This window comes from Phaethon aethereus (assembly GCF_964289735.1).
Source record: "Phaethon aethereus genome assembly, chromosome: W".
NCBI lineage: Eukaryota > Metazoa > Chordata > Aves > Phaethontiformes > Phaethontidae > Phaethon > Phaethon aethereus.
In genome coordinates this window covers 24,987,229-25,059,317 of record NC_138581.1, presented here as the reverse complement: position 1 = coordinate 25,059,317, position 72,089 = coordinate 24,987,229, and the positions used below count along the sequence as shown (strand labels likewise).

At 50.0% G+C, this 72,089-nt stretch overlaps 1 protein-coding gene across 1 annotated transcript; it reads left to right on the top strand.

Annotated features, from left to right (window-relative positions):
- Positions 1-28,300: 28,300 nt before the first annotated feature.
- LOC309415047 (PHD finger protein 24-like) lies at positions 28,301-34,794 on the top strand (the record flags this gene model as incomplete). Its single annotated transcript, XM_082012438.1, is given in 11 exon segments — positions 28,301-28,563; positions 31,502-31,604; positions 32,522-32,707; positions 33,161-33,176; positions 33,179-33,238; positions 33,678-33,880; positions 34,117-34,128; positions 34,130-34,191; positions 34,193-34,282; positions 34,506-34,607; positions 34,680-34,794. Coding segments are annotated over 11 exon segments (1,212 nt in total).
- Between the last annotated feature and the right edge of the window lie 37,295 nt (positions 34,795-72,089).

Below are 72,089 nucleotides of genomic sequence, written 5' to 3'. Positions count from 1 at the left end.
GGGATCACCCTGCATGGCTCGACCTTAAGGAGAAGGAGCTGTGGCGTTGATCTGCATGGCTCGACCTTAAGGAGAAGGAGCTGTGGCACTGAGAAGCTGGTAAACAGCTGGATATCTGCACGGCTCGGCCTTGAGGAGAAGGAGCTGTGATAAACAACTAAGAAGAAGCGAGGAAAACAGGAACACCTGCAAGCAGCGTATCCTGACTGTGTGAGAGGCGCGTGGACAGCACGTGATATTTTGTGCACAGCAATAGTGTGTGTAACAAGCTGTAACCAATCATGAGTGTGTGCGCAGTGACTAAGCGAAAATTATGATATATATTGGAGTCAGACAAGACAATAAATGGCTTCGGAATATAACTCTCATAGAGTTGTGAAGTCCATCCTTCTCCCGCAGCTCACTATAATTTCTTGAGATTTTACTTCCTTAATCTTTTGAGTCGGAGGGTTTCTTGAGTGGGTGGTCTCTGAGTCGGTGGTCGTGATCTCCCCCTGCCGGAATTACCTTTCCTACAAAGTTCACTTAAGCTTGGCAACACTAAATAGACCTTCACGGGCTGTCGGTCGAATATGCAATCATTCACCCCACAGTCCTTTGTTTTAAGACAAGACTGTAGAACGAATAATTACCCACCAAACTGTAGAACTGACCAAGGTGTTCCTTCTTTCTGACTGCTCACTATTAAAACAAAACATAGTACCATGATCACAATGTTACACTTAATTCCTTGATAATTAAATCAAGATGGGAAGAGTTGAGTGAACTTCTGGGCAGCATTGTTGGTGCATGGCATGTTTCTATAGTTACAACTTGCTACAAATTCACAAATCTATTTTCTAACCTTATTTTATTTTAATTCCCTACCACCTTGGTTACATTTCCCCCCTTTGGAAGTTTTGAAATAATTTCCTTTTCAATACTTCCATCACAAACCAAATATCTTATTAATATTAAATTACTGTATGACGGCGGGAGCATCATCAGTTAAACCATTTAGGTTCTGATGTTTTGTAGTCATTGCAAGTGTAATTCTGCGATCAATGGTAGCTCTTTTTGTAAATTCCTTTTTCAAACAATGATAAATGAATAATATTCCCAAAGATATTATTAATAATAATAACACAGCACCAATTAAGGACTTCACCCAAGAACTCAAGTTTCATCCCAATCCACTGAAAATTTTATCAAACCAATTTTCTTGCATGTCTTGTTGCATTTCCTGAGTATCCTTTTCTATTTTTCTCAATAAGTCCAAATCATATTCAACATCCTGGGTAACGTTTGGGATATGTATGCAACAATGATCTATCCTATCCCTCAGGTATCCACAAACTCCATGTTCTTTTAGTAAGAGCATATCTAGAGCCATCCTATTTTGTAGGGTCATCTTCGAAGTGGCTTGTAACTGTAAATTTAGTTGTTTAAATCCTTTCCTTGTTATATTGGCTAATCTTTCCACTTGACCTGTCAACTTATATAACCAATCCCTATTCCTGTAAGTTGCCAAGGGAGTCAATAAGGATTCTAAGGCCCATCCAAGTTTCACTCCTGTCGAGGGTTCATTCCAATCATCATCATCAATTTGTGATCTTTTTGTCCATATTAACTTTAAATTTTCAGAATCTCCCCTAAAGGGAGCTTTCTTCCAGATTGGACATAATGTTGGCATTCCTAAAGTAATTTGTTTTACTTTCCCATCCACCGGTAAATGGGTGGTCCAAGTTCCATCACTCATTGCCCAAACTAAATGCCCTGGGCTCAGTATTGTAGATTTCCCACAACTAAATACTGTTCCTCTTTTAATTTTATATGTATTTAAATCGTTCTTGAGTCCTCTACACCAACATCCATGATCATTTGACTAACATTCTTCTTAATTGGTTCAACATATAGACAAACTCCTCCTGGTGCAGAACTCCACGGATTGAGTTCACCATTCAGTCTATATACACCTCCCGATCCTAATTTGGTGCACTCTTCTTTATGCTTTATAGGCTTTGTTTTTGCTTAATTACAAATTGATCCTGCCATCCAATAACGGGAACTTGCTCACAGTAGGTACTATCATTATTGTATCTCTCATTACTCAAATTTGTTGTTAGGATTCCCCATGGAATTGATTCACCTACTGCTCTTGGAATTGGAAGACGCGGTTATTTGGGTCACATTTTGCAGATTAGCAAATTCTTTCATCAATCCTCTCATTAAGTTCTCCTCTGGGGTTCTTTTTGGGATGTGTATTAGTTGTCCTACTTCGTCTTCAACTTTCCCTTCCAATTGGTCTATTGTTACCCCAAACAATGCTCCCAACATCATCAATTTCCAAATCAAAACCCGTTTTTCCATATTTTCCAATGATAATTTCTTAAACACGTTTTAAAGTCAACTTTGCAGTCTCTGAATCCCTATTGATGACCTTCCATGATGGGGCTTTCTTCACTCGGGTGTAGTGTATCCCCGGTTCCACTCCTCCAACCTTGATTGCAGTATAAATTGTTAACAGTACCTGGAATGGTCCCCTCCACTTTTCCTGCAGTGGTTCAGAGTTTTTTTTATATATATACAAGATCACCTGGCTGATACTGATGTACAGGCGTATCCAAGGCAAGTGACCTAGTCAGCACAATATATCTCTGAAGTGCTCCAAGGACTTTTCCTAAAGAAATTAGATGATACACTTTCAAATCATTTTCCCCAGCTACCTTCATATCCCCTGGGATTAAAGGAGTCTGGTACGGTTTACCATACAGGACTTCATATGGACTTATACCATCTCTTAATCTCGGTTGGATCCTGATTCTCAAGAGAGCTAGTGGTAAAGCCTTGGCCATTTTAAAGATGTTTCCTGACAAATCTTACTTATTTGTCTTTGCAACATTTGATTCATTCTCTCAATTTTTCCACTCGATTGTGGCCTCCAAGGGGTATGTAAGTCCCATTTTATACCCAAAATTTCACTGATCTGTTGAACTACATCTGCCACAAAGTGTGGTCCCCTATCAGAAGACATTCCCAATGGCACTCCAAATCTTGGTATTATTTCCTTCAACAAAACTTTAACTACCTCTCTAGCTTTGTTGGTGCAGCAAGGGAAGGCCTCTGGCCATCCAGAAAATGTATCAATTAACACTAACAAATACTTATCCATTCTGTCTGGGTAACTCAGAGAAATCAATTTGCCAATAATCTCCGGGAGAATTTCCTTGTTTTGTCACTCCTAAAGGTGGTTTCCTTTGGTTCAAGGGATTATTTTAAAGGCAGATTGGACACTTAACTATTATTTATTTAACTATTCCTGTCATTCCTATGCACACTACAGACGTTTTTAAACTTGCAACCATAGCATCTATTCCCCAATGTGTTTGCTCATGTTTTTCCTTTGCAAGTTCTATCATAATTTGCGGGGTTACTATCACCTGTTTTTCCGGTGTTACCCACCATCCTTCTACATTTTGTGATGCTTTTAATTGTTCTGCTAACTGCTCATCCAATTTATTAAATTTTGGTTTTGAATTTGGAAAATTTATTTGTTTTACTGGTACTAGTGCAAGGATACCCTGTTCTGCGGCCTCTTTTGCAGCTTTGACTGCCAATCGATTACCTATATTTACAGCCGTCTGACCAAATTGATGAGCTTTACAATGCATTACCGCCACCTCCTTTGGTCTCTGCACATCTTCCAGGAGCTGGAGAATTTCTTCTTTATATTTGATTGATGTTCCTTGGGCTGACAGCAGTCCTCTTTCTTTCCAGATGGCTCAATGAGCATGGATCACACCAAACGCATATTTAGAATCAGTCCAAATATTCACCCTTTTTCCCTCAGCTATTTGTAGAGCCCGCCTCAATGCCACAATGCCGCTAATTCTGCTTTCTGTGCTGAGGTACTTACAGGTAGTGTCCTTGATTCTAATACCTTAGAGGTGGTGACGACAGCATATCCAGCCATTCGTTTTCCTTCTCGTACGAAACTGCTTCCATCTGTGTATAACTCTAGATCAGGGTTTTCCAGGGGTTCATCTCTCAGGTCTGGTCTGCTGGAGTAAACTTGTTCAATGGTTAACAAACAGTCATGTTCTAAATTTCCTGTTGAATTTTCTGTTGATAAAAACATTGCTGGATTAACAATTGGTATGGTTTTTAATTCCACATCATCTTGTTCTAGTAAAATAACCTGATACTTCAGCATTCTGCTGGGGGATAGCCAGTGACCCCCCTTTTTCTCTAGAACAGTTATTACCATATGCGGTACGTACACCACCATCTTTTGACCCATGGTCAGTTTTCGAGCTTCTTGGATCAGCAATACTGTTGCTGCCACAGTACGTAAACATCCTGGCCATCCTTTACTCTCGTTGTCAAGTTGTTTGGAAAAATACCCCACTGGTCGCTTCCAGGATCCCAGCTGTTGCGTCAGCACTCCAAGAGCCAGATGTTGCCTTTCATGTGCAAACAGCTCAAAAGGTTTGGTCACATCAGGTAATCCCAGAGCAGGTGCCATCATTAATGCCTTTTTCAGTTCTTTAAATGATTGCTGACATTCAGGCGTCCAAGTCAAATATCAATCCTTGGATTCCTTTAAAGCCTCATATAATGGTTTTACATAGAGTCCATAATCTAGAATCCAAAGTCGACACCACCCAACCATTCCCAGGAAAGTTCTCAATTCCTTCGGGCTACTTGGTTCAGGAATTTGACAGATAGCTTCTTTCCTTCCATTTCCCAATTGTCTCTGTCCTTGAGATATTTCAAATCCCAGATAAATCACTGTCTTTTCCTATTTGGGCCTTATTTCTGGAGACTCTATATCCTCCTTGGCCTAGGATATTCACTAAACTGATAGTAACTTCAAGACATTCTTCTTTGCTTTCTGCTGCGATCAAAATATCATCCACATATTGTAACAGAACACTTCCCTTTTGGTCCTGTCTCTTCCGTATCTCTAATTCCTTGGCCAATTGATTCCCAAATATTGTAGGGCTATTTTTGAATCCTTGTGGAAGTACAGTCCATGTCAATTGGGTCTTTCGCCCTGTGGCCGGACTTTCCCACTCAAAAGCAAATATGTTTTGGCTGCCTATATCCAGAGGTATGCAAAAGAAGGCATCCTTTAAATCTAGTACAGTAAACCATTTATGCTCCTCTTTTAAGCAAGTCAGTAAAATATATGGATTAGCCACTACTGGGTGTATATCTTGGACTATCTGATTTATAACTCTTAAATCCTGAACCAATCGGTATTCCTTGCCTCCGGATTTTCTTACTGGTAATACGGGAGTGTTATAGTCTGATTCACACTCTACCAATAGTCCATATTCTAAAAATTTTGTAATCAACCCCTCTAATCTTTTTCGAGCCTCCCACTTAATAGGATATTGCTTTTGTCTTACCGGTTTGGCTCCAGGTTTTAAAATCACCTTTACCGGCTCTGCCAATTTAGATCGTCCCAGAATTCCACTTGCCCAGACCAAAGGAATAACTGCATTTTCCACTTCTTCTGGAATCTGTTCTTCCCTGTAGGAATCCTGTAACATAAACACTCTTGCCTCTATGGCTTTTGATTCTGGTATTAATAATTTAATTTCTCCATCTTTGAAAGTTATTTGTGCATCTAATTTACTTAACAAATCTCATCCCAACAAAGGCAGCGGACACTCAGGCATATACAGAAACTGGTGTTACCCACTGTTTTCCCAATTTAAACTTCAATAGTTCTAAAAATGGCCAATTTTCCTTTTGCCCTGTCGCACCAACAACATCTACTGATTTGTGACTAAATTTCCCTTTACATGTATTCAATACCGAATAAGTGGCCCCCGTGTCTATTAAAAATTCCTTTTCCTCATCCCCTAGCTTTAATGTAACCAGGGGTTCAGCTAGGGTTGATGCCCCCGGTCCCCTTCATGATTCTTCTTCTAAAGTCATTAATTTAATTGCTCAGAGGGTCGGATCTAATTCTCCTGCTTTGGGACATTCTCTCTTCCAGTGCCCACGTTCCTTACAAACAGCGCACTGATCTTCTGCCAATCGGGGTCTTATTTTCCTTCTCTCTCCGATATTCATTCCTCGTCCTCTTCCTCTACCTCTTCTATGATTTTCTGTTAAAATTGCTAATAATTTTGCATCCCTTCGGGCTTGCCTCACCTCTTTTTCTTTTTCTCTATTGTTATATACAGCCCAGGCAATCTCAAACATTTTACCTTAGCCACCCTTTCGAGATCCTCCCGATAGGTACCTGCAGTCTCTTTCCAGGATCTTAAATCAGTAATTGAAAAGGGGACTTTCACTAATATTGAACCATCATTCCCCACCGCTTCTCGGAGAGGGGCTTGGAGGGAGACTGCTCCAGCTTCGCCTCTTCTTCCCCTCGTCCTTCTTGAAATTGGGCTAGATTCCCCTCTTTCTCTCTCCTCGGGAGAAGCAGGGGAATCGTCATTGTCATTATCCAAATCTTGGATCTCTCTTTCTCTCTCCCACCTTCGGTGAGGGGCAACCATCCATTCAATATCTTCCTCCTCACCTCCTTTGGTCTTACAAGAAGAACAACATTTTCCAGAGTTCTCATCACATTTCCCTTTTTGTACAACCATTACCATGGGATCGTGCGGATATACTCCACACTGCCTCTGCCATTCTGGATGATTTTGCAGTGTAAAGAACAAATCAACATAAGCCATTTCTTCCCATTTACCTTCCTTTTTACAAAACAACATTAATTGCAAGATGGTGTTATATTGCAATGTCCCATTTTCTGGCCATTTCTCCCCACTGTCCAACCTATACATTGGCCACCAATGATTGCAATATTCAATTAATTGCTTCTGAGTCAGAGGATCACCTCCCAGATCTTTCCAGTGTCTTAAAATACATCCCAAAGGTGTTTTCTGTGGGATAGATCTTTTACTCGGAAATGTTCCCATCTTCCCAAGACTAGTGGTTGTGACTGTGCACTATCACAGGCACTAGTCGGAGGGACCCCAACCCCTACTGAAGCTCCCTCTGGGATTCTGGCCCCCCGCCAGAAATCCCAACCTCCTTACCCGGGCCCCTAGCCCAACCTTGCGAGGCTTTCACCGCGACTTATAGGCAGGCGTTACTCGTGAGGGTCTCGTACCCTCACCCTTTCCAGAGGTACCTTTCAGCCCTACTCTGCGTAGCTTTCGCCGCGCCTTACGAGTGAGCTAGTGGGACGCGAACCCATGTTACTTCAATCCCTTAAAGAATGCCTTATTACCTTTCCAGGGGACTTGCTCCGAATTCTTCGGTCCGGGGATCAGAGGTTCTCCCCGAGAATCCCTCGGTGCCGGCTGGAGGGCCCGTGATCCCATGGATCTGTCGAGATTCACGAGCGGAGTCCCATCTGGGTCGCCAAAACTGTCACCGAAATCGGGAATAAACCTCGTAACACCAATGTAGTGTTAAAAGGCAGGCATTCTTTATTCACGGCGCCGGGAACACGGGGGATAGCTCCTCCCAAATCATGTTCGCTCGATCAGTTCAAAAATCAAACATTTATAGGCAAGATTAATACATATTCATCAAGTGTCCATACAATGATTGGTTAAATATTCCTTGCCTCACATGTAAATGACCACGCATGCTCACTATAATTTCTTGAGATTTTACTTCCTTAATCTTTTGAGTCGGAGGGTTTCTTGAGTGGGTGGTCTCTGAGTCGGTGGTCGCGATCTCCCCCTGCCGGAATTACCTTTCCTACAAAGTTCACTTAAGCTTGGCAACACTAAATAGACCTTCACGGGCTGTCGGTCGAATATGCAATCATTCACCCCACAGTCCTTTGTTTTAAGACAAGACTATAGAATGAATAATTACCTACCCACCGGACCGTAGAACTGACCAAGGTGTTCCTTCTTTCTGACTGCTCACTATTAAAGCAAAACATCGTACCATGATCACAATGTTACACTTAACTCCTTGATAATTAAATCAAGATGGGAAGGGTTGAGTGAACTTCTGGGCAGCATTGTTGGTGCATGGCATGTTTCTATAGTTACAACTTGCTACAAATTCACAAACCTATTTTCTAACCCTATTTTATTTTAATTCCCTACCACCTTGGTTACAGAGGGGAGATGCCGTCTGGAGGGTTTGGGGATTTTGATTATTTTCTGGAGGGTTTCCAGCTCTGCCTGGCTGAGGAGTCAGGGTGTGCCATGCATGCATAGGCATGCACATGTGCACGAGGAGAGACCCTGCAGATGCACGCACATGAAGCCAGGAAGCCGTTTCAGGGACACGAGTGTAGCCCTGCATTGCCTCAGCTGGAGCCCATTAGCTGACTGTGCTCTCTGCTCCTAAATAATTTACTGAACGGCTTTTTAAAACCAAAAAGAAAAAATTACCCCTCAAGATGGTGTGGAGGGAGAAGGTGAAAAGTTCAAACCCATCCTGGTGTCCCAGAGCTACTTTTGTGCCAGGCTCCGTCTAAAAGGAGCCTTGCCCGGGTGTGCGAAAGGTGACAGAGTGCCGGCAAACCCTCCCCTCCGTGAAGCTTTTGTCTTTTTTTTCCTGATTGATTGTGACTTTTTAGCAGTCTTTAGGGGACATTCCAAGTATGTGGACAGGCATGGAGATAGTTTAAATCTCACTAAGTTCACAGACAAGGTGTCATTAGGGCTTCTTTGGAGGGGGAGAGAGGGAGGAATTATTTGAAGTTCATTTGCCCAGAGAGAGTGCTCTCTGAAGAGGAATGGTTTCAGGGCACGGCGGGTCTGTTAGGGTTTTTGCTCTTCCTGTGACTTTGTGGAACTGTTTCTTTTGAAGACATCTGTTGTTACTGTGCAGGACATAACGGGGAACAGAAAGTGGTGAGAATATTTCACCTGCTCTGCCTTTAGTTTCCCTCCTCAGACTGTCTAGGAGACTGGGTTGGAGCCTGAGTCCTGTTTCATGGGAAATATCAACCTCTTTGCTGTTGTTGTTCCAAATAGGAATGAAAAATGTAAATTTCTGGCCAAGCAAACATTCCTCAGGGCTGTTCTGGAAAATTGAAGTGACGCTTTCTCAGCATTTTTGTTATATTAAAATTCAGCATGCAAATTGGTGTGTTATATTACATAACATTGTGAGTGAATCACAATAGAATATAAAGTATAAATCTAAACTTCAAATTGAATGGTTTCTTCTAAATATGTTACAAAAATGATACCTTTCTGGCAAAAGGTTTGGTTTCTACTGAAACGACTTCTTCTCCTTTTGTTTTGGAAAACTTAGCTGTTGCAAATAAATCCGAGCTGTCCACACGCATCATCCTGAGCCAAACTTGCCCTTCCTCGGGGCCATCTTTTGATCAGGGCAATCTCCTCTGGGAGGAAAACCCTGTCCCAGAGGCAGGGGCTGGATTTTTACCTGGTCTGCTGGGCTCTGGGTTTGTCTTGATACCTGTCACCCACTTTCTGGAGGAGACAGGAGAAAATTGGCCTGACCTGGAAGAGTTTCTAATTTTTTTCCTGCAATAAGTAAGTCCTGTAATAGAGCTGTGGTTTTTTCTTTTTTTTTTTTTCTGTTTTTGCTGTTTTCCATTTGAGGAATGATGCAAGGGAGATTTTTCTAAGCCCTCCCAAGCAGAAATGTTACTTCAGTGTGTGTACCAAAGTGTGCTGAGGAAGATAAGGAAGATGAAGGTGGCTGGTCAGCCTGGGCTGTCAGTCACTGGTGGTGCAGGAAAGGCTGGTGGACTTGGCAAGAACAGATTCAGCTTGTTATATGGCCTGATGGCCGCTCAGCAAGCTGGGGGTCTGGCCAGCCAGTCAGCCCTTGCTCTGCCCTGGGAGGTTGGGGCACAAGGCATCAGCTCAGCACAATTTGCCTGGGGCTTTGCTTCCAGGAGTCCTTCTGGATTTCATCATTAAAAAAAAAATTTTAAAAAATTGAAAATTGCCTTGCTTCCTTCAAGATGGGATATGGGCTTGTTTGTTTGGGCTGTAAGCCATGGAGATTGATGAATCTGCCTGCAAATACTTTATTCGTGCACCTCCCAGGCAGGAGTGATATTACCCAGCTGCAGCTCGGTGTACCCTGCCAGCATCAGAGAATGATCATGTGTCAGGACAAAGACATGGCCCAGAGGGGCTCTGCTAGTCTGTCCAGGGAGGACCGATCTGGGCTGACACCAGGCTGGGCGGTGTGCTGGCTGGTGCACCTAGCTGGGGCTCGGCAGCTTTTGCTCGTGTCCATACCACTGAGTTACCGCATGGTCCCAAACCCCTGCCTGCCTTGCTTCTCCACATCTGAGAGATGGGAGAGGAAAACATGAGTCTGCACACAGCGTCTGGAGAGCTACTGTTGCTAGAGCATCACTGGAAAGTTGTTTCTCCCTCACCTTGCTCAGGAATGGCTCTGGATTAAGGAGGTCCATGGAGACCCATGTCTATTCCCACATGTTTTGGATGAGCCCTGCCTAAGAAGGAAAACCCAGGGCTGGCCTGCAGGACACCAGAAGGTCGTGTTTGCTCCTGTCTCCGGGCAGAGCCGGCCAGTGGCAGGCACAAGCCCCCGAGGCAGACGTAGCAGGGTCCCTGTGGGCTCGCAGCATCACCCACACCCAGCATGGTACCATGCTGAGCACAGGGCCAGCACACCGTGGGCTGGTGGCACTGCTCTGCCTTACCCCAGTGTCCCGATCCAATGTCAGGGGAGGTTTCGATACGATCCCGAGAGCAAGATTAAGACACAAACGAGGTCAAATGCCGTATACCCAAGACAGCTTTTATTATCAAAAGTAAAGAATTAGTAGCAATAGGACAGAATGGAATAAAAAGACAGAAATCAAGCAAGCATTCAGGATAGAGTTGCAAGGATAGTCACCACCATGGATCTGCGGCATCCCGGGGTCCAAGTCTCTCGAAGTTTTTGCTGGTGGGCAATCACGCTGGAAGGCGGCCAGCACGCACAAGGGCTTGTCTTGGCAGTCCCTTTTACTGTCATTCAAGGCCTGCAATTTAGCATATCTTCGCATTCCTGCATATGCACATATGCTTCATGGTGGGTGGCTCCAGCCCCGCTCCTCACATGACTATCGCATGTCTTGTAGCCGTTATCTTGGCAGGGTGGTTTTCATCAACTGGAGATCTCTGTGGCCATGTAGCCATCCTTATCTTGGATAAACAATCTTTGAGACAAATGTTTTACGATTCAGTCTCTCACACCCAGCAAGGGTCAGCCCTGTCTGGGGCTGCAAATAGCCCTGGTACCTGTAAAAACTCAACAGGTGACAGGGATGGGCTGTTTGCTCTGGAGTTAATTGGGAGTGAAGTCTCCTGGAGACTGCAGACCTTGGAGTGACTTCTGAGGTTTCCACATGTGAGTACTTTCCCCAGCACTTCAAAAAGGGAAAAAGCAGCTTTCAAAGGGACAGCTGCCTTTGTATTCACATTGCATATAAGATTGGCCATAACGGCTGCCAATCTGTCCCAGGCTCAGGAGGTACATAAACCTGAGCATCCTAGACCGATACTCTGCTTGTCCCTGCGTCACAGTGAGGATGAAGGGACATGAGTCCATGGGGAATGGGCTTGGTGCAGGCTGCAGCGTGGAGCTGAAGCCCAGCTGCTGCGGGGCTGCTGCAGGGCTCGAGAGCTGCCACAATGTGGGAAGGAGCTTTGACTTCCCCAAAACCTCTCCCTCCCATCCACCACCCCACTGGTGACCAGTGTACAAGGCAGGGCTATAAGCGTTTCTAGCTGTCTTTAAATTCCCAAAGGAACTGAGGAAAGCAGGTTTACCTTTGTGAGTAGTTGCAGGATGGTTTGGGGAGGTATATTTTTTAATGACAATCACTCCGTTGAAGGCTGCAGGAGACATTCTGCCCTTACCCTGTTTTTTGGCCTCCCTAAAGAAGCCACCAGATTGGCAGGTTAAATCTGGGGCAAGGTAAAATGTCCCTACAAAGCTGGAATTGAGTGGGGCAGGACCTGAGCCCCCAGCTCTGTGGGAAGGATGAGTGGTAGCACTGCTCCAGGAGGGCACTGATTTAAAAATAAAACACCACAATTTTAAAAAATATATTTGTAACAGTAAAGAAGGTGGCAGGTGGAGTGTGGGGTCTGGGATCAAACTGTGATCAAAGCCTCACCTAGAAAGCCATTAACTGCAAAATGATTCTTTGATGACACACCAGTACAGCAGCAGACAGGGCCCCCTGGCAGCAGGCATCACCCCCAGTTCCACAGCATCTGCACTTGCAACAGTGCTGTGCTTGGTGGGACAAACCATACCATGGAAGAGACTGTTCAACCCCCAGGCTGGTGTCCGTGGTGTGGAAATGGACACTGTGCCTCTCCAGCAGGTCTCTCTCCCAACATGCCAGGGCAGACCTAGCAGCTATGAAGGTGCAGACTTCAAATGGTGCCCCGCAAGGCTATAGGAAATCCCTGCTAGTCTGCTCTGACTGCAGCCAGCCTTGCTGTGATAGAAGCTATCAGGAGAAGGGCAATGATGTTAATTAACTCCATCCATTTCTAAAGCAGGATGGTTAAAATTGGTTCCCCCATCTCTGCACAGCACAAGGGAGAGCATCTGCTCTGAAGGGCTTACAGTGAAACCATGGAGTAAGACACAGTGGGTGGAGGCAGAGGACCAACAGGTAGCCAGGAGATAACTGTGAATAATGTGACAAGCAAATTACCTGCATACATAGGAAGAAGGTGGTGGTGGTGTGACAATTTAAGCACCTAGGCAGAAACAGAATTTAAGGGAAATTTAACATCTTCTATCAGACTAACTAGCATAGTTGGAAAAAAGCAATTGTTTTTCAGGCACACCAGACCTTTTCTTGGTCTCAAATACAAGGAGCAAACTTCAAAGGGGGAAGTGTGGCTGGCAGTTTAATTGGATTTGTTAATCAGCTAGACCTTCAGAGTGAAGAAGTAGCTGATATCTGCAGTGTAGGGGAGAGCCTGGCCCCTGCCCCACTGAGCTAATGATGCAGGAGCATGGGCAGCTCACAAGATTGTACCAGATTGATTTTAAAAAATAATAGAATAAAATCAGGCAAATTACCCATTCACCTGTCCTGTACAGGCAGCAGGGACCCCTGGGGACAGTGTCTGTCTGGTTTCGCTGGTGCAGCTCTCATCCCTGCTGAGTGCCAGGGACACGGCTCAGGTACAGGGGAAAAGCTGCACCCTGAGGAGCTGCAGAGCCAAGCTGGATGGGGATGAGCACCCTGATGGGTGGCCTCGCTGGGCTTGATGGACACATTGAAGGTGGCTGGAGACAGGAGTTTTCCTTTCTACTGAAATCTCTGCCCTTTCTCCAGCAGAGGCATCGCCAGAGACCTCACTAAGCTGTTGCTTTGGGGAAAATGCACTGCAGGAAACTAGGAAACCACCCTATTTCTGCCCAGCTGAGAGCCCATTTGGGGCTCACGGCCCCAGGGCTGCTGCTTGGAGGCAGAAGAGGGATTTGTGTCTGGCACCACTGAATTTCCATAATCATGTCTGCCCCCACCGGCAGGAGAATGGGAACAGGCAGTTGTAAATCCCAGCAACACCTGCTCCCGAGCAGGAATTATGTTCAAAAGCTCCAGTCCTGAAAAGCTTGACAGTCTCATTTTCACATTTTTGGTCAGTACAGAAGAAAACTTTCAGCTTTCCCAGCCTGAAGCACTCTGCCTTACCTTCCTGAACTCATCCCAAGTGACTGAAGCTGGTTTAGCATCTCCTTGGGGCTGTACATTACTTTGAGGGAGTTTCCCTTCAGGAGCCTGATGCCTGTTATTCTCACTGAGTCCTTCTCCTGGCTATGGGGTTGCATCTCCCAGTGTCTTCCTGGATCACTGGGAAGCTTGTCTGGAGCAATCTGTGCTGCATTGTGGAGAATGAGGCTTTTGGGGGGAAACTGCCACAGGAGAGGCTAATTCACCAGCTCTTGGAAATGCAATCCCTTGTGGGACCACACCGGCAAATTTGCCAGTTTTTACCTTCCCTCTAGGTGGGAAATTTTGATAAAGTGGCTGTCAGGGAATCAAAATTTACAGCACCTGAAGTTTTGCTAACTTGCTGTTTCACATCTAAGTATCGGGGGAGATGTGGATTTTCTTGTTTCTCGTGAGAGCTTGAATCCCTACCTGGATGAAACTGAGAAATTTCATCAGCCTTTTGCAATGCCGGCCCAATTTCCCAAGGAAATTTCATAGGCTTTTCCACACCCTGCCAGATTTTTCAACACCTTTCAGGAAGTCACAGCTGAATACTTTTGGTCAGGATAGTTTTGTGTTTCAGGGAGAATATTTGGACCATTAGATCTTCTCGGCAGATAGTTGTTGAATGCTCCCAGGACCAGTGTTTCTGCTCCCCAGTGGTATATTGTCCCAGGCAGCAATGTGCTCCCAAAACAGGCGATATCACACAAACCCAGTGAGAAGACACCCATCAATTCTCTTGTGAAAACAGATGTGTTTGGGCTCTGATAAAAGACTCCAAGCTGAGGCTATTTTTGAGACTTTTTTTGGGAAAAAAATGTTTTTCAATTGGAAATTCTCAAAACTTCAGTTTTGAGAACAGGAACGTGTTAGTGCCCTTCCTGCTCTGAGGAGATGATAAAAAGCAGTTATGCAATTTGTCATAATGTCCTATTCTGGCATTTTTGCAAAGAAAGGATCTGCTGCTTGGTTTTGATCAGGATCCAAATCAATCTATAGTGAAAAAAAGAGCAGTGTTAAAGGGTCACAACTGAAACATTTCAACATGGGGTAAACAGGCAGGTGTGCTTTTTTGCCATGCGTTTTTGCCAGGTTGTGGGAGAGAAAAGCAAACATTTGTCTGATTTTGGTCTTGGCAGTGGTGAGGCTGAAGGAAGGGATGGCTGGGACATGGCTAATGAAGGATAGGAGATGGAGGAAGAGAAAGGTGACAGAGGAGACAGGAGCAGCAAGAAGAGGGAGTATTTCTGCTTTGCTATATAAGTGCTACATGGTGCATAGATGTGTCCCTACTGTCTTTGTTAGTGACCATGGGAGTCACCCATCCTCATGGTATAGACATACCTCATATAGAGGCACCAAAGAGCTGTGGGATGGGGCTTAGCCCAAGAGGGCCTTGCTTGCTTGGGTGAGCTGGGCTTACAGGAGTTTACCCTCAAGGCTAAGGAGGAGAAACCCAGCAAATCATTACAAGAAATGCATCTTTGAAAGGTTAATACTCATTGACAGCCAAATGGGGGGGGCACAGGAATGGAGGTGGTGGTGGCATCTCTTTCCAGGCATCATATTTGGGTTGGTGGTTTCCCACTGTGGCTCTCCCCCCCAAATGTGGTGAACAGGAGCTTGCGGGGGCCACTGGCAGAGATGGGGAGCTCTCCCCTGCTACCCCCACCTGGCACTGATGTTTCCCAGGTGTTTCTGACTTGCAGAGTTTGAGTCAGCTTCGATTTTTCCTGACATTTCCCAGAATTTTTTTAACTGCAATATTATATTTACCCCAAATGTGGTTTTCTGGGGGAATTATGCTTTTCAGCTAAAGGCAAAAAGAGAAAAAGTGAAACAAAATGAATCTCCCCCCGCCAAAAAAACGCTTTTGAAAATTGTGGGGACAAGGGTTTGCAAATCCTTCACCAAAAGACATTCAAAAAGCAGCTCTTTCACTTTTTTCTTTTAAACACAACCTTTTCATGCTAAAAACTTCAAACCGCTCTAATCCCTGGCTTCTGCTTTCTATGTGAGGAGGATGATTCCTGATAGAAGCCAGTCCCACAACCAGAACAAGGAGTCACACTGCAGCAGATGCCGGCCTGCCTTGAAGTGTTAATCTGCAGGGAGATCGTGGGGGATGAGCCAGCCGTGCCGGTGTGGGCCACAGCTTGAAACAGGCTCACACATGGCTGGTGACTGGTAGGGTTTTGTGGCAGGGGTTCCCAATCCAGACAAGAGACACAACCATCAGGACATCCTGGCTTTCTTAATGGCAGTGAGAGCACCTCTGCCATGCGTAAAAGACTGCAGACCCTATGGTGGTTTGGGTGCAATCCTGTTACAGGAGGGGCTGGGGGCAGGATGCCTGGGTGCACTCCTGAAGAGGCACACTAATCTGTGTGTGCCTCATGCCAGCCACATCCCTCTGGACACCTCCATGGCCCCCAGACAGTGGGACAGCACCAGCCAGTCCCTGTAAGATGTCCTGCGATCCAGGAGGGAAAAACACCCCACCCTGCAAATGCACAGAATTATGGTGTTCATTTCCCAGTTCGAGGAGCATTGCAACACCTGTCCTATAATTCAGGATATTCATGAAACAGAGATGCAAAAAAATGATCTCTGTAACATCTTGGTTCTTGCCTGAGATTACGTGGAGTTGTGCTTGTGGCACCAAGAAAAAAAAGTGCTGGGGGAAGCCTTTTCCAGACCCCTATCCTGTTGTTCCTTGCTCAGAAAGACATATGTGAAAATGTATTTTAAGTATGGCTTTCATTCCACGCTGAGCCTCTTCCAAGCAAAGAGCTGACAGCAATGGGCCATGTGCCAAGTGGGTGATGGGATGGACATTATTTATAACAGGTGTCAGGTGGTACTTTACTTTGTCATCGAAATCTTACCCAGCAGTAGCAGCGAGGGGTCTCACCATATGCCAATCTCTCTTTTTTTTTTCTTCCCTGTTTTCCAGGAATGGTTTGATAACAGCATGCACCAAACCTGACATGCTTGCTGCACATGGAAACTTTATGTATTTTAGCTGACTGGTGGGGCCTTGTCCCCTCTGCACCCCATGACATCCCAAATCATGCTAATCACTCATGTCTGAGCCACTGGATGCCTGTGATCAGGGTTGTGTCCAAGGACAGGATTTTCTCCCGCACAAACCTTTGCACATACGTATGGCCACATCACACCCTGTCCAGGCTCTGGGAAGTCCCCACAGCCTCTTCTCGCTTGCACCTTGCTGCATGCATGCACGCACACAAATACTCACCACCATCAGCCTTCCCAGGCACATGGGTAACAGGCTGGAAAGCTACAGCCAAGTCCTGTACTTATTATCTCCATCTTTGTCTTTTGCACACACACCCTGCTGTTCCCCGCTATCTACACAAGAAGAAGTTTGGCAAATGTAATAAAGACAAGGTGAAGTTTTACATAAAATAATCTCTCCTGCCATGAGTTCTGGAGGAATTTTAATCAGTCCAGGAGTACTGGCAGAATTCCTTTGTCTTCAATCTTTTCATAATCTTACTTTCCCCTCTTGTTCCTTGTGGGGAGCATTTGCTGAGATGATTAAATCAGGCTGGTAAAGAGCTCGTCGGTTCCATAGCTCCCATTTGTACCTTTTTTTTGGCCTGCAGCATGACAAGTCAACTGCTTGCTTTGCCTACCCGGTACGTTTCCTCACCATTGTTGTGGGGTTTTTTCCCCTCTGGAGAATCTCTTTTGTGCAAAGTTGAGAGACAAGGCTCCTAGCTCAGCCTGCTGTGGTGGTATTCACCTGAAGTCCCAGCTGTGTCTCCTCCCAGCTTCTCCCAGCCTACTCTCTGGTGGGGTGATGTGAGAAGCAGAAAAGGGCTTGACTCTGTGTAAGCACTGCTCAGCAATAACTAAAGCATCTCTGTATTATCAACACTGTTTTCAGTACAAACCCAAAACATATCCCCATACTAGCTACGATGAAGAAAATTAACTCTATCCCAGCCAAAACCAACACAGCATGGCAAGGTTTTGGTAGTGGGGGGGCTACAGGGGTGGGCTTCTGTGAGAAGCTGCTAGAAGCTTCCCCTGTGTCCGATGATAGAGACAATGCCAGCCGGCTCCAAGATGGACCTGCTGCTGGCCAAGGCTGAGCCTATCAGCAACGGATGGTGGTAGCGCCTCTGGGATAACATATTTAAGAAAGGGTAAAAAAACTCTGTGCAACAGGAGCCAGAAGAGAGGAGTGAGAATATGTGAGAAACAACTCTGCGGACACTAAGGTCAGTTGAAGAAGGAGGGGGAGGAGGTGCTCCAGGTGCCGGAGCAAAGATTTCCCTGTGGCCCGTGGTGAAGACCATGGTGAGGCAGGCTGTCCCCCTGCAGCCCATGGAGGACCCCACGCCGGAGCAGGTGGATGCCTGAAGGAGGCTGCAACCCTGTGGGAAACCCACACTGGAGCAGGTTTTCTGGGAGGACTTGTGACCCTGTGGGGGACCCATGCTGCTAGTCTGTTCCTGAAGGACTGCACCCCATGGAAAGGACCCAGGCTGGAGCAGTTTGTGAAGAACTGCAGCCTGTGGGAAGGACTCACATTGGAGAAGATAATGGAGGACTATCTCCTGTGGGAGGGACCCCATGGTGGAGCAGAGGAAGAGTGTGAGCAGTCCTCCCCCTGAGGAGGAAGGAGCGGCAGAAACGACGTGTGATGAACTGACCACAACCCCCGTTCCCTGTCCCCCTGTGATGCTCGGGGAGGAGGAGGTAGAAAAATCAGGAGCAAAGTTGAGCCCAGGAAGAAGGGAGGGGTGGGGGGAAGGTTTTTTAAGATTTGGTTTTATTTCTCATTATCCTACTATGATTTTGACTGGCAATAATTTAAACAAATTTCCCCAAGCTGAGTCTGTTGCCCATGATGATAACTGCTGAATGATCTCTCCCTGTCCTTATCTCAACCCATACGCTTCTTGCTATATCTTTCTCTCCCCTGTCCAGCTGAGGAGGGGGAGTGATAGAGCAGCTTTGGTGGGCACCTGGAATCTAGCCAAGGTCAAACCCATCACAGTTGTACAAAGCTTAGACTGTGCCTTCTTGCTATCACTTGGCCCCGGGAGATGGATTTTGCAGTGTATCAGTTTTTATGATGCATGGGACAGTCCTTTATGAAGTCTGGCCACAGACAGGACACTCAGTCCTTGGTGACAAAGAACAGGAAGCATCCGCAGGCCAACTCCAATTTGGGACATACCTCCATCTGGCTTGTACATGAGGGCAGGCAGGACTTTCTGAAGGGAGTGTCTCAGGTCCTCCAGGGTGCTTGAGGGATGAGGATGGCTCAGATGACACGGAAGTCTCGGACACGACGCATACGACCAATATGATCAGGTCAATGCCGTTTATTGTCTTGTCTGACTCCAATATATATCATAATTTTCGCTTAGTCACTGCGCACACACTCATGATTGGTTACAGCTTGTTATACACATTATTGTAATTGGCTATATACAAGATATCATGCGCTGTCCACGCGCCCCTCACACAGTCAGGATTGCTGCTTGCAGGTGTCCCTGTTTTTCTTGCTTCTTCTTAGCTGTTTACCACAGCTCCTTCTCCTCAAGGCTGAGCCCTGCAGATGTCCAGCTGTTTACCAGCTTCCCAATGCCACAGCTCCCTCTCCTCAAGGCCGAGCCGTGCAGATATCCAGCTGTTTACCAGCTTCTCAATGCTGCAGCTCCTTCTCCTTAAGGTCGAGCCGTGCAGAGTGATCCCAACACTCAGAGGTGGAGAACATCCCTGATAAAAGAAGCTGTGGATGCTGCAAGTGTACTTGGGTTCAAGAGGAGACAAGCTCATGGAAGAGAGAGGCCCACTGAGGACATCTAAATACTCACATGGTGGCCAGCACCCCCTGTCCCTGGCCACTGCTAACCCCAGGGGAGGGTGGCAGGGCTGACGGCCACACATGGCTCTGCATGGCCCGACAGCATCAGTGTTAACCAGGCTGTGCCCCAGCCCTGCCGTGAGTGCATGTTTGCCTGCAGAGCTGTGCTTCCAGAACGCTCCTTGCAATTACATGCCCTGCCACCATGCAGGCAATTTATTAATGTTTATTAGGCTCAATTATTCAAGGCCTCTTTAGGATCCTGTTGTTTAAGTCCAGCTTGAGATCTCCAGGCTAGCAATCACAAAAGTTGCTTTCCAGAGGAATTACAGTAAATCAATCCTTTGGAGATGTTCCAGGCAGCCGTAAAACTCACGGCCAGAGCTGCCCAGAAAGGAGCCTCACGCCCAGCCCTCAGAGGCCCAGAAGTGTTGCATGGGATCGAGCGGTACTCGAGACTTCCTGGGGTGGGGTGCAGGGTCCCAAAACATCACATCCCCTCTCACCACTGCCTGCATGGAGGTCACACTGGTCATCTTCTTCTGAAGCTGCAAGAGACAAACAGCCCAGGGATAATGGTTTGGAGTTTACTCCCCGTCAAAAGGACACACAGTGAAGATGGAGACCAAACCATGATGTTCACAGCAGAGCAAGGCAAAGCAGGCAGCAGCCAGGAGGATGCAGACTGTCCTGGTGGCTGTAACAGGGGATGCCCCTGCTTGTCCCAGCTCCCGGCTGGTTCTCAGTCCATAGTTGTGAAGCCACAGGGAGGGTGCAGGATCTGGGAGGTACACCCCAGGGTGCTCCCACTGGGCACACCCCATGGCACAGAGCATTCCCCTGAGACCTGCCCACTTTGCTCCATCAAAGCAGGGCCAGCAGCAGCTAGGGGCATGCACACAGCCTGGAGGAGGAGGACTTACCTTCCTACCTTGTTGATGCCCTGATTTACACTATGGCAAGCTCTGTGCAAGTCCTAGTACCAGACACCGAGCACACCAGGCCCCAGGGGTGTACAGGAGGAGGCACCATCTGCAGCAGACGTGAGCTGCCAGGGCCATGCTCTGCCAGCAAAAAGCCATCTGGACCATGCAAGATATGCTCGGCAAGGCAGATAGCCAGGGCTTAGCACCATGCTAACTGCACCCACCGGTCTGTCTCACAGCTGCTTGCAAAGCCCTGGGCAGCGCAGGCAATCCCAGTGCTTCCCAAGCAAAGCCTGAGCCATGTTTCTGCACTGACCTCTGCATCTGCTCCCAGCCTGAGGCTGGGGCAGCTACCCCACAGCCTCTGGCCACTTCCAGCTGCCCTCAGCAGCTAGAAATAGCAGGTGGGACACAGGACTCCCAGGGGACCTACATGCCGCTGGAAGGAGCTGTGGGGTGGGCAGGGTCCCCCAGGGGACATGTCCCTGCAACCCTCCATGACAAGGGTAAGCAGACAGCCTCTCTGGTGGTGCTAGTTGATGCTCATTGACCACGATGGGACTTGGGGCATGCGGAGCTCATGTAGACACCTGGGATCAGGTGCGTGGAGGGGAAGGAGAGAGCTTGTGCGAGACAAACAGTCCTCTGCCTCCCTCCAGGCCCTTCCCTCGGCAAGGGCTGGTCTCCAGAGAGCTGGGGGCCAGGGAGGAGGTGCAGGGCCAAGAGGGAGCATGGTGCACAGGCTCTTCTCTGGAGACCAAGAAACGCCTGAGGAGCAGCCTTGCCCATGGTGATTCACGGCTGAGCTGCATTGCCAGCATGCAAGGGATGGAGTGATTTGCTCAGCGCAGAGAAGGACGAGTGGGGGTTTGAAGGGAAGCAGCCCTACATGTTGAAGCCTCAGCAATGAGCAGGCAGAAGGGACTGGCTGTTTCTCCTCCAAAGCCAGGGTGATGGCCCTGTACCTCCAGGCTCACACGCTGCTTGGGTGGGTGTCAGAGCCCAGCCAGGGTATGCCAGGATGGAGAAGAGCTGGGCAGAGGTACTCAGATGCCACAGCAATGGCCATCCTATGAGACAGGATGCCAAAAAGGCCACGTGTCACCCTCAGAAACTGTGTGTCCTTGTATGTCATCCTTCCTCTGACCTGCCATCCCCTCTCCCCATCTCCCCTGTGTCCCTGCAGCAGCCGATGCCTCCTGCCTTGACATGGCCCTCCTTTGACTAAAATCTGCAAAACTGTGCTGTGCTTTCAGCTCCGGCATGGCTCAGCATATACAATTTTGATCTGTTAAAGGGGTTTGCAGGGGAAGCTGTGTGAGCAGGAGGGGGAACGCACACCTGCCTCCATGGCCCCCACTCTGGAGGGCATCTCCCTCACCTGCACCCCACCAGTCACTGCTGTAGACAACAGACGTGGGCCAGGAGGCAAGGGAGGGCTCATGCCATGCTGATGCTGGCAAGGAAAAGCAGCCCAGAGCCCATCTGACTGGGCAGGAGGTGCTGGAGAGGCCTGATCCAGCTCACAGAAAAGGCCAATGGTGGCAAAGAGGTGGATTTGGAAGGAGGAGAGAGGAGGGACTGGGGCACAGCCAGGGAGCACAGGAGACACGCAACCCAGCTGCAGAAAGCAGGGCAGGCACATGCCAGGGGGGGCCAGCGCTGCCGGGGGGCAGCGGGTCCTGCCCCATACCCCAGGACAACACCAGGTCGAGGATAAACATGGGCCAGACCCTCTGAGCTGTAAGATCTGCCCCACATCACCCCACAGCTACCTTTTCTCCCTCTTCCACCAACCTGCCGCACCAGCTGGCTGTACCATCAGCCCAGCCAGTGCTGGGAATGGCAGATCCCCAGTGCCAGCACCCACTGCCTGTCCCCAAGCTCTCTGCCCAGGGACACAACCTGGGCCCCTTTGTCTCATAGCCCTCCCCTCACCCACCAGTGCTAGACGATCCTACCACCAACAGTGCTTCAGACAGACTCCAACAGGCAGGGGCATTTTTTTTCCCCAAAAAGCTTCTGAATCCCAGCAAGAGCCATTTTAATCAGAGCTTTCTGCCCTGCAGGACTCTGCATGGTATAATGAAAGAGGTGATGGTATAATGAAAGAGGTGCAGACAGCCCTTTTACTCTCCCCTCCCATCAACCCTCTGTTTGGCCTCATCTCCCCCCCCCTTCTGCATTTCAAGCCTGCTTGGTAAATGTTTGAAAGTGATGCTGATATGGCTGGTATGGCAACGCCAGGTTAGGGCCCTCGCCTGAAACCCCAAACACACAATTAGCTGATTAAGAGGCAAGCAGGGGGCGGCCGAGTGCCAGGGCTCTGCCGCTCCGCAGAGTTGTCCCTGCTCACCCCATCAGAGGTGCTTGGGGGTCTCCAAGAAGGGTGAGAGGCATCAGGTCCTACAAGGGGCTGGGATGCAGCCCAGGGAGTGTGCACAGACCCCCGTGTGGGTAAAGGACCGAGTTTCCAGACTTGGAGAGGCTGGGGACAAGCCTTTGCGTGAAGCCTCCCGATAGGATGCTGCAGCATGGGAACAAGGCTGGCACAAAGCGTTGCATGGCTGGGGATGTTGGAGACACCAAAAGCAATGTGGCGGCTGCTGGACTTGCTTGCAAGCACCACATCCTTGTCTAAATAGCAGTACCCAGGAGACTTGCGTAGCCCCCAGGTTGGGTGCAAACCATGCCGCATCCCACCTCCACGACAGGACAGGACCCAGGCGTGTCCCAGGAGGGTGCAATGGTCAGATCCAGTGCTCCCGGGTCTGAGCTCCACTGGACCATGTTCCCCTGGAGCCAGCTGGGCTCTGCATCTGCCTCCAGCCCTGGGGGCTGCCTGCTTGCCCCCAGCCTCCAAAATGGGTCCCAGTGGTGCCCTCGCCAGCAGGACAGAGGTATGTGAGCAGGATTTCCTCCTCTCCTCTCCTCCTCCTCTCCTCTCCTCTCCTCTCCTCTCCTCTCCTCTCCTCTCCCACAGCTTTATTGCTCATAAAGCAGCTCAGGAAGGCAGCAATCATCCCCATGACAGCCCTGGTTAATGAAGTTGGCCTTTATTAGGTGTTTCTGTTCCACTTGTAAAGCTCCAATGTGAGTATGCTCGACCGGCCTGCAGCAGAGGTGGCCCCACCAAGGGAGGGCGCAGGGACGAGTGATGCTGCAGGGGGGAAGCCACGTAGGTGGGGCGGGTAGCAAGGAGGGGACACAGAGAGGGCTGCCTGTGCCTCCCTATGGGAAAAAGTGCGCCCCTTGCAAGGGCGCTGTGAGGCTGGTGCTGGGATGCTGCGGTTGCAAGCCCATACCCTGCACCCATCCATGGTGCAGCCCCGGCGCTCCCTATATCACAGAATCACAGAATCATTAAGGTTGGAAAAGACCTCTAAGATCATCAAGTCCAACCGCCAACCCAACACCACCATGCCCACTAAACCATGTCCCGAAGTCCTAAAGTTACAGCAAGCACAACATATATCACTAGACCAGAATCCCCGATACCCTATCCCTTTAGTCATAAACTGTTGACCAAGTCTGGAACTAGGAGTGGATTCAGCCACATCTAGACTCCTCTCTGAGAAGGAGTTTAGAAAGCAAGTGGGTCCACTCTGAATCCCGTGACTCAACGGGAGGGTCTCCCCTACTTTCTCTCGATTCAATACATGAGTAAATCATTCCAATTTAATCGTAATTTGGTTTCTTTCTGTATACCTTTTCCATGTTGAATAAGTAATAGAGTGGACCTTGCCATTGAATTCTGTTGTCACGCTTTTTACATATTTATATTAAAAATCATTTGCTTTCTGATATCTTTGATGGTGATTCTTTAAGCGGCCTAAATTATCCATTTGCGACACCTGCTCATGGCGTGCACCAGCCCAAGTGCTCACCAGCCCTTGGTTTGCTGGCAGGGCTTTGCACTGAGGACGCGCCATGGGGCAGGCAAGCATGGCTGAGCAGGTGGCAGGCAGGGAGGCAACAGCCAGCCCTATGGATCCATGGTCCTGCCACAGCACTCCACACCCCCAGCTCCCCATGCCACCACTGGGCACTGCAACAACCTGCCCTGCACCCATGGCCACTGAAACACACCCATCCCGCACCCCCAGCCACCACAGACACCACTCCACACCCACAGCTGCTGCAACATCCCTGCACCCAAAGCCACCACTCACAACATTGCCCACAGCCACTGCAACAACACCTGCACACCCCCTGCCGGGCCGTAACACCTGCCCCGTGCTGCCAGCCATGCCATAACACATCCACCCCATGCCCACAGCCTGTCCCCACCACATCCATCCTGCGCTCTCAGCCATCACAACATCCCCATCATGCTGTGATACACCCACCCATGTGTCACCCACTGCCCTGCACCCACCACCACCCTCACAGCCAAACCCAGTGCCCTGTAACTCCCAGCACAAGCTGCAGGTGCCAACACCTCCCCACTCCCTCTGCCATGGATGAGAGGAGATTTTGGAGCCATGTGGAGACCATTAGCTCTGTTTGCATTGGGATGCTCTGCTCCACTTCCTCCTCCCAAGGTGCCTCTGTGCTGGCTGCCAGCCAGCCCTGTCCCACCAGTGCCCCCATCCTCCCCCAAGACAGGATAATCCCCATGCCAACTGCACCAGCCTTGCCTCTGTGCCTCAGTTTCCCCACACAGAGAGCTGTGTGGGGCTGGGAAAGATGAGTCCATGGGTGCTAGGGGGATGAAGTGCTTTCTGGCTCAGTGTTTTGCTCCGGGGACGAAGTAGCAAGGAGCATTTCCCCATCAGAAGAGTGCAGGGAATGAGTGCTGCCCAGGGTACGGGGCGGGGGTGCAGGGGGTCAGGGTAACGGAAGGGAAGGGAAGGGGGTGAGAAGGTGCCCACCATCTGCTGTGACAGCCCCTGGCGCCAGCAGTACTTGGCAGAGCCAAACATTTGCAGGCAGCTCTGGCCTGTGCCCAGATTTAGCTCCTCCACAGGGACAACCTAAAAATAGCCCCCACGTTGGTGCCCAGCAGCAATGTCAAGGCCTCAGTGCCTCAGGACAACATCAGCCGGGCAGCGGGGGGTGGCCGCAAAAAGCAGCGGAGACACCTTCTCCTGGGGACGTGTGGGGACGCAGGGGCTCTTTGGGTAACTGGGCTGCTATGGGGTGAGGGTGCCTCTAGTCTCCCCTCCCTGTGTCCAAGGGTCCCCAGGAGAGGGGGATCCCTCTGAGCCTGGCAGGACCCTGAGCCAGGGCCAGGCTCTGTGTGGGTGTGATGTCCCACCCTGCACAGACAATGGGTCAAGCAGGATGTGGGGGATAGGGGGTCCTGGAGTGTGCAGAGCAGGTTTGGGGTATCTGGGGAGCTTTTGGGGCCTGTGGAAAGGCAGTGGGGTCTGGAGAGGGAGCTCAGGGTGAGGCCATTCAGTCCCTGGATATGCAGGCAGGGTTCAGCCATGCAGCATTAGCAGGGACAGGGAGGCCAGTGGGGCTGAGAACAAACATAAGCCATGATAGGAGTGATGGCCTCCAGACTCCATGCCAGGCATGCAGCAGATGGTGGCACTGGCAGGAGACACTCAGGGTGGCCTTGGGAGAGGACAGTCACCAGGGACTGGAGACAAGGAGACAGGCTGGGATCCTCCAGCAAGGCAGGGGTGTGACCATGCCACATGAACACACAGGGGAACCTCATTTTTGGGGGATTACAGCAGGCTGTTATGCCAGCCACCCCGCTGCTGCCCAGGCTGCCCTGCTGCACTGCAGGGTGGCTGGGGATGGGCCACCCAGAGCCCCACGACACTGCAGGGAGATGCTGCCAGCACGCTGGGAATCAGGAGCACCAGTGAGGCTACTGGGGGGATTGGTGCACTGAGAACTGAGGCCCATATCCCTCTTCTGGCTTTTCCCCATGAGCCCAGCCCCACTGTGCCCTCTCCTCCCCGCTTCTACCCAAGCCTTGGGCAGAATGAGGCCAGGATCTGGCCTGTGCTCAGTGATGCAAGGACCTGCAAAGGCAGCCCTTGGCAGGGATTTCCCTGCGGTGTCCCCAGCTCACTGGCTTGTAGGCAGAACTGCAATGCTGCCCAACAGGAGAGCTGATCCTGCCCACGGTTGATGGGAACCTGAGCTGCCCAGGCAGGGGGTGATGGCATGGCAAGGTGGCAGAGACACCCAGGTGTCATCCCTCCCACTGGCACAGCTGCAGCGATGCTGTTGCTGTGGCTTGGACATGTGCCTCCAGCTCTTCCCTGCTCCCGCTTTTGTAAAGCCCCAGGAGCTGCGGTGCACTGGGCACCAGCCCTGAGCCAGGCATGGGGGCCAACAGGTGCAAATAGCCCTGCCCGTGCATGCCCGCCGCCGAGACCCCTGCACACAGGACGGGGCCCCACATGTGTTGCACATCTGACTCCGCACATAGGAATCTGCACACAGATGGTCCTGTGGAGGGGAGGGAGGCTGAGAAGTCACATGCATGTGTGCATGGTGGTGTTTGGGTTTGCATGCCCATGCATGTGTCTGAACAGAGTCCACACGGCTGGGGGACACAGGGTGAGGGCAAGAGCGTGGGGCTGGGCATCTGCAGGTGTAGGGACGAGCAAAGGGCTGCAGGCTGCTGCCTGCCAGCATGGTCTGCTCGGCACCACTGATGTGAGGCAGCTGTAATTACCCTGCCCAGGCTTCCTGCCACAGCAGTGCCCACAGTACCGTGTTCTCCCGCAGCTGCAAGATTTCCGTGTGCACGCGTGCTGCTAATTATCCCACTACCTGGGGACTTCCCTGCTGAGGCTGGTGGGGCCAGGAGATGGCTGGTCTGATGTCCCCCCTTGCACAGGCAGCAAATGCCACCCACTGGTCCCTGGGTACTAGCTGGGAGCTCCTCTTGGCTGCAGCATCTTCCATAACAGAACCCCAGCTGGGCATGGGGGCAGTGCCAGGATCCAAGTGGGGTGATGTTGTGCCCCACACCGCTGGAGACCAAATCCTGCTTCTCCCTGGCTTCAGACCAACCTATCCTCGCCCTTCTCCAGCCCAGCATCATGTCCACCCCCATCGAGACAGAGCCCGACCTGCTGCCGTTGCCCTCCCCATTTTACCCCAAGATGATCTTCCCTCAGCCCTGCAGCTAAGCCTCCTTCTCAGGATCCATGTGCCCCAAACCCATGCACTGCTCCCCTTCCCTCCTGCACCCTCGCAGTTCTCCCAGGGCTGGCCCAGCCTCCCCACCTGGCTCCTAGCTGCGAGCCAGCCCCGACCCATGTTTCAGGGTGGGATGCAGGATGCCCAGTGATCAGGGCAGTAGCATACACGAGCGTGTGAGCCTGAGTGAGAATGGGGGGGTGAACTGAAATTTAGTGAAGGTAAGAGACCCAGCACCAGCTCCGTTTTGCCCCAGTCCTGGGCAGAGCAGCAGAGCAGGGAGGACACCCTTGGCTGGCCAAAGAGGCTTTCTCCAAGGCAGAAAGGAGATGCACACAAGGGGCAGGGTTACAGCTGGTCCCAGCCCTCTGGGTCTGGTGTGGGAAGGGCCTGGAAGCATTTCTTGTTAAGACAGAGTCTACAGAGCAAGGATATGCGAGGCAGGGTGCCTCCAAACCAGCTCCCTGCTTGTTGTCCACTCCACCAACACTCAGGCCCTCCATGGCCAGATCTCCACATGGCTTCGGGTCCATCTCCCCATGGCCACCACAGATGACCTCAGCTCTGGCTTGCCAAGGAGCCTCCATTTCTCCCTGCCCTGAGCTGCTCTCCTTGCAGCTGGGGGGCAGCCACCAGGACACCTTTTTGGGGCCAGGGACATGGCTTGGTGGTGCAGGGGTGGAGGGCAGCACTGCACCCCGAGGTCTTTGCACTGAGCACCTTCCTCCCCCCTACAGAGCCATGGGGGTGCTGATGTCCAGGCAGCAGACAGTGGAGAAGGTGCAGGTCAGTTTGGCCATGACAGCCTTTAAGGATGGGCTGCAGGAGCAGTCATCAACACGGCAGCAGGCAGAGGTGGGGGGCACACACCGGTGGACGCTGGAGCAGACAGTGCAGGAGGGAGAGGAGGAGGCGTCAGCAGGGCCCTCCCAGACAGAGGAGAGCAGCGCCAGCAAGGCAGCCTGGGAATGGCTGCAGGACGGACGGGACTTGGAGCCGGAGGAGTTACAGAATCACAGAATCACAGAATCACTAAGGTTGGAAAGGACCTTCAAGATCATCAAGTCCAACCGTTAATCCAACGTCACCATGCCCCCTAAATCATGTCCCGAAGTGCCACATCCACACGTTTTTTGAATACTTCCAGAGATGGTGACTCCACCACCTCCCTGGGCAGCCTGTTCCAATGTTTGACCACTCTCTCCTTTCAGGTAGTGGCAGAGCAATAAGGTTTCCACTTAGCCTCCTCTTCTCCAGACTGAACAACCCCAGTTCCCTCAGCCGCTCCTCATAAGACTTGTGCTCCAGACCCCTCACCAGCTTCGTTGCCCTTCTCTGGACATGCTCCAGCACCTCAATGTCCTTCTTGTAGTGAGGGGCCCAAAACTGAACACAGTATTCAAGGTGCGGCCTCACCAGTGCTGAGTTCAGGGGTACGACCACTTCCCTACTCCTGCTGGCCACACTATTTCTGATACAGGCCAGGATGCTGTTGGCCTTCTTGGCCACCTGGGCACACTGCCGGCTCATATTCAGCCGGCTGTCGACCAGCACCCCCAGGTCCCTTTCCGCCGGGTAGCTCTGCAGCCACTCCGCCCCAAGCCTGTAGCCTTGCATGGGGTTGTTGTGGCCGAAGTGTGGGACCCTGCACTTGGCCTTATTAAACCTCATACAGTTGGCCTCTGCCCATCGATCCAGCCTGTCCAGATCCCTCTGCAGAGCCCTCCTACCCTCCAGCAGATCAACACTCCCACCCAACTTGGTGTCATCTGCAAACTTACTGAGGGAGCACTTGATCCCCTCATCCAGATCATCAATAAAGATATTGAACAAGACCGGCCCCAAAACCGAGCCCTGGGGAATACCACTTGTGACTGGCCACCAGTCAGATTTAATGCCATTCACCACAACATTCTGGGCTCGTCCGTCCAGCCAGTTCTTTACCCAGCAAAGAGTACACCTGTCTAAGCCATGAGCCGCCACTTTCTCCAGGAGAATGCTGTGGGAGACGCTGTCAAAGGCTTTACTAAAGTCCAGGTAGACAACATCCACAACCTTTCCCTCATCCACTAGGCGGGTCACCTGGTCATAGAAGGAAATCAGGTTGGTCAAGCAGGGCCTGCCTTTCATGAACCCATGCTGGCTGGGCCTGATCCCTTGGTTGTCCTGCACATGCCCTGTGAGTGCCCTCAAGATGAACTGCTCTATAATCTCCCCCGGTACCAAGGTCAGGCTGACAGGCCTGTAGTTCCCTGGGTCCCCCTTCCAGCCTTTCTTGTAGATGGGCGTCACATTGGCAAGCCTCCAGTCATCTGGGACCTCCCCTGTTAACCAGGACTGCTGATAAATGATGGAGAGTAGCTTGGCAAGCTCCTCTGCCAGCTCCCTCAGTACTCTTGGGTGGATCCCATCAGGCCCCATAGGCTTGTGGGTGTCCAGGTGGCTTAACAGGTCCTTAACTGTTTCCTGCTGGATTATGAGGAGTTTATTGTGCTCTCCATCCCCGTCTTCCAGCTCAGGGGGCTGAATATCCTGTGGATACCTCGTCTGGCTATTAAAGACTGAGGCAAAGAATGTATTAAGTACCTCAACCTTGTCCTCATCCTTGGTGACAATGTTCCCTGCCATATCCAGTAAGGGATGGAGATTCTCCTTGCCTCTCTTTTTGTTGTTAATATATTTGTAGAAGCATTTTTTGTTATCCTTTATAGCTGTGGCCAGATTGAGCTCTAGCTGGGCTTTTGCCTTTCTAATTTTGTCTCTGCTTGACCTAATGAGATCCTTGTACTCTTCGTGAGTTGCCTGCCCCTTCTTCCAGAGGTGATAAACTCTCCTCTTTTCCCTGAGTCCCAGCAAAATCTCCCTGTTCAGCCAGGCCGGTCGCCTTCCCCGCCAGCTCTTCTTACGGCACATGGGGACCGCCTGCTCCTGCGCCTTTAAGATTTCCTTCTTGAAGACTGTCCAACATTCCTGGACCCCTTTGTCCTTCAGGACTGTCTCCCAAGGGACTCTCTCAACCAGTGACCTGAACAGGCCAAAGTCTGCCCTCCGGAAGTCCATGATAGCAGTTTTGCTGACCTCTTTCCTTACTTCACTCACAACTGAGAATTCTATCATGTCGTGGTCGCTAAGCCCAAGACGGCCTCCGACCATCACATCTCCCACCAGTCCTTCTCTGTTTGTAAACAGCAGGTCAAGCAAGGCACCTCCCCTGGTAGGGTCACTAACCAGCTGTGTCAGGAAGTTATCCTCCACACACTCCAGGAACCTCCTAGACTGTTTCCTCTCTGCTGTGGACTTCCAGCAGACGTCCAGTAGATTGAAGTCCCCTACAAGCACAAGGGCTAGTGATTGTGAGACTTCTGCCAGTCACTTACAGAATGCTTCATCTGCCTCTTCATCCTGGTTGAGTGGACTCCCAGCAGGATATCTGCCTCATTGGCCTTCCCCCTCATCCTTACCCACAAGCACTCTACTTGGTCTTCACAATCTTTGATTTCTATGCAATCAAAACACTCCCTAACATACAGAGCCACCCCACCACCTCTCCCTCCCTGCCTATCTGTTCGGAAGAGCTTATAGCCATCCATTGCAGCACTCCAGTCATGAGAAGCATCCCACCATGTTTCTGTGATGGCAACTACATCATAACTGTCCCGCTGCACAATGGCTTCCAGCTCCTCCTGTTTGGTGCCCATGCTGCATGCATTGGTGTAGATGCACTTGAGCTGGGCTATCGATTTCACCCCCAACATTGGCATGCCACCCCTAGGCTCATCTCTAGTGAGCCTGGTTTTATCCCCTCCCCCCTTCGAATCTAGTTTAAAGCCCTCTCAATGAGGCCTGCCAGCTCCTAAGCAAGAATCCTTTTGCCCCTTGGAGACAGTTGCACTCCATCTGCTGCCAGGAGGCCCGGTGCCATGTAAACCACCCCATGGTCTTGTTTGACCAAGCCAACAGGTTCACGCTGCCCGCCTTCATCTGGCCCAAGCGGGAACTGCATGATGATGAGCCCCTAGACATCAGCCTGGAGCAGCAGGAGCAGGCAAGCAGCTGGAGCACAGGGATGGGGTGGGAGGGATGGGAATGGGGCTGGAGATGTGCAGGGGAAAGCTCAGGGGATGTGCAAGTGTCCCCGGTGCCTGCCAGGCAGACAGCCTCCCTGGGCACAGCAAAGCTCCAGAGGCAGCTCAGTGGGGCAGGGGGCCAGGGGTTGGGTTGGGCAGCTGGAGATGCCACACGGGGGGAGGGTGCGACTGGTCAGATGTGCCCTGGAGGGACCCCGGGGTGTCTTGGAGAGGAGAGGTCACTGCTGGGCACAGACAGCTCCAGCTTTGGGGGAGAGAGACGGACCATCTGATCTATGTGTTTGTCAGCCTACAGCCAGCCAGCCAGCCTACAACTCAACTCATCCATGCACACCTGCGACCCTTACAGCCCAGCCCATCTACAACCCAACAGCTTATCCACTCATGCCCACAATCCTACAGCCCACCCATCCACACCCATGACCCTACCCATCCATCCACCCACCCCTACATGACTACACCCCAGCTCACCTTACAGCTTATCCATCCACACCTACAACCAGCCAACCCACAGATCAACACTTCCACCCACCCACACTACAACCATAAAGACCAGCCAACCTACAGCCCCACAGCCCCACCATCCACACCTACCATGCTGCACTCCAGAGAACCTACAACCCCACAGCCCCACCAACCCTACAGCCTGACCCATCCATCCTCCTCACCCTAACTGGCCAGCAAGTCAGACATGCCCTTTACAACCCCACCACCCACCTATTCCCTATGCCAGACCCACACAAACCCACCCTCCCCATCCCCTCTGACCCCCAACATCCATCCCCACCTGTGAAGTTGCTGCCCTGACCCCCACCTTGAGAAGCCAGCTCCCTGCCCACATTGCCTCTCTGAGCAGCTGCCCATTGCTCGCCAGGTCCTCAACGATGAGATGTGTGAGATCTGTGAGGTGTGGACGGCTGAGAGCCTCTTCCCCTGCCACGTCTGCAGTCGGGTGTACCACGATGGTTGCCTGTGCCACATGGGCTACCTGCAGAACGACAGTGCCACGGAGATGATGGAAAGGGTACACACCAAGACAGGCTGGAGCTGTTACTACTGCGTGAGTGCCTGGGGTGGGGACACCGGAGCTGTGCCCCTTGTGGACACGAGCAGGGTCCCACATCGCAGCCTTGTCTGGGGGCAATGGGGACCTGCTGCTCCCTGGCTCCTGCTACCCACCTTGGCCTGATGGGGAGACACCAGAAGACAGGGACAGTCGCCTTTCACCACCTCCCCATCCTGGCAGCCAGCCCCCCCAGCACCTTGGTGGGGGACATGACACCAGGGGGCCTGCCGCTGGGCACATGAGGAGCTGTGGCAGAGCTGGAATGGAGCCTGAAGCCCAGGGGCATGAAGCCACCCCACTGCAGCACCCCTGGGTGACACAGCACACTGCCCTTCTCTGTGTGCCCACATGCCTTCAAGGGATTCCAGTGCTGTGGGATGGCTGGGTGCTCACACCACCCCCACCCTGTGCCTCTGCCCCATGGCTCCTCTCTGCCTCCCACCCCAGGACAACCTCAGTCTCCTGCGACAGAGGAAGAAATGTACAGCCTGATGGAGACCCTGCAGCAGTGCAAGATCATTCCAAGTGCAGACCCTTCCTCACAGCAGGTCCCGGACATGGTCCTAGTCCCAGGCTGGTGCTGCTGCTCCCCTGCCCGGCAGGAGGTAAAAGCTCCGCTAAGGCTGGCAGCTGTGGGATCCCCGTTAGTGCAAGCAGAAGCAGGGAAAGAGAGGAATGGGGGTGGGGGAGAGTGCACGGTGCTCCTGGTGACCTGGAGAAAAGGCTGGGCACCCAAATTGCTGTGCCTCTGAGCCACCCAGCTTCATGTCACCAGCCCCAGGTGATGCACAGGGCACTTTCAACCTCCCCGAGCCTTCCCTGAGAGCTGCCCCCCACCCTCTCCCTGCAGACCCTACTCACTAGGCTCTCCAGCAGGTGCTAGCAGGATGCTCCCGGGGAGGGCAAGGGTGGTTGGGGGAGGCAGGTCCCCCCTCCCTGGGTGCCATGCAGCAAACCCCTGCAGAGTCCTGCCTGACTCTGGACAACTTCCTGCACTATAAGCAACTGGTGCACAAGCAGCAGTTCAAGCAGCCCATGGCCAAGGCCCAGGAGGAGCAGGCAGCCCTGCAGTTCTCCGTCCTGGACACCGACAAGAAGGGGCACTTCAAGTGGCACGACTTCCTTGCCCACGAATCCATCCAGCTGCTGCAGAAACTATGGCCGCAGGTACAGCCATGGCACCCAGGGCCAGCACCCACAGCTGCGGCAACCATGGCCATGGTACCCGGGGCCAGCTCCCATGGCCAGCACCCATAGCTGTGGCACCCAGGGCTGGCTACCTCAGCTGGCACCCATGGCCATGGCACCCGAAGCAGCAGACCCCCACAATGTTGGGCATGGGAGCGGGGAGTTCCCCACAACCCAGCCCCCTGCTGAGCCACTTCACCTCTCTGCCCCCCCAGAACACCCTGCTGGTGGCTGCTGATGGCCAAGGAACGGGAACAGGCACAGGTGGCCTTCCTGGCTCTTGACCAGGACAGACAGCTTCATCAGGGAGAGCGAGTGCCGCCAGGCCCGGCATGCCTGGTTCCGCAAACACCAAAAGGAGATGTTGTCTTGCAACATCAGGTATGGGGGTGCCCATCCCAGGGGGGGTCCGGGGCATGACGTCCCTGCCACAGCCCCAACACCCACCAAAGGGGCTCGGCATGCAAGAGTGCCCCTCCTTTCCCACTACCTCCCCCTCTACAGCCCCATGGCCCTGCCCTGGCCCGGCATGCCGCCTTCCCCCCACTGCAACCATTTGTGGTGCAAGGAGGGAGGATGAAGGGTGCCCTCCTCCCCCCCACAGCATCAGCCACGGAGGGCCCATGTCAGAGAGCAGCCCTGCTAGCAGCGGCAGCAGCAAGAGCCAGGAGAAGACTCCACTGGCCACGGAGCAGGAGGAGGCCAGGTAAGGCCGGAGGTGGGGGGCACCCCCCTATTTTGGGGGAGACACTGAGGGAGCAGCAGCATCAGGGGGCAGACAGCTGGTGAGCCTGCATCTGCCCCACGGGCCTGGCTTCCTACGGGAGAACGTTGCCTACATACTGGCTGCCCGCCCCAACAGCGCTGCCCTCCACCTGCAGCCCCCAGCCTAGCCCCCGTCCACTCCACAGCGCCATCTTGGACGGCGAGGTCTCTCACACCGTCGTCGTGCTGCCATGGCGACCTGACCTGCCCCTCCATGGGCAGAGCCAGAGTCAACCGCCAATGGGCTGGCGAGGAAGCGGCCTCACTGCCCTCTCCCCCTGCCTCCACTTCGGATTGGCCGGGAAGAGGATGGATACCTGACTCTGATTGGCTGAGGGAGTGGGTGCGGCCCTAGGGTTCTGATTGGTGGGGGAAGTGGGGAGGGGCAAAGAGTGGCCCTACTGCTCTCGCACCGCACAGGCTCTGCTGTGGGGAGGGCTTCGATGGTTAGGGATGTTGAAGGTATGCAAGGAATGAAGCTGGGGGTCTTGTTTAGTCTCTGTGAGCAGTTAACAAGGTGCAATCTTGAGGGAAGGAACAAGAGAATCACAAAAGGAACACAACTAGTGAATCTTGAGTGAACTATCCTAATTAACATCTAATTAGCATATAATTGGCATAATAGAAACTCGGCTTGTCTTCAAGCTGTAGCTGCCACTGTTTTGTTAATTCAAGAAGCCCAGAAGCTCACCTTGGGACAAGCAATAACAGTACTAGTCCCACATGCAGTGGTTGCTATCCTAAACCAAAAAGGACACCACTGGATTTCTCCAAACCAACTGGCCAAATTCCAAGCTGCATTAATAGACCAAGAAGATGTCACCCTAAGTGTAGCATCAGCTCTAAACCCTGCCACTTTATTGCTGATGGCAGAACAGGAACCTTTACAACATGACTGTTTAGCAACTATAGAACATGTTTATGCCAGCAGGCCAGACTTGAGAGACGAGCCACTGAAAAATGCAGATTTAGAACTATTTACAGATGGCAGCAGCTTTATACAGAATGGAGAAAGAAAAGCTGGATATGCAGTGGTTACCTTATGGGAGGAAATAGAGGCCAAACCTTTACCCCCTAATACCTCGGCACAAAAAACTGAAATAGTTGCTCTAACAAGGGCACAAGAAAGAATCAATATATATACAAGACTCCAAGTACGCCTTTGGAGTTGTACACGCTCATGGAGCTATTTGGAAGGAACATGGACTATTAAATTCACAAGGGAGCGGTATAAAATATAGACAAGAGATCTTAAATTTTCTTCAGGCCATACTAGAGCCAAAAGAAGTGGCAATAATTCACTGCAAAGCTCATCAAAAAGGACAAGGAGAAATAATTCATAAGAGCTGACTTAGTTGCAAAAAGTGCTGCCTTACACGGGCAAATAATCAGAGCTTTGATACCCAGCAGAAAGATTGATATAAAACCCCCTTAGTATTCGAAGAAAGAAGATCAATTAGCAGAAAAATTGAAGTGTACAAAGAATGCAGAAGGATGGAGGGCCACTCCAAACCAACAAGTTCTTATTACAGATAAAATGATGGGTGTTCTCCTTAAAAGACTACATGAAAAGACTCATATGGGAGCTGATGATATGATAAGTAGTGTCAGGAGATATGCTATAGGGCCAAAAATGGGACTTATTTCTGTTATACCAGCCAGGTGATACGATCTCTACTGAATGTAATGTAATGTAATGTAGGGACATGCCTCTGTAGTCATCAAAATGATGAATCAAACTCAATCAAAGTAAAGGGAAAGCTGCTTTTCACACCCCTACTGTAACATTAGCTTCTTCAGTGACACAGCTCTGACAATAGTATGCTTATGGGTAAATACAGGGAAAGATAATTGAAACGGACTATCCTTAAAGATCATGCTAACACCTATCCTTAAACCTCATGCAACCTATGCAACCACCCAAACTATATGCCCATTGATCTCTGAAATTGGATCATATGTAATCAGATATGTAGGATGACAGCAAGTGATGTTTAACCCATCACCCAAGGTAGGCATGCTCACCACAGAGGAAAGTAAACTCCTCAGACCTAAAAGCTTTCCTATAAAGGATAGAAAAATTTCCAACAAGACATATGGCAATGGGAAGAAACCATTAGAGCAATTTTGGAAAATTCTGAAGCCTCACAAGGATGGGGACTTTAGAATGAAAAGATCTAAGTGAGACTTATTTGAAATATTGATTATTTCTCTAAGTCTCAAAGGGGGGATCTGTTGAAGGTATGCAAGGAATTAAGCTGGGTGTATTGTTTAGTCCCTGTGAGCAGTTAACAAGGTGCAACCTTGAGGGAAGGAACAAAATAATCACAAAAGGAACACAGCTACTGAACCTTGAGTGAACTATCCTAATTAACATCTAATTAACATATAATTGGCATAATAGAAACCTGCCCCTGGGCGGGGAAAGCCCCCTCCTCACAAAAGCCCCTTCCTCACTGAGCATGCCTAGAAAAAAAGAAGGACGCTGTGACTTTAAGTGGAGACGAGGATTGTGAGAGCCAATGGGAACAAGGGTAACGGAGCCAACTTTTAAAAAATACTGATAACTGTTGCTCAAAGTGTATAAATATTTTCTGTGTGTTAACTGAGGTGTGCTAGCTTTGTGGGCCTACCACCTAGCACCCAATTCTGCGCCAATTTGGAATGAAAGCAAATATCTCGACTCTGTGTGTTTTTCGTCTCTCTGCACACCAGGTGGAAGAACCCATATTTGGGACAACAGAGGCACTGGAGTCTGCAAAGAGATGGAGGGAGAGCACTGGACACCGGGCATGGCTGGATGCTGGGAACAGGCTGTTTGCAGCAGTGCTGAGAAATCCAAAATAACCCCATGGAGACACGAAGGGTCCCTGGGAGGAGGTGTTTGGAGAGTGGTTCCAGTGGCTGGAAGCTCCTCCAGTGCTAGCCACATCCATGGAGCACCCAGGGAAAGTTGTGACTGTTGCTGGTGGCACGTGGTCTGCCGGAACCAAGCTGCTGACGAAGGAGGCTTGCCTGCCTCGGGCGGGCTTTCTTTGCACAGTTCCTGTGCCACAGCTGAGAGGGGAACAGGGCTTGAGAAGTCATTCCAAGGGGGAATGAGGAGGGGGATGTTGCCCTGGTAGAATCCGTAAGGTCTGTGGGAAGACAGTTTGTTGATAAAAGCTGAACTTGGATATTGTAGCCCGTTCCCAAGTCAGAGAGGCTGGAATTGCATCCAGACCACAGCGGTGGTGTCTAGCTGGCCCCCTGGAGAGCAGCGTTTCAGGCCCTGGAAGCTGGATTTGCTGTAAAAGCTCCTATGAGAGGCACCCATCGCCTCAAGGAAGAGGATGGGTGCCCAGAGGAAGAAGGAGATGGCAGTGGTTTGTGTTCCTGAAGCCAGAATGCCGCAGGTGGGCGATGCTATGGGCTCCCCAAGAGGAGGGAAGACCCAGGGAAGCCCTTGCCTGGGGAGATAGTGTTAATTGCTGCATTATTGCCCTGGCTACTGGAGCTGGAGAGCAAGCTGGGGCAGAGCACAGGTCCTGGGGACCCTGGGGGTGAAGCACCCGCTGCCAGCATCCCAAATCCATGCTCCCGAGCACCCTGCAGGACCGAAGCAGAACCCTCCCAGACCCTGAGCCAGCCCCACTCTGCATCCAGCCCTTCCCTGCACCTGCAACACTACAGGCAGAAAAAGACCTGGGGGTGCTGGTTGACAGCCGACTGAATATGAGCCAGCAGTGTGCCCAGGTGGCCAAGAAAGCCAACAGCATCCTGGCCTGTATCAGAAATAGTGTGGCCAGCAGGAGTAGGGAAGTGATTGTGCCCCTGTTTTGGGCCCCTCACTACAAGAAGGACATTGAGGTGTTCAAGCGTGCCCAGAGAAGGGCAACGAAGCTGGTGAGGGGTCTGGAGCACAAGACTTATGAGGGGCGACTGAGGGAACTGGGGTTGTTTAGTCTGGAGAAGAGGAGGCTGAAGGGAGACCTTATCGCTCTCTACAACTACCTGAAAGGGGGTTGTGGCGACGAGGGTGTTGGTCTCTTCTCCCAAGTAACTAGTGATAGGACAAGAGGAAATGGCCTCAAGTTGCGCCAGGGGAGGTTTAGATTGGATATTAGGAAAAATGTCTTTACTGAGAGGTCAAGCATTGGAACAGGCTGCCCAGGGAAGTGGTGGAGTCACCATCACTGGAAATATTCAAAAAACGTGTGGACGTGGCACTTCAGGACATGGTTTGGCAGGCATGGTGGTGTTGGGTTGGCAGTTAGACTTGATGATCTTAGAGATCTTTTCCAACCTTAATGATTCTATGATTCTATGCTCCCTGGGGACAAGGCACAGGCAGCCTCGATGTCTGGGCAGAAGCAGGAGGACGTGGTGGTGTGAGAGACTGAACCATAAAACTTTTGTCTGAAAGATTGTTTGTCTAAGCAAAAATTCCTTTGGCTGATAAGGTTGACTATATGGCCAGAGACTCCTCCAGTTGATGAAAAACACCCTGCCAAGATAACGGCTACAAGGATGAAAAACACCCCGCCAAGATAACGGCTATGGCCACCTGACGGGGTGGCCCAGAGAGCCTCTGTGCAGAAATGGTATGCCCAGATAGAACATTATTGTGACATTTTCACAGTATCCGAGGGGGCCTCAAAGCTGTTAACCATTCAAGAGGAGACGGCCCCAGATAGGGAAACAAGTGAACTCCCTCCCATAATGCAAGTGGCCCCTCCATTTTCTGGGCAGTTGCAGAATGTCTGGTTTACTGACGCTTCTTCCAAGCGGGAAGGAAAAACCTGGAAATACCGAGCCGTGGCACTCCGTGTAGACATCAATGAACAAATAATTACTGAAGGAGAAGGCAGTGCTCAAGTAGGGGAACTAATTGCAGTATGGAGCGTTTTTCAGCATGAAGCCCAATCTGCTTCTCCTGCTTCTTCTACCTATATCTATACTGATTCTTATGCTATATTTAAAGGCTGCACCAAATGGCTTCCGTTTTGGGAACAGAACGGGTGGGAGGTCAATAGGATACCTGTATGGCAGAAGGAGAAATGGCAAGATATTTTGACTATTGCTAGGCAAGGAAAATTTGCAGTGGGCTGGGTGGCTTCCCAACAACAAGATGGTACTCCTGTGAGCCAGTGTGTGGAGTAATCGCTGAGGGGTACTTTGGAAATTTACCCTCTAAGAACAGCCTTGAAACCAGGTGGAACGTAGCACTCATGTACAACGGGTCTGTGACATGGAGACTCCCTGAACGGCCTTGGATGTTGGCAACATCAGGGGCGCCTGGTGTGCTGACTCTGGGAGAGATTACATGGAGGGTGGAGCGGAGTGGAGACCTCGCGGCCACGCTCTGTGAACAGGGGAGTTTAGGGATGCACAGGATGTACATTGATAAGCTGCGCTTACAATGTCCTGGGCCAAAGACCTGTCAACTTTGATGAAGTGCTGTACTTAGAGTGAACTTTGCTAATTATAATATCATTATAATACTAAAACGCACACCCCTCTCAAAAGCTACCACCCCCCCAAGGTGCGACCCCTCCTCAATGAGTGTGCGCACTGAATTTTTCCTAGTCTGTACCTTTAAACGCAAAGCGAGAGAATTCTGCACCAATCCTGATAAAGGTATGTATGACTAGAGTCACTCAAGCTCCACCTGCAAAGTAAAACACTATAAAATAATGTTTTAAGAGCTGGATGTTAGGGAAGATACCATCGTCATGTACCACTCTAACTTCTGGGATCAGTCGACGGGCTGAGCCTCTCTTTCCCCCCCATCGGGACGCCGTTGGGTAAGATTCGAACCCTTGGTCATACCAAGTGCCTTCCTGGGAAACTTAGAAATCTCTATATAGAGTCACTTTACATCTTTTAACGCGTTTATAGCCAAGTAGTGTCCCTCGTAGTTTTAGCATTTGCACGTGCTTTATAGGTAGTGAATTTATCACCGGCAATCCAAAGAACCTGTATATCTGTTGCTTCAATAAATCGCACTATTGATTGACTCAGCCGTGTGTGGTCCCTGAACGCGACCGTACCTCTGAGTGCGGCCGTGTTAGTTCAGGAGGTGTCCGGCTGAGCAGGTAGTGTGATGTTAGTAGTGCATCCGGACCCGTGATAGTCCAACAAAGGTGTTGGGCGCGACCGGACTACTAACGCTGACTTTGGGCATCACTCAGAACCTAAGCTCAGCCGCCCCCAGTCCCTCTGATATCTGAGGATCGACTGGAAAGCAAGGGGGTTTAGTTTCTGCCAAATTGCTCTGCCTCTTAACGCAACAGAAAAAAATTGGCGTCACGGACAGGATTGCCATGGATAAATTGCTGCAAAACCACAAATGTGCCCCTTCCCAGGCTGGGAAGGAGTGGGCTCAAAAGTTTTGGAAAGATGAAAAGAAAGTGGTAGAACGTATTGAGCAGTGTCAGGCTGCGCAAAAGACTGGAGCAAAAAAGGGTAAAGATGTGATTTGTGCGGTGTTGGGAGCCTGTTTGTCTTGTGCTCAGCAAGAAGCTAAAGAAACTCCTGCTCCCAAACTAGTTTCCGATGCAGAATATACTGCCTTAAAATCGGAAAATGAGGTGTTAAAGTCATCATTAGCCTTTGAGAGGGAGACAGGAAAAAAACTGGGAATCAGAGTTGATAAACTTGTAAGTGAGAACGATCATCTAAAACAAATGCTAGAAATTAAAGAACAATTGCTGGAAAGGGTTAATCGTCTGTTAGATAAAATGCAACCTTCTGCTCCAGTTAGGCAGGTTCGTAGATTAATGTGTAGTACAAACCCTGAAATTTGGGATGGCGATATTAGGTTTGATAGTGATGATGACGAGGAGGAAGAGACCTCCGATTCTGAATCTCAATTGATTTCTTTGAGACCTTTGGTTAAAACTGAGACTGTTGTTGATGACAATGACGAAGTCCGCACTACTGTGCGAACGATCCCGTGGTCACCAGCAGAACTGATAAAAATACAAGAGAAATTCTCAAGGCGGTCAGGAGAATCAGAAGTCGAGTATGTGTGGCGAGTTTCTCTTGAAGGAGGAGACCGAATTATGTTAAGTGAGGAAGAAGCAGGAGGCTTTTGGGGACCAGGAGTATTTTTAACTGTTAGGCCAGGAGACCATAGTTACTCCTTAACTGCACGAGCCGCATACTGGGCAGGTGGCATAGATCCCCAGGAGAGAGGAGAACCACTGGAAATTAAAACCGCCAGCTATTCCGATCTGGCCACAGCAGTACAGAAAGCAGCCTGCATTCAGGCAATATATGAGAGAGATGAATTAAGGAAATCCCCGATGCTAGCCCCTATTGATCCAGCCCGATTAACCTCTCTTATTCGTGGCCTCCCTGATTGTCTCAAGATGTTTGTAGCAAATACCCAGGATCGCATACAAGCTGCTAGTATAAAGGCTAATCGCGGTCGTGGATGAAATCGGCACACCCCCATACCCACCTGGAGTGAATTTGTACAAGACATAGACAGGTACGGACGCCGAATGGGCTGGGTCGGTTCGTCCAGTACAAAGTCCTCAGATCATGCCCGGCGAGTACACCAAGTCCACATTCAAAACCCCAAATACCCTAAATTCAATGAGAGATTTAAATCTAGTAAAGAACGGGGTGAATTGTGGCGTAAAGCCATAGATTTGGGTGTACCCCGACAAATCTTGCGGGGCGCCTCTATAGAGGATCTCCGTACATTAGTCCAATCCCTGGGTAAGAGGAATAACCCAATAGGGGAGAAATGGCTCGCTGGGAAACCCCCAAACCATAAAGAAAGCGTACCTTCTGCACCAGTATGTAATCCAACTGACAGGGCAGAAGTCCAGCAAAAAAAACTTCTATCCCCGGGGAGGGCAGTGAGCCACCCTGCTCGGCGGGTCTTAGCAATTCAATGGCTCTCTAATGAACACTCTGACCCTATAATTGCCATTCCCGTTGGACCCCGGAAAATGTTGGTAAACTTTCTCATTGTCACCGGGGCCCAAATGTCAGTAATCACCCATGAAACAGCACAAACCCTGGGCATAAAACCTGGACGACGCAGGGTTAAATTCACCGGAATCGATGGTGTGGAAAAGGAGGGCCCCACTGTGAGAATCTCACTCTGGCTGCCAGAGGAACGTAAATTAACTCGGGCAGAAGTACTAGTTGGTGCTGCACACACTAATATTTTAGGATTTGACATATTGCGTGGGCGGATGTGGAAACTCCCAGATGGGACTGTGTGGAGTTTTGCAAGAAATAAAAAGGATCCCGGCACTGTGAAACTGAGCCTGTTACAAACATCTATACCCTTACCCCCCTCTAAAATCACTAATATTCGGCAATATCCTTTGCCAGCAGCAGCACTTATGGGAATTGACGGGGTGGTAACAGAATTAGAAGAAAGAGGCGTTATTAAACGAACTCATTCGCCATACAATTCACCGGTGTGGCCAGTAAAGAAACCGACCGGGCAGTGGCGTTTTACGGTAGATTACCGCCAATTAAATGCTAATACGGCACCTTTGACTGCTGCAGTTCCTAACATGGCAGAAATAGTGACATTGATACAAGGCGCTGCCCATCCGTGGATGGCTGCCTTGGATGTCAAAGATATGTTTTTCATGATCCCTCTCCTTGAACAGGACAAAGCACAGTTTGCTTTCACATGGAAAGGGATCCAATACACTTTTAACAGGCTTCCACAAGGATATAAACATTCCCCCACGATTGCCCACAATGCTTTGGCTAAAATCTTAGCAGAAATTCCTGTTTCATCTGATAGCACAGTATATCAGTACATCGATGACATTCTGATAGGGGGAAAAAGCCAAGAGAGTGTAAGAGACACCATGGAAATCATTCGGAAAACACTGCTTGATTTAGGATTAGAAATTCCAGACGCAAAGTGTCAGGGACCTGCACAGGAAGTTAAATTCCTGGGAGTCTGGTGGGTTAATGGAGCTGCTTCTATTCCTCAGGATACCCTGGAAAAAATAGAGCATGGACAAAGGCCATCTAGCGTAAAGGAATTACAACAAGTTTTGGGAACCCTAAGTTATTGGCGCAAACACATTCCAGGTTTTGCTATTATTGCGCGTCCTTTATATAGTTTGCTCAAAAAAGGAAAATCATGGGAATGGACTGAACAACATACGAGTGCATTAGAGTTGCTAATTAAGGAGCTGAGGTTATTCCAACAACTTGGTCCCATACATCCAACTGACCCTATTTATGTGGAATGGGGGTTCAGTGAACATGGCTCTCATTGTAACCTATGGCAAAAGGGGCCAGAAGGACCGGAAAGGCCACTAGAATTTACATCTCACTCTTTCAGCGATACTGAAAGGAGATATTCAGATCTTGAGAAGGGTTTACTGTCGCTAGTGCGAGCAGTGAAACAAACAGAACAAATAAGGAGAGAACAAAGCATGATTATTCGAGGACCCTTCCGCCTCCTGGACATAGTACGTAAAAGGGACAATACCACCTGCTGGTATTGCTCAGAAACCCACAGTTCGTAAATGGTATGCATACCTAGAGGGCATTAATGAAATTATGCCAATTACTGAAGGTAATATTAAAATATCTAAACTACAAAAAGACATAGATAGTACCCTGTTGTTCCAGGCTCCGCCAAACAAACCATCCCCAATTCAGGAAGCACCTCCTCTAAAGGAAGACAGTGATCTAACAGGAGTATGGTTTACTGATGCATCATCCCATAGGGAGAACAACAAGTGGAAGTACACGGCTGTAGCACTGGAAGTGGTAACAGGAGAAAAATTGATTGAAACCGGTGAAGGCAGTGCTCAAGTAGGGGAACTTAGAGCAGTTCTATTAGCTGCGCAACACGGTGCTAGCCATATCTACACTGATTCATATGCTGTTTTTAAAGGAGCCACTGAATGGATTGGCCACTGGGCAGTCAATGATTGGCAAGTGAACAGGGTTCCAGTCTGGCAAACGGATAGTTGGAAACAACTGTTAGAAATAGGAAAACAGCGGACACTATATGTGGGCTGGGTAAAAGGACATGATCAATCAAACTCTATTACTGCTCAATTCAACCAACAGGTAGACAGCCTTACGCGGTTGCGACAAATTGATGTTGCAGATAATAACCGAGAGTGGGAACGTTTACTTGAATGGTTGCATGTTAAGCGTGGCCACACCGGATGAGCTGATTTATACCGGGAAGGTATAGCCCGAGGATGGCCCATATCAGTTAAACTATGTGAACAAGTAGTGACTGCCTGTTCACAATGTCGTTTACGGCTTAATAAAGACCATCCGAGTAAGGCGCCCCCCCTACACATTCGCGACAGGAAGACATTATGGCACTCCTGGCAGATTGATTACATCGGCCCATTGCGACCGTCATGTGGGAAAAGATACGTCCTGGTGGGAGTAGAGGTTATATCTGGTCTCACCATGGCTGCTGACTTCACGTCAGCCACCGGAGAAAACACGGTGAAGGGCCTTAAGGGATGGTTCAGCACACTCCCCCTACCAGAAGAAATTCAAAGTGATAACGGCTCACACTTTACAGCTGCCATGGTACAAAGCTGGGCCAAAGAGGAAGGGATTCGGTGGGTATTCCACACTCCCTACTATCCTCAGGCTAACGGCATTGTCGAGCGCACCAATGCATTGGTCAAGCGTTTCGCAAAAACTCATGAATCTGGATGGCATTTACGATTGTATGACGCCATCTACCAACTGAATAATCAATGGAGCGGAGATGGCTGCCCCAAAATGAAAGCCTTCTGTGTATCTGCCGATACAATCACCCCAAAGGTTCATACTAAACCAGGAGACTATCCCACAGGATTTTACACCGGACAACCTGTGCTAGTGAAAATGCCCCAGATTGGAACAGTAGCCATGGTACTGACTACCCCCAAAAATCCCTATGCATGGGAAGCCAAAGATTGCTCAGGAAAAGTACACCAGATTAGTACCCGGTGGATCTCACCTTCTTTCTAACCTTGCCGGTTGAATACAACCGAGCACGTTTATTTCTTTTTGTGTTCACAGGAATCCAGGAAAAGAAGGCTCTGAATTGAAGCAGATGTCTGTGGTTGCAAAGTGAACCACTTTGGTGAAAAATGTGGTGCTTAGTTCTGACTTTAATACAACTCCCTTTGATGTATAGCTGGAAAGATCCAGGATGGCCGTGGTCCCAAGCCTATATCGGACACACTGGAGTCATAGGAACACGTGCCGTCAAAGAAAAATTAAACTTAGCTACTGTGGTTATGCATGGGGCCAAGGTGTTTTCAAGACATGAGTGGAGCTGGGATAACGGATGGCTTCCAATCCTGAAGGGAAAAGCAGGAGAAGGAATCCAGATAGGGTGTAGGATGATTAACGGATCAACCCATGAGAAAGCCACATTAATGGCAATATATGGAAACCCAGTAGCCTCAAAGTTTTGTGTCGCTGACAAATGGGATTGTTGGTATAACTTTACCCTGGTGGAACCCACTATTGTGACTTGTAAGTGGCAACAACACTGTACAGGTTTAGTGTGACGAGCGAGGGAAGGCATGCAGTCGACTCAATATGAGTGATAAGGCAAGCTTCAACTTTATTGCAAAACCTTACACATATTTATACACTAAGTTCTACCTTATGCATACTTGTCTTACAATCATTGGCTTAGCTCTAAAGATTGCATTATCATACTCCTCCTACTTGCCGTTACTGCTACGTGGTCCGGGTTCCATCCTGTTTTTCTTATACAGTGCTTCTTCTTAGCTGTTTACCACAGCTCCTTCTCCTCAAGGACGAGCCCTGCAGATGTCCAGCTGTTTACCAGCTTCCCAATGCCACAGCTCCCTCTTCTCAAGGCCGAGCCGTGCAGATATCTAGCTGTTTACCAGCTTCTCAATGCTGCAGCTCCTTCTCCTTAAGGTCGAGCCATGCAGAGTGATCCCAACATCTCCCCCTTTTTGTTTTTGTATAAACAAAACCTGATGGATCATTCGCAACCCGAGGACTGTGAGAAAGATGGACCATCTGTACATTCTTGTATCGTCCTGTGCCGCGAACTCAGCCCAGCAGTTGGTAGGTGCCAGCTTTACGTGGGCGTCCCCACGGAGGCAACGGTGGCCTTGCCGTACACCAGCCCACTGCCCTTCAGGAAATCCTGGTATTACACATTTGTAGAGGAATGAGTTTCGACACACGTGGCCAGCGAGTGTCGGAACTCACCTCAGTTGTCACCTTTTAACACAGGGAGCCTATGGCGTATGCGCCCGCTGGCCAGACGTGCTGCATGCGCCACAGCCATCCCGTCTATTGGTTCGTAGGCTTTGTTCACACGGCATTTTTTCATAACCCAGCAGTCACATATCAACTTATGCTTAAGTCAATAGCAGAATATTACAAAGCAAAACAATTCTAGCTGTACTACTTCTAGTGATATAAACTACTCCTAGTGATAGCAAAAAGGTACTTGTATAAGGCTATGAAGACCAATATTATATCTTACCAAAGCATTTGTAGTTATAGAACACTTTGCCTCAAAAGCTTTCCACGTTCATCTCATGATACCGCAAATTTCAGTGTGATTTACCCCTACATTTTCTTTTGACTGAGGTGGCATCCAGATTGCGATGACACCTGATAGTGTCATGATGTGTCCAACGATGACGATGGCGACTGCCCCACCCATGGCCTCACCCACTTCGAGGCACCTGCAAAGTGGGTAAAACCATGGGTAAAACCATGGGTAAAACAGCCACCACCATCAACCTCGTCCCCTGGTTAGCAGTTGAAAAGGTCCTTTCTCCTTCCGCAAATAATTTAACACATATAAGGCTTTATTCAAACGTTCTTAGGGTAATGTGGTAGCCTCTCCCCCTTTTTGTTTTGAGCGTGATTATCTAACAAAGCTCATTCATTGGGTGTGTAAGATACTCGTTGGAGTTATTAGCTAGCCAAGCATTCTTTACTACCTTTTGAACCATTCCTTGTAGACAATGCAATAAACATGGTACAATAAGCATTAGTATTAAGATAACAAGTACTATAACAACTGCCCCTTTTATTAAGTCTTGTAACCATCCACTTAGGCCCAAACTTGACAGCTATGATTCGAGGTTTAGTGAACTTGTCTGTAACCTGTCCGTTAAGTCCTTCAGTTTTTGTAATTGTTGAGTTACCGACTGTGATGTATCTGTTAAATTCATACAACACATGCCATCAAACTCCTCACACCCGTGCCCTTGGGCCAAAAGTAGGAAGTCGATAGCTGCCCTATTTTGCAATGTCGCATGCCTTATTGAGTCAGTTTCCATTAACAAAGCACTGAGTGTTGCAGAAGTAGCATTGGTTTGTTTCGCTAGCCAACATCCCAATTTATTTGAAGTGGTTAAGCCTTGGGCAGCAGCGACCCCAGGGGCAAGGAAAGAGGTTAGTATGGTTTTGTCCGCAGTCCAAAATTTCAGTTGGTCATTGCACTCTTCCTGATATTTTCAAATCTGTCGTCTTATTCTATGCCGTCGGGTAAGGTTCAATATCATAGAAGTGTTGGGAGTTAACAATGTTAGGTGCCCCAATGTGTAAGGACCACCTCTCAAACGGGAGGGAACACCTTGCCATGCATGAATGAATTAACACAGACAGTAGTACACGGTTTAAATTATTTGCAAAGCTATCAGTTTTGATACTGAAAGTACCAAAGCTCACTGAGATAGCAATGAAATTTCAGTGAGTTTCACCTCAAATGCTCACACACTTAAAATGTAAAACATTTTTAAAGCAAGCTGACTGTGACGAGCGAGGGAAGGCATGCAGTCGACTCAATATGAGTGATAAGGCAAGCTTCAACTTTATTGCAAAACCTTACACATATTTATACACTAAGTTCTACCTTATGCATACTTGTCTTACAATCATTGGCTTAGCCCTAAAGATTGCATTATCATACTCCTCCTACTTGCAGTTACTGCTACGTGGTCCGGGTTCCATCCTGTTTTTCTTATACAGTGCTTCTTCTTAGCTGTTTACCACAGCTCCTTCTCCTCAAGGCCGAGCCCTGCAGATGTCCAGCTGTTTACCAGCTTCCCAATGCCACAGCTCCCTCTTCTCAAGGCCGAGCCGTGCAGATATCTAGCTGTTTACCAGCTTCTCAATGCTGCAGCTCCTTCTCCTTAAGGTCGAGCCGTGCAGAGTGATCCCAACAGTTTAGGGCCATCACAACCACATTGTACAGGGTTGTTGTTTCGGTTCAAAATAGACATAATTGAACCTAACCCAGATACACCACCAGGCCTAACTCCATACATCCTATTTGACACCCTGAAATACGGAGCTAGGAACATACCCATTGTCACTATGACATCTCGTAATGACCCTTGGGACCATGCATTGTCACGATATAGTGGAAGTGTTGGAACACTACAAAACAAAAGGAACTTAAATCTCTCTACTCTAGTTATACATGGAGATGAAGTGTTTTTGAAGGATGAATGGAGTTGGAATGACTCTCTTCAGATGGCTGAACTTCAAGCCATTTCAGGACAGGCAATACAAATCAGCTGCCGAGTAACTAACGGACCTAATTACCATAGGCCAACCGAAATCAAAGCATATCATACTGACTCTACCAGACCAAAGAACTACAACACTGAGTGTTACAAAATAACCAAACCAAATTCGGATTGTTGGTACAATTTTACTCTGACCAAACCCATAATTGTATACTGCCTTTGGGGTTCCGAAGGCACGGAATTAATATTTGAATTTATGATTGATACAGCAACATCAAAGGATAAGAAACCTTTACCCCCGCAAACATCTAAAAATGTACCAACTCGGCCTCCCATTGGTCTAACTCCCTTCATCTTCAACACAGGCCCTTACATAATCAAATATACAGGTCAGCAACAAGTGCTGTTTAATCCGTCATACTCCCTCAAACAGGTGGAGGTGTTGATGCAAATTAACATCTCTACGATTAAACCAACCTGTTCACCATTCCTAAATATATCCCATGCAGGGTGGTTAGCCTGGTTACGTGGGCGAACCCTCGTCTCTTCAAGACGGACAAGGAGAGACACAACCGGTATTATAGGGACAGGATTGGGAGTCTTAAACAGTATAGATGCTGAAGTACTCATAAATAAACTGAGCACAACAACAAGTGATTTAAGCAAATTAGGACACCCATTGCGGTCTTCTCTAGTAGCACTGGGAACTAACCAATGGCTTGTGTCAGATTTGTTACCTCAGTGGGGAGAAACAAATGAAAAGGATCACCAATTGATTGTGGATGCACTTGGTGCAGCCCAAAATAATATTTCTCTAGCTCTCAGTTGCATCCAAGCTCAACTATGGATGCAATCTGTGGTGGCAGCAATTATAAGAGAAGGTGAAGAGGGCATCTTACCCTCTGAAATTCGAAAGGTAGTTTGGGATAATGCAACTACATTTGAGAGGAAATTCCAATCATGGTGGTATTTGGTCAATTTTACCTACAACCCTACTGATGGCAAAGCCACTGCTTTTGTCTTAACAATACGCAATGCTTCGGTATATACCATATACCCAATCATTGCGTTAGGATTAAATCACAACGGAACTATACTCTATCCTATAGAGCATAGAGTATGGGCCCAATGAAATGAAAACAGATGGCAAACTATTGACGTTGCTGCATGTGTGGTACGGGAACAACAGGGATTCATTTGTGAAAGTAACATCATCAAAGGCCAAGACATTTGTCTTGACACTGAACGAAACATTTGTCATTTTGAAATACATCCCAATGAAACCCTTGAAACTGTGCTTGTATATATTGGAAAAGGGTGCGCTTGTATGAGAACCCCTTGTGATTTTGTGTTTGTAGATAATGTTACTGTGGATACTAACTCAAATATTTGCGTTTGTAACTTTACTAAAATTGTAGGATGTGACTTTATCTATTCAGCTCCTGTTACATCTTACCAACTAGTACAATCAAATTATATTCTATTTCGAGATCTGCTACCTGTCCCTGTAGGAATGAATCTTACCCTGGTGAGAAAACTATTACAACATGAAGACCTGAAGCGGTTGTTGAAACAGGTTCGGGAAAATGGACAAAAGACTCTGATTACTGTCCATCATGATGTTGAGAGAATACATCAAGTGTTGGAAAGAGTAAGAAGGGATGGAGGACACCACTGGTGGGACACTTTGTTTGGATGGTCACCTACCACAACAGGAATCTTCAACGAGATGCTTCACCCTGTTGTTGTCTTATTAGTGCTCACCACATCATGTTTTATTTTAACAATTGTTTTGCATTTTAGACTTTGGATTATGTTGAAACGTTTGTCCATATCCCCAGAAAATATCTGCGCGCTCGATGATCCTCATAGCAAGAGTGTATGTGACACTTCCCATCTATTCTAAAAGAAAAGAATCGTGAAGCTTGAGTGACTATAGTCACGGGGTGGATAATGTGGAGTAATCGCTGAGGGGTACTTCGGAAATTTACCCTCTAAGAACAGCCTTGAAACCAGGTGGAACGTAGCACTCATGTACAACGGGTCTGTGACATGGAGACTCCCTGAACGGCCTTGGATGTTGGCAACATCAGGGGCGCCTGGTGTGCTGACTCTGGGAGAGATTACATGGAGGGTGGAGCGGAGTGGAGACCTCGCGGCCACGCTCTGTGAACAGGGGAGTTTAGGGATGCACAGGATGTACATTGATAAGCTGCGCTTACAATGTCCTGGGCCAAAGACCTGTCAACTTTGATGAAGTGCTGTACTTAGAGTGAACTTTGCTAATTATAATATCATTATAATACTAAAACGCACACCCCTCTCAAAAGCTACCACCCCCCCAAGGTGCGACCCCTCCTCAATGAGTGTGCGCACTGAATTTTTCCTAGTCTGTACCCTTAAACGCGAAGCGAGAGAATTCTGCACCAATCCTGATAAAGGTATGTATGACTAGAGTCACTCAAGCTCCCCCTGCGAAGTAAAACACTATAAAATAATGTTTTAAGAGCTGGATGTTAGGGAAGATACCATCGTCATGTACCACTAACTTCTGGGATCAGTCGACGGGCTGAGCCTCTCTTCCCCCCCATCGGGACGCCGTTGGGTAAGATTCGAACCCTTGGTCATACCAAGTGCCTTCCTGGGAAACTTAGAAATCTCTATATAGAGTCACTTTACATCTTTTAACGCGTTTATAGCCAAGTAGTGTCCCTCGTAGTTTTAGCATTTGCACGTGCTTTATGGGTAGTGAATTTATCACCGGCAATCCAAAGAACCTGTATATCTGTTGCTTCAATAAATCGCACTATTGATTGACTCAGCCGTGTGTTCAATAAATCGCACTATTGATTGACTCAGCCGTGTGTGGTCCCTGAACGCGACCGTACCTCTGAGTGCGGCCGTGTTAGTTCAGGAGGTGTCCGGCTGAGCAGGTAGTGTGATGTTAGTAGTGCATCCGGACCCGTGATAGTCCAACAAAGGTGTTGGGCGCGACCGGACTACTAACGCTGACTTTGGGCATCACTCAGAACCTAAGCTCAGCCGCCCCCAGTCCCTCTGATATCTGAGGATCGACTGGAAAGCAAGGGGGTTTAGTTTCTGCCAAATTGCTCTGCCTCTTAACGCAACACAGTGGAAGGGCAAAGCTGATGAACTAGCCCGACTGGCTCCCCTGCAGAACACCCAAATAGCAGAAGGCTGGGAACGGTTGCTAGAATGGTTACATGTAAAAAGGAAACACTCAGGGGCTAAGGACTTCTATTGCGAGGCTCAAGCCTGAGGTTGGCCAGTTACCAGGGAAGAATGTAAGACCTGTGTGTCTGCTTGCAAACAGTGTCATACCCGCTTAGAAAGACACCCCCTGGAGCATGATCCCCTGCATTTGAGGGAGGGGAAAGGGCTATGGGAGGCCTGGCAGGTGGACTACATTGGCCCTTTCCAGAAATCAGAAGGAAAGCATTATGTGTTGGTCGGGGTAGAGATAGTATCAGGGCTGGTCCAAGCCAAAGCATTTGCTAGAGCAACAGGGGAAAATACGATGAAAGCTCTGAAGGAGTGGTTTGGCACTTTTCCCAGACTGCAGTCAATTCAATTGGATAATGGTTCCCACTTTACTGCCAGAATAGTCCAAGATTGGGCAGCTCAGGAGGGAATTTCCTGGGTGTATCATACTCCATATTACCCACAGGCAAATGGGATTGTGAAAGAACAAATGGTTTGTTGAAGCGTTTCCTTAAACCACACAAGCCAGGATGGGCCGAACAGCTGTGGGATGCAGTGACTAGTGTCAACAGTCGTTGGGGTATAAATGGATGCCCCAAAATTACCGCATTTTGTCCGAAGGCCCCTACCATTATACCAGCCCCACATGGCCCTGATCATCCTAAAAATTCATCATACTTTTCGGGCCAACCAGTTTTGGTCGAACTCCCTACTGTGGGTGCTGTACCCCTGATACTGGAAACCCCAGTGAATAAGTATGCCTTGAAGGCAAAAGATGCTCACGGGAAAGAATGTAAGATTAACACGAGGTAGATTATTCCATCCTTCTAATAATAACCTGCTTCCGGTTCCTTAAAATGAACCGAGTTTGCTTTTTCCTTTTCTTTTTCAGGTGGAGACTCTGAAGCCAGCCAGAAGAAATACATGAAGTTGTTGATTGCCTGCATGGTTTTCTTGGTGATTGCTTTGTTAATATTCATAGGGTATCTGATCGTAAACGATGTTTTGGTCAACCATTATCACAGTCTTTAGTATCTGGGGAAGCTCTTGCTCCCCCCTCTCTGAGGGGTGTGGAGATGCCTGAAGCGTATGCACATATTCAGGAATGCAAAGATGTGATAAATTGCAGGCCTTGAATGAGAATAAAAAGGACTGCCAAGACAAGCCCTTGTGCCCGCCACTGCCACCGCAGCAGGCGATCGCCCACCACCAAAAACATCGAGAAACTTGGACCCTGGGATGCCGCAGATCCATGGTGGTGACTATCCTTGCAACTCTATCCCGAATGCTTGCTTGATTTTTACCTTTTTATTCCATTCTGTCCTATCGCTACTAATTTCTTTACTTTTGATAATAAAAGCTGTCTGGAGTATACGGCATTTGACCTCATTTGTGTCTTAATCTCGCTCTCGGGATCATATCGAAACCTCCCCCGACATTGGAATGGGACAGGTGGGGGAATGGGTAGGGTGGTGCTGTGGCATCTCTTAGCTGTCACCTGCTCCTCTGAGACTGGTGACTTCAGGGGCAATGTCACCCTGTCCCCAGGAAAGCCTCCGCAGCCTGCAGACTACCTTCCTAAATGCTGGTGCAAACCTTCTCCTGCATGTTGGTGCAAACTTATTCACCACCTTGAATGCTTGTGCAAACTTCTCACCAAATATTGGTGCAAACCTCTCCCTGAATACCCCTGAATGTTGGTGCAAACCCACTCCCGACTGCTGGTACAAACCTCTCCCTGAATGCTGGTGCAAATCTCCCCAACAAAAGTCCCAGAGGCCTCAAACCAAAGGATGGGGATGATCCTGTGGGATTTAAGGCTGGTCCAGCCCACCCCCCCCAGACCCTGTGAGGAAAGAAATCCCAGAGGTGGAAAATTCATGCTGCAGTGGTGGAGCCCATGCAGCCCATGGGTGCATCGCCCCAGGTCCATCACCCACCGCCGAGTGTCACACAGTGAGCACTCTGCTCCCCGTGGGGCAGCTCCCCAGGGGGGGTTCCCAGCTCCAGGGCTCCAGCCCAGTGTCACCCAGCCTGGGGCCGGGGACAGGGTCACGGGGTCCTGGGGGGCAGCTCTGGCTCATACATTATGTTTTGCAGCAGGTCAGAGCATCAGCCACCCTTCACCCAGGTGGCCCTGCTGTCTGCAAGGAGCCTGGAGGATTTTGTGATGCCTGTCCTACCCTGCTCAGGGTGTCCCTGCTGTCCCATGAGGACCCCAGGTGTCCGGGGGTGGGTGGAATCGGGGCCCCTCTCTGTGGGGGGGTTGCACCCTCTGCTGGGGTGCACAGCCATTGCACAGGGCTGTCAAGTCACCCCAAAAACCTCTGCTTGCGGGGAAGATGGGTGCTTGGTTTTGCACCCCAGGCTGCAGGATAGAACTCTCCTCCAAGCCTGGGCACCTCTGCGTGTCCCTGGGGCTCCCCTGGGCTTGGCCAGGTGCCATCAGGTCTGGTGCACCCCAGATGGGAGGTGACCACGGTGTGCCCCGCACCAGAGCCAACCACCCCTTGGGGACATGTGCAGCGAGCTGCGCTGACACAGGGGGACAGAGGTGACCCATCAGGCTGAGACAGTGTCACCATGAGCCATGGCACCTGGCCATCGCTAGGGCAAGACGTCGGAGCCTCATTCCATCACTACCACAGGGCTGGTCAGAGGCCACCAACAGGAAAAGGAGGTTCTCTGGGCAGTGTGTGACAGTGACGGCAACAAGCCACAGCTCCCAGAGGCGCTGCCACCCTCATGGACCCAACTGTCCTTCCCCTCCCAGGCCAGAGCAGGAGTGACCATGCAGAGCGGGAACAAGTGGACAAGTGTCCCCGTTTAGCAACATCCCCTCAGAGGCAAGCAGGGTGAGGAGGGGGTGAAGCCCTAAGGACACAGAGCCAGGGCAAGGAGGTTGGGCCACCCAGGAGTGACCGCCACCCCGAGTTAGGGTCCCTAGAGGGACCAGTGCCCTCTGGGGAGACCTCTGGGGAGACTTGGGGCAAGGGGGCAGGGGAGGGGTGCAAGGGGCTGTAAGAAGCCCCCTGCAGCAGAGAGGTGGCCACAGGGTGTCATCCCTGCACTGTGCCAGGAGCAGGCAGTGCCACTTTTGGACCTGCACACTTGCACAGCCATCCCTGGCCGCTGTGCCAGGGCTGGGGGCACGGGCCAGTGTAGCTGATGGGAAGCTGAGAGCATCCCACAAGGCTGTCCCAGTGGAGCAGACAGGCTGGCATCACCACGCCAGCCATGCCTCCATTCTCATGCAGCCCATCACTGAGCCCAGCCACCAGTCTCACAACCATCAGAGCACGCAGGGAGGAGGGATGCAGGGACTCGCTTCAATCCCTAGATGGCATTTTGTAGGATGGTTTGTGCCTCCTTTCTCCTCTTGTCCCAAACTCAGCTGTGACCCTAATCTCTGTCTCATTGCACCCTCCTCCTCCGTGGTTTTCTGCCCACAGCAGGTGAGTGATGGGTATATTGGGTTTGCGTGGGAGGCTACGGGGGTGGCTTCTGTGAGAAGCTGCTAGAAGCTTCTCCTATGTCCGATAGAGCCAATGCCAGCTGGCTCCAAGATGGACCTGCTGCTGGCCAAGGCCAAGCCAAACAATCAGTGACGGTGGTAGCGCCTCTAGGATAACATATTTAAGAAGGAGAAAAAAACTGCTGCGCAACAGCAGCCAGGAGAGAGGAGTGAGAATATGTGAAAGAAACGACTCTGCAGACACTCAGGTCAGTGAAGGAGGGGGAGGAGGTGCTCCAGGTGCCGGAGCAGAGATTCCCAGGCAGCCTGTGGTGAAGACCATGGTGAAGCCGGCTGTGCCCCTGCAGCCCATGGAGCTCTACGGTGGAACAGTCTGTTCCTGAAGGACAGCACCCCGTGGCAGGGACCCAGGCCAGAGCAGTTTGTGAAGAACTGCAGCCTGTGGGAAGGACTCACATTGGAGAAGTTTGTGGAGGACTGTCTCCTGTGGGAGGGACCCCATGGTGGAGCAGGGGAAGAGTGTGAGGAAGAAGGAGCGGCAGAGATGACGTGTGATGAACTGACCACAACCCCCATTCCCCATCCCCCTGCACCACTTGGGGGGAGGAGGTAGAGAATTTGGGAGTGAAGTTGAGCCCAGGAAGAAGGAAGGGGTAGGGGGAAGGTGTTTTAAGATTTGGTTTTAGTTCTCATTATCCTACTCTGATTTTGATTGGTAATAAATTAAATTAATTTTGCCCGTGATGATAACTGCTGAATGATCTCTCCCTGTTCTTATCTCAACCCATGAGCCTTTTGTTATATTTTCTCTCCCATGTCCAGCTGAGGAGGGGAGTGATAGAGCAGCTTGGTGGGCACCTGGCATCCAGCCAAGGTCAATCCACCACACTGGCCCACGCCTCCCACATCAGGAGCTGGGACTCAACCCAGACAGCCCCAGGCTCCTGCGATCTGGGGTGGGCTCCATCCTCTGCAGCACCCAGTGTCCTGGTTTCAGCTGGGATAGAGTTAATTTTCTTCACAGAAGCTGGTGTGAGGCTATGTTTTGGATTTGGGATGAGAAAATGTTGATAACGTGCTGATGTTTTCAGCTGTTGCTAAGCAGTCAAGGACTGTCCAGCTTTTCATGCTGGCCTGCCAGCGAGAAGGCTGGGGATGCACGGGAAGCTGGGAGGTGATACAGCCGGGACAGCTGACCCAGGCTGGCCAAAGAGATATTCCATACCATACGACATCATGCTCAGTATATAAAGCTGGGGGGAAGAAGAAGGAAGGGGTGGGGGGATGTTCGGAGTCATGGCATCTGTCTTCCCAAGAAACCATTATGCGTGATGGAGCCCTGCTTCCATGGAGATGGCCAAATGCCAGCCTGTCGATGGGAAGTAGTGAATTAATTCCTTGTTTTGCTTTGCTTGTGTGCATGGCTTTTGCTTTACCCATTAAACTGTCTTTATCTCAACCCATGAGTTTTCTCACTTTTGCTCTTCCGATTCTCTCCCCCATCCCACCATGGGTGAGTGAGTGAGCGGCTGCATGGTGCTTAGTTGCTGGCTGGGGTTAAACCACAACACCCAGGAGTCAGGAGAAGAGGGTGCAGCTCAGGGCTCCCTCAGGCCCAGCACCCCTTCCCCACAGGATGCACAGGGAGCTGGAGCCCCTTCCCCTGGCAAGGAGCCCTGGACATCCCCTCCTCAGGCAGTGCCACTGCACAGAGCCACTGCACCCCCCGAGCAGCCGCAGGGTCCATCCCCACCAGGCACCGCTGCAGGGCTGGGAAGGATGCTCAGGCAATGGAAATCCAGCCAGGCACTGGGTGTGGTGACAGGGGTAGGGACAGCGATGTCCATCAGTGCCCGCTGGGACCAGCCACATGCTGCTTGGGTACACAGGAGGGAGCCGTACAGTACCTGAGCGAGGAAACAGGGTCCCCTTCCTAGCATCTCCCCTAGCACAGTGCCAGGAGCAGCAGGACGAGCTGCCTCAACGGAACACAACCCTGTGGGCACCCCGGCATGAAAGTGATATGCTCCTCTCCCAGGAGGATGTGTGTGGCCTGGGCCGCCCACGTGAGCCCCTGCAGGGGGCTGTGCATAGCTTCCTGCCGGCAGCCGTATGGCCGGCTCCCACCACCCCCACATTGTTGGCTCGGTGGCCCTGACACGGTGCAGGGCTGCCAGACACCACCTCCTGTTCCTGGGCCACTCACGCCCGCTTTCCTCCCCCATGGCACAGCCATGTGCGGGGACACAGGGTGTCTGCACGGTACAAGGGGTGCATGGCCATCCCCAGGACGAGGAGGAACATGGTGCACTGCCGGGCATGGCAAGCATCTTGCTCCCTACAGCAGCTTTGCTGTGAGTCATCCTGGTAATCCACACAGCACCCCAGCAGGGTGTCTGGGTCCTCTCCTGCATCTGTGCAAGGCCATGCAGGAGCAACCCACTAACACCACAAGTCCTGGGTGCCTCCCCACCTCTCTGCACCTATTGCCCTAGCCTTGCAATGGGACTGGGAGGTGGCACAGGGGATGGTGGCCCCAGCCCTGGGCTCCCTGGGGCTCCCGTGCACTGTGACTCACTGTTGCCCCTCTCCGCAACCACCTGCATCTCGCCCCTAAGCAGCCACTACCAAGCACCAGGGCTGGCATGACAGGGTAATAAGGTGGGGAGGGAAATGATTTAGGGTATGGAGAAAAGGCAGGTCCTGCCTTCCCATTTTGGCTGCACGGATCCAAGCCCCGTAGCTGGCATTGGAGCAGACACTGACGGTCCCTCCAGGTAGCACAGGCAGGTGGCTGTATGGTGCCACACATGTGCATCCCTTCTCCATCTGGGATGCACCCCTGGACCTGAAAGCCAGCACACGTGGTCCCCTCTGCCCCCCCAAGACCCCCATGCCAAGGCCCGAGATGAGGACGCCAGTAACTAGGCATCAGTGCAGGACTAATATGAGCCACACAGAACCAAGGCATACCCTGGCTGGCCAGGGAAGGAGGAAGGCAGCCAGGCTACCTGGAAAGCAGGGATTGGGATTGAAGCCACCCCAGAAAGACAGCACCGCGCTTGGCATGGACAGAGGCACCCAGCCTGCAGCCAGAGACACAGAGCCCTGTCTGGGTCATCTGCCAACCCACACAGCATCAACAGGGCTGCTCACTCTCTGGGCAGTTGAGTTAGGGGCTCTGGCAGCAACGATGGGGGTAGTAAAGGGAGAGGTACCTCCTGTTCAGTGTGAGGCACCCCGTGACCCAGCAAAATGATCCGGGGGCTGGAGTGATTGATCTGCAAGGAGCTGCACGCAACTATATCTGTCTTGCTCAGGGAAGGACAGGAGGGTCTGCACACCACCAGGCAGAGGAGGAATTATTTAGGTTGGAGTGCGAGGGCTGAAAGGAGATGGGTGGAGGGAAGGTGGAGGCTCGGTGGGATGCTCTGGCAGCACTCTCCCTCTCTGGTGGAGGGGCACCAGGTACCAGGCTGGGGAGAAACAGCACAAGAGCTGGGGGACTGGGAGCTGCCAGCTCACTTTTGGGTAAAAAATACTTCCAGCCAAGGGGGTGTTCTGCCCTGGCCCCAACCCCACAGCCAGACGCTGGCTCAGAGACCTGCCCTTAGGACAGTCAGCATCTCCCATGCATGGAAAAATACCCAGCAGTTGCCTGCACAGGGCAGGCCCCTGGGCATGCACAGCCCCATCCCTGCCCTGCCACAACACACAGGTAGCACACAGCTGGGTATATGCAGGAGCTATTTCTGCTTGTCTGGCCAGCCCCGTGCCCATGGATGGGCTGCACAATGCTGCTCCAGGCCAGTAGCGGGGCCAGCTGCTGGGGGACAGACAGGCGCTGTCCTTGCAAGAATTCACCTCGATGCCCATGAGGTGAATTTTTAAAGGCAGGGAGAGGAAGGTGGAAAAATGACCCCACTGTGCAGCATCTCTCCTGAGCTCCAGCCCAGCACAGCAATGCTCTCATGTAAGCACCCAGTGCACAACAAAAATCAAAGGCAGGAGGAGATGCTGAGACCCAGCAGCTCCGCATCCTCTGGGGCCAATCCCTTCTACCAGGAAGGAAGGGAACCTCACCACATGAGCTGCTCCCACAGCCAACAGGTGCCAAACCTAACTCCCTGGGTCACTTCATGCTTTAGGGACTGATGGCAGGATGGAGAAGAGCAAGTCAAGCACATGGAGCCATGACTCCTACCAATACTTCAGCTGGGCCACCCTGCCTCGTTGACCTGCAGGTTGCAACTCTTCTCCCCACTCTGCAAAGAGTTTTGCAGTGTAACTGGGGCACAAACATCCCAACCCAGCTGGCACATGAAGACGTGAGAGCCTGCAGCCTGCTCTGCACATGGGGAGTGGAGCCAAGGAACCTGCATGCCCTCCAGACCTTCCAGTCCAGGAAGATGTTTGCAAGGAAAGCATCATTTCTAACTCAGAAAGCTCCCAAAACTTGCAGCCAGGAGTCTCTGGAGACTTCAAGGGTCTCTGGCTCACTTTGACGGTGAAGAATTGAAACGTGTGTGTTACAGTCAAGGAGTGGGGTTGAGGCTGGGTATTGAAACAAGGATCTAAAACAATTATAAGGTTTTAGCATGTGTCACTAATCAATTCTAAGTTTTGCAATTTCCTTAATATATGGAAGTTTATTGATTACATGATTAGTTTGACTTTAGTATAGAATTCTTTAGCCTAATAACTGTGTGATTATGTTTAATGGCCTACTCTCATAGTCCTTAGGCTGTATTTCCTCAATGCTAACATTGTAACTATGTGTAAACGGTTAATCACGAGGAAAGCAGGCCTCATGAAAGTTAAAACAAAGAAGAGTTAAGAGCAAGGACTGGGAGATTAAATAGAACAGAGAAGATATCTTAACCTTGAGCATAGAGACAGACTGGCAGGAATGCTCTAACAAGGATGATAAGAAGGAACCGCTTGGCTAGACAACAGAAGGGGCAAACATCCAAGGAGAAGAAATTATCCTCAAGAGACCCGTGACCATAAAAGGGAAAAAGGAGTGGGGGACTAGCTCCCCAAATGACCGCCGACGACCACCCGAGACCCCCGCGCATGCGTAGTGTAGTTTTGCAACGCCAGCATTATGTAAATGTAGTAGATAAGCAAGGAGGCGGTGATTTCTTGGAAAATGTGTGAATATTCATGTCTCTAAGGTATATAAAGGATGAACTTTTGTTTCAGCGCACGCATGTTAGGAGGAGATATCCCCCATGCGTCCAGTGCTGTAATAAACATACCTGCTTTATAACTCTTGAGTTGTGAAGTTTGTTTCCGCACGTCAGTATGAGCCCCATAAGTCAAATATCTGTAGGCTATGAGAGCAGGACCACAGTCCAGGATGGTGCAGGAAAGGAAATTAAGGAAGGGGATATAACCCAGCACCCACCATTGTGATTTCATGCCTGTGCGTGTTCAACACGCTTGTAAAATAATCCTGGCTTCTTTATTTGATGACTTTATAAATCCATCTGCTAAAACACCACCGCAGACATACCAGGCTGCTATCAGGTCATCCCTCCAGCACTCTGAGTAACAAGCAATGCTGAGGGAGCACTGAGCAATACCAGGGGAGCACCACAAGGCCAGCAACCCACCAGGACCCAGCCCTGAGGACCACTACTCATCACACCAGCTCCCACAGGTAACGACACCTCCATCACCGCCTGGTCCCCTGCGAGCTGGCCTGGGCAGCGCACCATGCCCATCAGGTCCTTGGGCTGGCAGCGAGGTGGGATTCAGAGGCCATAACATCACCCTGGCTTCATCTCCCATCTCCTCATCCTCAAAGAAACCTGACACACTCTTCTGACACCCTCGGTGTGGCATGGTAATGGCTGTACCGGCATGGCAACACAGCTGCAGAAGAGACAAAAATGTCAGGCGGATTCCCCCTTGCCCTGGCCGTTCCTCTGCTTTCCAGAGCAGCAAAGTCACCCCATCTCCCCTGGGTACCTCCAACAGGCTGGGCACAACAGGCCCCACCAGCCTCATCTCCTCCTCTCCCCATCACCTGGCACTGCATGAGATGAGTTGGTGGATCTCAGCCTGGGTCTCGCAGGTCCTGGCATCCAGGGAACTGCACTGGCATATGGATGTCCCTTGCAGGTCCCCCACGTGGGGAGACCATACCCTCCCTTACCACTCCCAGAGCAAATACCTTGTTTGAGGGACATAAGTTTGGGAGACCGAGGAAAATGGTCCCTCTGGTTTTTGGCTGCCAAGGGCTTTTTTTCCCCACAGCCAGTCCCTCCATCTGCCAGAGCAGGCCTGGAGCTCAGGGCCAGCCCTCCCTGTGGCAGGGAGGAAAGGTGCTGGCATCCCTGGGCAGAGGGGGAAATTAGGGCTGCCCTCCTTGTCCTGTTTGGCCAGGGGGATGTCACCCTGACAGCAGGCAGGGAGAGTGGCCAGAACATCCCCCTCTACCGGGAAAGGAGATCCGGTGGGGGCATCGGAAGTTACACAACACTGCGCTAAGCAGACAATGCAGTGAGTGCAGCGTGGGTATGCGCGAGCCCCCGGAGTGAATTCCCTGATGTGGCAAACATCTCCCAAAGCCCCCTCGACACCCACCTGCATACGCAGGCAGGAGCCCATGCACCGATGCACGCCTGCCTCTAAAGGAAAAGCCTTGCCAGAGCCAGCGCTGAAATAGTGAATTGCCTCATTCATTCACCCTCTCCGAAAGCTCTGCCTGTACATGCAAACATAACGCGCAGGGAGGCATGCTCAGCAGATGCGTGTGCCCACCCCTACGCCCTCCAGGAATCGCCCCCTGCCACCTTCTTCACCACCTGCTCCAAATGCAGTCTGTACCCATGCATGTCCCTCCACGGGAGCATCACATTCTACAGGTGGGGAACCCTGGATGAAGCCAATTTTGCATGTGACCCACTTCATGGCATGGTGGGGTGACCCCATACTTGCACCCACACTCCTTGGGGGAGGAAAGCCCCCCTGCCACTTTTTGGTTACAAATCCAGAGATTCCCACACAGGAGATGCTCCCTTAGCACACACATAAGTAATCCCAGCCACATCTGCTCCCACAGCTTAGAGGGTCTCCTAGAAGGAGAACAGGGGATGCTAATGTAGCAAAAACCCCTCACCATGGCCAGTTGGATCCCTCCATCCCCAAAAGCTTGAGCAGGACCTGGCAGGGGCTGTGCAAGGCACAGAACACACATGGCATGAAGGACACGCATGTGCATGGCATGCAATGTGTGAATGCCCAGTACCACATTCATGTGGGATGTGCATGGGCAGAAACGTCCATTTCTAAGCTGGAAGGTCTGGCCTGGGGCTGTCGCCTGGCAAACACTCCCCCGGGATGCACAGGCTCGCAACACACACCTGCATGCAACCCCAGGCAGATGCAACATGTGTCCACACACGTGCACACACCTAGCACACTCCACGGTGCACAGCTCTGCAGACCCCATTTGGGGTCTGCTACCCAGTAGCCTCCCCCAGCAGCACCAAGCTGGGGTGCAGCAACAGCAGCTGGCATGGCAAGTGTGGCATTGCACCCCAGCCAGGGACCCTTTCCCGACCTGGCAGGCAGGTCATGGATCCTGACATGCAGGATGGTCAGCAATTGCAGCTCTGGTCACAGGCATCATGGCACATCCCCAGTCCTATTCTCCCTCCCCTTGTACCGAGAGGAAATGCTGCTATACCTGCAGGCACCCCAGGACCTGCAGGATAGCCACCCAGCTCAGATCCCCCCCTCTAATCACTGCCACAGACATGTGCCGATGTCTACATTGGATGGGGAAGATTCCTTGCAGCTGGGATGGCAGCTCAGAGAGCAGCGTCAGTGCTGGCATCAGCATGACCTAGGGACACGGGCACCAGACAACACACCTCAAGGAAGCAAAAGCATCGGTGCCTGCAGCCCAGAGCTTGCACCCTGTCCCCATCCACCCCCTCGCTGGCTGCTCTTCCCATTTGACTTTGAATATTCTTATTTTTCTTCAATCTTATCTAGAATTTGAGACCAGACACAGAGGCTTGTATGTGCCCAGATCACTTTTCCCCCTTCACAAACACCAGTCATTCAATACTGCTCCAGCCTGAGCAATGTTTTAAAGATGGTGGCTTGATGAAGAGGAACCCTGCCACTGTCACAGCATGCAGCAGCTCAGCCCCTCTCCCCAAGCCCGGCACATTGAATGCTCTGAGTTTTTGTTCCCCTCCAGCAGCAGCAATTTCTCCCTTCAGCTCCCCACCCTCCCTCGGGCTGTACATTATTGAACACTGAAGCAAAGGGGGAAATTAATTTGGGGCTGTATTTTCTTAAGCATTAATTTTTCCGGCCCTTTCTCACACAGAGATGCTGCTGCTCTCTTCATTTGCTCCCTAATCACATGGTGCTGTAACTTTTCCCTCTTTGCTCACTCTCTTCCAACAAATTGGAGGGTGATGTTTGCCAAGTCTCGCTTTCACCTTAACCCACTGCCATCACTGACCAGGCTCAGATGTATTTGCTTTGTGATGGTCCAGCCAGAGACAACCAAGAAAACTGCAAACAGCTTTATCTTGGTGCCTTGCAGTAGCTCTGGGCACCATGTGACAGGCTGAATCCTTTCTGCCCAGCACTATGGGCAACAGAACAGGGCTTTGGGAATGAGAGACCCAATGCTCCAGATGTGCTCCCACAGCTAGCCAGCTGTGCAGGGCCTCCAGACACCTTCACATCCCGAGCATCCTAACCCTGATGAGCAATTAGCCCCTCCAGAGCCCCATAGGGCTGCTAGATAGCATTGGTGGGTGCTGGAGAATAGCCAAACCCCTGCCCTGTCCATTGGTCTGGGTTGAGAGGAAAGTTTGGGGCTCACTCTGCTTTCAGGGTATTCTCCCAAGTCAGTGTTACAGAGGGGGCTGTGGCAAACACAGATCCAAGCAGGACAGGTGGATGCCTTCAAGGTCACCTGGACAAGACCAATCTCCTTTCCCCAAGGAGTAGGGCAATGCATTCAGCAAAAACCCATGCATAGAGCAGCCACCACAGATATCTCTGCCAGGGCAGAACCGGAGGAATGTGCCTGGATACCATGGCAATGGGCACCCAGATTAAACAGAAAGCTCACAAGGACACCATGGATGCACTCCTCCTGTTTGAACTAACTGAACTTTGGTCCAGGCAGATGCTCAGCAAGTAGACCAAACCGAAGTTAATCCTATTGTGTGAGGCTACCAGTGAGAACCCAGCACCAAAACCACAGTTTGGCTGGAGTCTGCGCTGATAAGCAGCCAAAACTACATGAACACAGCAGAAAATCTGACTACGAATCAAACGCTTTATGCTATAAATATCTGCAGTCATCAGGGTCTGTTGAGCTCTCCCTCCATAGCAGCTGGCTGCGTGGTGACCTCCCCTTGAGTAGGGACGCCTCTCAAGGTTACCCCTTGAGGCTGAGAGATCCCTTACCTGACACCAGACATAGGTGGGTTGGTAAATAACATTTTTTGCATGCATGTAACATTCAAGATACCTAAAGTAAGCTTATGCGATAATCTTCGTATCCCATACTAACTTTAAGCGTAGTAAATAAAGTATTGGCCACCAATCCATCTGTACTTATTAAATATTTTAAATACCTAATTTACTGATTAGAACTCAATAAACTAACTACCAGATCAGATCTGAGTGATCTCTGACTTCTCCTGCAATCCTGCAACACATGGAAACTCCAAGAACTGCCCTCTGGGCCAGAGACACATGAGAAAGCTGCTTGACTTGCACATGGTGATGCATAACACACTGCTCTGAGAACCACTGGCCACTTGATACACCCCCCCACCATCATACCCATCTGTGGTGGTGCACCCCCCCCCCCTTGTACCTGGGCCGCTCTAAGTTGCCTGACAAGCCTTGGCCTCTGAACAAAGGGTTTGGCGGTTGAGAGCCCCTCAACTGTACCAAGCACTCTTGTGAAGCGAAGGAGAAGAATGGCACTGAGTGTATCAGGAATGCGATCACCTAAACAAGGTACAGAACAAGAACAGAACTAATCAATTATCTCCAGACAATCCTGGCAGTGGTACCGTTAAAACTTGAGAAACCACCTGCCAGGATTGTGGAAACTCACTGATGCCTAAAGTCAATCATCTCCCAGTCCTATAAATAGTGGTCCCAGGTGAGACCCTTTGAGCTCTCCTGGACTGCAGCATGTGGAGTAATAGGGCACGGACTCTGGCAGGGATTCAGGCCAAAGACCTTTATTGCTACAAGTGTCCTCTTTTTATGCAGTTACAGCTCTTTCACGCGCCACAAAATATGTCCTGGTTGGTTACCACACACAGTCCACGCACTTCTCCACAGTCAGGATTCGCTGCCTGCAGGTGTCCACGCACTCCTTTGCTTCCTCTTAGTTGTTTACCACAGCTCCTTCTCCTCAAGGCTGAGCCCTGCAGGTGTCCAGCTGTTTACCAGCTTCTCAATGCCACAGCTCCTTCTCCTTAAGGTCGAGCTGTGCAGGGTGATCCCAACATCTCCCCCTTTTTGTTTATCTATAAACAAAACCTGATGGATCATTCCCAACCCAAGGACTGTGAGGAAGACGGACCATCTGTACATTCTTGTATCGTCCTGTGCCGCGAACTCAGCCCAGCAGTCGGTAGGTGCCAGCTTTACGTGGGCGTCCCCACGGAGGCAACGGTGGCCTTGCCGTACACCAGCCCGCTGCCCTTCGGGAAATCCCGGTATTTACACATTTTTAGAGGAACGAGTTTCAACACACATGGCCAGCGAGTGTCGGAACACGCCTCGGTTGCCACCTTTTAACACAGGGAGCCTATGGCGTATGCGCCCGCTGGCCAGACGTGCTGCATGCGCCACAGCCACCCCGTCTATTGGTTCGTGGGCTTTGTTCACACGGCATCTTACCATAATCCAGCAGTCACATATCAACTATGCTTAAGCCAATAGCAGAATGTTACAAGGCAAACAATTCTAGCTGTACTACTCCTAGCGATGGAAAAAGCGCCTGCACAAAGCTATGAAAACCAATATTATATCTTACTAAAGGATTTGTAGTTATAGAGCGGTTTGCCCTAAAAGCTTTCCATGTTCCTCTCACAATACTGCGAATTTCAGTGTGATTTACCCATACATTCTCTTTTGGCTGAGGTGGCATCCAGATTGCAATGACACCTGATAGTGTCAAGATGTGTCCGACAATGATGATGGTGACTGTTTCGCCCATGGTTTTACCCATTTTGCGGGTACCCAACAAGTTCCAGAATCTGTAATGACACAAGCATAACCTCGTCCCCAGGTTAGCGGTTGAAAAGGTCCTTCCCACATATTCTTTTCCAAATTTTTAACTTTTACTTGCACATTTTGTGTTAACTCAAACAGACTTCCTGTCATTCCTTTTACATGTTTTATTATGGGAGGTACTGTTTCTCCTTCTGCTAGATGCAAATAATTTAACACATATAAGGCTTTATTCAAACGTTCTTGGGGTGGTGTGATAGCCTCTCCCCCTTTTTGTTTTTGCAATACACACTTCAGGGAATGATTCATTCGTTCAACAATAGCTTGTCCAGTTGGGGAACGCGGTATTCCAGTAACATGCGTCACTCCCCATTGAGCAAAAAATTGTTGGGTTGACTGGGCTACATAACAAGGACCATTATCGGTTTTAATTTGTAGGGGTATACCATGGGCTGCGAATGCAGCTCGCAAATGCTTTTGTACATGCCTGCTAGTTTCTCCTGTTTGTGCAGTGGCCCAAACTACTGCAGAATAGCAATCAATTGAAACATGAACATATTGGAATCTTCCAAAGTCTTGATAACAGATTCAACAATGGTGTCATTTCTACATTTGTTATTCCACAAATATTATGAATCCAATTCAAACCTCCCACTAATTTTTGAACATCATTCAATGTTGGGACCACCCTGCAAGGGCTCGACCTTAAGGAGAAGGAGCTGTGGCGTTGATTTGCAAGGGCTCGACCTTAAGGAGAAGGAGCTGTGGCACTGAGAAGCTGGTAAACAGCTGGATATCTGCACGGCTCGGCCTTGAGGAGAAGGAGCTGTGATAAACAACTAAGAAGAAGCGAGGAAAACAGGAACACCTGCAAGCAACAATCCTGACTGTGTGAGGGGCGCGTGGACAGCGCGTGATATTTTGTATATAGCCAATTGCAATAGTGTGTGTAACAAGTTGTAACCAATCATGAGTGTGTGCGCAGTGACTAAGCGAAAATTATGATATATATTGGAGTCAGACAAGACAATAAACGGCTTCGGAATATAACTCTCATAGAGTTGTGAAGTCCATCCTTCTCCCGCAACTGGTGACCCCGACGTGATACGATCTCTGGGATCTCATCGTTGAACACCGGTCGAGCGCAGAGGACGCCGCAGGAGAAGCCCGGTTGGAAGAATTGCAGTCAGCGGGACTGACGCAAGGAAAAAGAAAAAGGAATACGTTGCAACGGAGAAGCACCCAGCGAGGTGAGGTGAGCAACCGGGGCGGCATGGGGCAGAACACATCGCGTGAAGAAGGGGCGATAGTCAGACTCCTGCTGCATATGCTCTCTAAGAGAGGACTGAAATATGATGAATATACGCTTAAAAGGCTCCTAATTTGGTGCCGAAAGAAAGGGTACCCCCCCGATCCGTCTGTGGCGTTTAAGGCAGAGACGTGGGAGGAGATAGGAAAAACGTTACAGGAGCATATTGAGAATGGAGATAAAACCGCTGCAGAGTTAGTGACGGCATGGGAATTGATATTAATCACTTTAAAAACCTTGAAAGCAGAGAGAAAAGCTGCAGCTGGTATGGAGGAGGCTGTTAAACCGCCTTCAACCAATCCCTTCTTAACCGAGTCAGAGGGTCCAGGACCTTCAGCGACTCCGACTGCACCTCCCGAGGGTGAATTGGCTGCATCAGATAAGTCAGAGAAACAGGTCTACAATGATATATGTGAGAGCAAGACGGGACAAAGTTGCCCAGAACAACGTACTCAATGCTCCCCTGTGTGCTCGTGTGAAAGATTGATGGGGCGGGCTTCACCACCCCCGAAACCACCCAGACTTAACCGATCGAAAGCCGTAGTTTTGAAGCCCTCAGCCGAGCCCCTGCCACCTTTACGGCCCCCGTTGCCTGATAGCAGTGACGAAGGAGAAGAGCCTGTTGTAGAGACTATAGGGAGGCAAGAGCCTAGAATGAAAGGCGACCCTAGGGAGCGGTGGAAAGACGTTTTTTTAGGAGCGATGAAAGACGAGGAAACAGAGTTACTGATGGCATTCCCCGTTAGTGTACAGCCTCACGGGCCCAATCGCTGGGACCCATTTCATTGGGACTTGATTAAGGAAGTGCGGAAGGCAGTGCAAAATTATGGCTTGCAATCACCTTTCACGCAAGCTTTATTAGATAACATATTCACGGGAATGATTCTTACACCATGGGATTGTCGGCAGATGATAGATATGTTACTGACACCAACCCAAAGGTTACTGTGGGCAGACAGATGGTATAAACTCTGTATGCAAGAAGCCCTGAAAAACCTGGAGCGTCAAGACGGCGATCCACTTCAGAACATTACTATGGAACAAATGACAGGCCAGGGACCATTTGTGGATGTTAGATTGCAAGCTCGGCTGCCTTTAGAGGCCTTGCAATTAGTTGGGCGACTAGCATTGAATGCATTGCGAACAGTCCCTGAGGAGGGAAAGAGGCAACCATCTTACACTCAAATTAGACAAGGGAGAGATGAACCATATATGTCTTTTGTTGATCGTCTGAGAGATGCTTTGAATAAAGTGTATACCAATGAAGACGCAAAACTAGCAGTGTTGTTGAATTTAGCGGTAGAAAATGCCAATGTAGATTGTAAAAGAATTTTGTTAACTTTGCCAAAAGAAGCAACATTAGTACAAATGGTAGAAGCCTGCAACAGAGTAGGCTCTGCCACACATCAGGCAGAAACACTTGCAAGTGCCTTTGCAGCAGCAATTAAGTCATTTATAAATGAAAAAGGGGAGAAAAAATGTTTTAATTGTGGGAAAAGAGGCCATTTTAGGGCTCAGTGCAAGGCCACAAGGAAAGGACCTAGGCAGATTGAGACAGGTCATAAATCCTTCCAACAAGGACCCTTTCAGCAAGGAATAGGCCCAGCAGCAGCACCATGTAGTCGATGTCAAAAATTTGGTCATCAAGCCTCAGAATGCTGTTCAAAGTATCATCGGGATGGTATGAAATTGGGAAACGGGCGACCGAGCGCGAAGGCACCCCGCGCGATGACACAAATGGGGAAGCACCACCAGGCTGCTTGACAAGCCTTAGCGCCCGAACCAGAGGGAGCGCCGGAGTGGACGTGGAAACAACAGTAGAAGTTACCTTATGGGACACATCAGTTTATGATGTCCCAACTAATGCGAATGGACCATTAGGATATGGATTGAGTGCTTTGTTATTAGGACGATCTTCAGCAACAAAGCAGGGACTTTTTGTTCTCCCTGGAGTCATTGACGCTGATTATACAGGAACCATCAAAGTAATGTTGTGGACTCCATCTCCTCCTGTTGCAGTTCCTGCAGGCACACGTATTGCACAATTGGTGCCTTTTACTGCTTCTATACCTCAGGCAGCACAATCAGTGAGGGGGAATGGGGGGTTTGGCTCAACAGGAAGACCAGAAATCTTTCTAGCATTAGATATCAGCAGAAGAAAACCGACTTTGAAAATGAAGTTTAGGCATCCTGACCCCACCGTGCGACCGCGACAATGGACCATTGATATGTTAGTGGATACAGGAGCTGATGTGACCATAATCAGTCAGCGAGAGTGGCCACCAGGCTGGCTGTCTCAGTCTCCAGCTCACGGACTTGTAGGGGTCGGTGGGTTTTCTGCAACACAACAGAGCGTAACAACCTTAACCTGTGAAAATCCAGACGGGCTAGTGTGTTCAGTACGACCCTATGTAGCCGCATTATCATTAAGTTTGCTCGGGTGGGATGTACTGAGTCAAATGAATGTATCACTCTCTAGCGATCCACAGGGTTTTCGGTAGTGGCCATTGAAACGCGACCTGTGCTCAAACTGGAATGGAAAACCGATGATCCAGTGTGGGTAAATCAATGGCCACTGACCGCAGAAAAGGTCGCCCACCTGGAAGATTTGGTAAAAGAACAGCTAGAAAAAGGCCATATTGTGCCAACCACTAGTCCGTGGAACACACCTGTTTTCGTGATTCCAAAGAAAAGTGGAAAATGGAGATTATTACATGACTTGCGAGAAGTCAATAAGGTTATAGTGGACATGGGAGCCTTGCAACCAGGGCTACCATCTCCCTGTATGATACCGAAGTACTGGAAGCTTTTGATTATAGATCTCAAAGATTGCTTTTTTACAATCCCTCTGCATAAAGACGATGCCAAACATTTTGCATTCTCAGTCCCAAGTACAAACAAGGCGCAACCCATGCAAAGATATCATTGGACAGTATTGCCACAAGGCATGAAAAATTCACCCACGATGTGTCAAATTTATGTCAATTGGGCTTTACAGCCAATCAGAAAAAGGTGGCCTCAATATTTCATCTATCATTATATGGATGACATATTGTTGGCTGGCAATCAATTAAATCCGGAAGAAATAATCGGGGAGCTCGTTGAGCTTTTGAGGCAAAGTGGGCTGCAAGTGGTACCGGAAAAGATACAAACTGAAGCGCCTTGGAGGTACTTGGGGTGGATGATCACTGAAACGTCGGTGACCCCCCAAAAGGTTGAATTAAGAATTCAGATTAAAACATTAAATGATGTACAAAAATTGGTAGGAGACGTTAACTGGATTCGGCCTATTTGTGGGATCACAAACCAAGATATGGAGCCTTTGGTTCAGCTCTTGCGAGGGGATAGTAGGTTAAACTCTCCTCGACAATTGACCAAGGAAGCCCGGGAAGCAGTAGCAAACATTTCTGAAAAGATAACTCAAGCATTTAGTTCTAGGATAGACCCCTCGATAGGGATCACTTTGGCAGTAATCAATCACGAGCGACATCCCTATGCACTTATAATACAGTGGATAACAAAGCTAGAATCAAAAGCAGACCCATTGAGAATTTTAGAGTGGGTCTTTTTGCCTCAGAAGCACAGAAAAACCATCACCACGAAAGTAGAGTGTTTTGCAAATTTGATTATGAAAGGGCGCAACAGAATTATTGATATATCGGCAAAAGACCCGAAAACGATTTTAATACCATT